The sequence below is a fragment of the Cryptomeria japonica genome, chromosome 7 (genome assembly GCF_030272615.1).
Source record: "Cryptomeria japonica chromosome 7, Sugi_1.0, whole genome shotgun sequence".
NCBI lineage: Eukaryota > Viridiplantae > Streptophyta > Pinopsida > Cupressales > Cupressaceae > Cryptomeria > Cryptomeria japonica.
The window spans coordinates 215,368,556-215,439,952 of record NC_081411.1 but is presented as its reverse complement, the minus strand read 5'-3'; the positions used below and the strand labels follow the sequence as shown (position 1 = coordinate 215,439,952).

At 35.1% G+C, this 71,397-nt stretch overlaps 1 protein-coding gene across 1 annotated transcript; it reads right to left on the bottom strand.

The window, feature by feature from the left end:
- Positions 1–34,482: 34,482 nt before the first annotated feature.
- LOC131856590 (coniferyl alcohol acyltransferase-like) lies at positions 34,483–35,795 on the bottom strand. Its single transcript, XM_059208433.1, has 3 exons — positions 35,349–35,795; positions 35,062–35,264; positions 34,483–34,705 (listed from the first exon to the last, which is right to left on the bottom strand). Exons 1-3 carry the CDS (start codon positions 35,793–35,795, stop codon positions 34,483–34,485), a joined length of 873 nt encoding a protein of 290 aa, XP_059064416.1.
- Positions 35,796–71,397: the final 35,602 nt, after the last annotated feature.

Sequence of the window (71,397 nt, the reverse complement as noted above, 5' to 3'; positions counted from 1 at the left end):
AAGAAGCTTACAAAAAAAACATGGAGATAAAAATGAAGTCTGATTTACACTTGCTTCCTAAGAACACAACTCCCCAAAGATTTTTGGAATTCATCCAACCATTTACAACTCTGAATGCAGTATTGGGTGAAACAGTGATGTCAAGTCACTCTTCTAAATATGGATTGTTGACAAAGTTGCATTTGACTTTCCATAGTTTAAAGAATATTGACCTTCCATCAGACAAAGAGTGGAGCACCCTACAAAAACTGGCACAAAAATCTTAAGAATCATAGTATGTATTGCATAGTTTTCTTCTTTTACTCTTAAATTCAAGGTTTTATGTTTTTTCTATTTGGAATTTGGCATCGCTTGAAATAACTCTATTTTATGAACAGGAAAAAACTAGCACTTGCTATTGCTAATCTAGCCTATGAATCTATGATGCACAGTGCAAACCTTCAGCCTATAAATTTGTATTCTTAAATTCTCCCAAGTTTTAACATTTCTGTATTTATGTATTTATGATTACTAGGTTTTGGGTATTTCTATTATCTATATTTAATTTTTCATGTCTTGAATTAATAGTTAATTTTGAACTCTATTTTTTGAATAGGAGACATCAGACGTGTAGTAGTTGTTAAATTGCTAATCCGACCTGTGATGGCCATGTAAATTTGTGCTGAGTTTGTACTTTTGATGTTGAGTCTTCACATGTTGCAAATCGACCTGAAGCTATTGTTGCTCCCTTTTTTCTATTAAAGGGAATTCAGGATCATTTGCAAAGGGTTCTGAAACTTTGTATTGACTTTTACATGGAGAATCACACATAGTGATGTATTGAATGAATTGTATCATATGGATATATTTTGAAATAATTAATGAAAATCCAAGTTCTCAACATGTCTAAATAAACATCTCTGTATCAATAAACACATTATGGTCTTTTATTATGCTATTTTAAATATGGAAATAGAAAGTTTAAAAATACAATTACAAATCAATATTAAATTTTAATTGCAAAAAGTTGACAGACTCATAAAATATCCTCAAGTTATCAACCATAATAATATGCTTTTGTAATATGAATGATGAGATACAGTAATAAGATTAATAAATACTAGTCTCTTATAGTTGTCATTCATCCTCATCAAATTCAGAGCTTCCTTGATTCTTGTCTGTGTTTTCTTCACTCCGAGTCTGCATACCTTCATTAAATTGCATCTCAATGCTTCTAGTAGGTCCAGTACATGAGTCAATAGTCTGACTGGCACTTTGGTTTGAAGTGTTGCCCAAACATATTCTTTCACATTTGGACCTCCGGATTTGCAGTGCCCTATTGTAAGGAAAAGTGTGGACATCATACCTAGATGTATAAAGCCTCAAGCAATTTTCCAAAATTTTATCTAGTTTATTTGTTGGCTTTGATTTGAGGAACCCAAAAGCACTGAAAACTCTCTCATCTTCCAGTGAACCCAATATCATGGTAAGACATAAATCAACAAGCTTCAAATATTCTGGCAATGAATCACGCAACGCTGCCTTCTCAACTACATATTTCCAAAGCCTTGTTACTGATCCCTCTTCGCGAGGATTCTCCATTGTGCCATATTGTTCCTTCATAGTGTATGCAAAACAAGATGATTGCTCTCTAAGACGAGTTTCTTCTAATATTTTATTTATAGTTACTCCATTCAATTCTATATGCAAAATTATTTTATCAAAGTCAGTATCTTACTTCAAAAATTAGTTGCACTGTTGAGGCTCCAATATTGAGGAAACACAATAGACATGGCTTCGAGTAGGTTGTCAGGAGAGAATCTACTTCTAGTTTGTGAGGAAAGACCATAGGCAAATTTCTTCACAGAAGTAGTTATAAACTCAACAATCTTGTCGAAATATTCCCTTGTAACTCTTGCTAGTTACTTCCTAGGACACTTTCTTGGTTCCTCGGGGTCAATTGTGGCATAGAAATGCATTGGTATCTCAACTCCTCGTACATTGGCACATACCTCCCTGTTTGCACCGATTTGTAAAAAGTTATCAGGATTGTTCAAATCTGTGAGTGTCTACCACTTAATAAATTTTTCATCAGATAGTGTTGGTTGATTTTGATTGAGATTGTCGAGGGTCATGCATGTTATCCTACACAATGTAGCATATTTTGCAATATATAGAGCTCTTTTCTAGACAACCTTCATAATATTCCTCATTTCCTCTAGCATGGGCAGAAGAGCTGCTAAAGTTAAGACTATCTCTAGATTACTTAACCTTTGAAGAAGGTTAAGAAATTTTGGTTGCTCTGATTCGTCATGAGTTGTGTGAAATAGTCCAATCATGGATGGATATTCTAAAAAAACTTGATGTGATGGACCATCCAAAGAGATCCATCTGGTATCATTATCCTTGAGAAGCTTGTTCCCATTAGTTATTCCATCAGCAAAGTGTTGAAATTCCATAAATCGCTTGGGACTTCAGCAGAAGTGTGAGTAGAGCTCTCTGATTAAAATTTCATTTTTTTTTACCGAAGCATACTTGCTCACAATTCCAAAAGCTAGATTCATTTTGTGAGCCATGCAATGAATTGCAGTAATGTATGGTGCGAATGAAGTTTCAATCTTTCTACAAAGATCGTTCCTGTGACCTTGCATTACTGAAGCTCCATCTTGTTGAGGTTATTAATTCCTCCTTTAGTCACTTGATCCTTCTAGTATAATCAATTTGCTTATATATAAATTGCTGGGTGAAGATGCGCAGCAAATGATCTTTATAAATTACATAGAATTGTAATATCCTGACTTCATACGTATATTTTCTATAGACCACGAATAGATACATATGTGTTAGAAGAGAAAAACATAACCCTCTATATCTATACACTAAATTTACATCAACCTCTCCTATGACGTATATGTTTGATCAGTATCGGTCTCTCACAACCACACGCCTAGCAATTGCCCCTGATAGAAGATAAATACTTGTTCAATTTTGGTGAGGGGTTGTGACCTCAATCGGGGTGGCACACCAAATGAGGGGGTGTGATGTGTAATCACCGATAGGCAAACAAGACATAATACGTGCTAACTAAACATAAATAATTAATGAAAGCAATGTGCATATTGGTGATTATAATGATATATATTATTAAATGTTGAAGGCCTTAAGGCAAATTTAACATTTAATTTTATCTGACTGAAGCTATAAATCATCAACACTCCCTCTTAGCTAGGGAGGATAAAAGATATTGGGAGCAATATTCATAAATCATGTGATGCTTATCTTGGGACCATAGTTTCAAGATGTGAATTGCTTTTGTCGACAATTCTATTCACAAACTCTTGAGTGGATTGCCTCTATCGGTGATTCTATCCATAAGCTCTTGTGTGGATTGCCTCTATCGGTGATTCTATCCATAAGCTCTTGTGTGGATTGCCTCTATCGGTGATTCTATCCACAAGCTCTTGTGTTGATTGCCTTAGTCAGTGATTCTATCCATGAGCTCTCATGTGGATTGCCTCAGTCGGCGATTCTATCCACAAGCTCTTACGTGGATTGCCTCAGTCGATGATTCTATCCATGAGCTCTTATGTGGATTGCCTTAGTCGACGATTCTATCCACAAGCTCTTACGTGGATTGCCTCAGTCAGTGATTCTATCAATAAGCTCTTGTGTGGATTGCCTTTGTCGGTGATTCTATCCACAAGCTCTTGTGTGTGGATTGCCTCAATTAGTGATTCTATCCACAATCTTGAGTTATTGTAAGATCGTCACCTTCCAATAACTTCAAAAAATACAAGTGGAAATCATTTGGAAGTCATCACTTCCTTATGATTTACACAAGGCCCATAAAATAATTATTAGTAATAATAATAATAATAATAATCAATATTTACAATTTTACCTCAGAAGTGCTCAATCTTTATTAGTAATCTCCCTCTCAATCACAAGGTATCTTGTGTTTCTTCTAGAGAACATATTTTTCTAAACATACGTCTGAATTTCTGACTTCAGCAAGGGAAGCTTGTAGTTTAAGTTTGAGAGGACAAGTTCTTGCAATGTGGCCATATTCGTCACATATGAAAAATTGTACTTTAGAGAAGTTTCTAGGCTTCTTAAATGATCGATTACCATATGTCTTTTTGTCCTTTTTCCTTTTCAAACTAGAGACTATAACTTGAACATCTTCATCAACGGGTTTCATGATTCCTCTTGATATTAGGTTACACTCTTCTTGAATGCAATCAACTTTTAGTCTATCAAATTTGGGAACTTTGGATTGAGCACTAACTCCTTGTCTAAAGTTTTCCCATGAGATAGGGAGCCCATTTAGAGTTATCATAGTTAGCTCCTTATTATCATAAATGTGACCAATTGATGAGGGTTGGTTCCTTAATTATGTTATCCTCATAAAATATGAAGTGATAGTCTCTTCCTTACTCATTTTAATATTAAAAGGTTGATTTTTAAGTGTGAGGATTCTTCTCGTGTTGTTAATCTCAAACATGTCTTTCAAGGCTTTGAAAATGTCATATGTAGAATCTAACCTTGTAATGATAGGTAGTACATGACTCTTTACTCCATCTACTAATAAATCCATTGCTTTAATATTGTTCTTTTCCCACTGACTCTGTTCATCTTTTCCATCAGGTTTAGAAGGATTCTCTATTATTGATTTTAACTCATTCTTCCTTAGTACCAACATCATTCATAGTTTCCATGAATCATAGTTTGAGGAACCTTCAAGTCTGTCTTCGAATATGATTCCATTTGTCATTTTAAAATACAAACTTTCAAGGAGATATCAATCTGATCTTAATCGGATCTTCCTTCAAGCGGTTAGTCTTTATAGAAGGAAACCTGGCTCTGATACCATGTTGAGGTTATTAATTCCTCCTTTAGTCACTCGATCCTTCTGGTATAATCAATTTGCTTATATATAAATTGCTAGGTGAAGATGCGCAACAAATGATCTTTATAAATTACACAACAATTGTAATATCCTGACTTCACATGGATATTTTCTGCACACCACGAACAAATATATATGTTTTATAAGATAACAACATAACCCTCTATATCGTATACACTAAATTTACATCAGCCTCTCCTATGACATATATGTTTGATCAGTATTGGTCTCTCACAACCACACGCCTAGTAATTGCCCCCGATAGAAGATAAATACTCGTTCAATTTCGATGAGGGGTTGTGACCTCAATTGGGGTGGCATACCAAATGATGGGGTGCGATGTGTAATCACTGATAGGAAAACAAGACATAATATGTTCTAACTAAACATAAATAATTAATGAAAGCAATGTACATATTGGTGATTAGAATGATATATATTATTAAATGTTGAAGGCCTTAAGGCCAATTTAACATTTAATTTTACCTGACTGAAGCTATAAATCATCAACACATTTGCTTCAAGACACACCAATTTTTTGGGAACCATCATGTCATCCATACCTCTATATTCAATTAAACTTCTCTTTACTAGTTGAAATAAATTTTTTGTTGTCACACTCTCCTTCATTTTAACAACAGATAGTAGATGAGGTTGGCAGACATGATTCTGTATAGTATAAACATGCATGCATACCCATGAAGTATTGTCTACTACCATAACTTTGTCCAAAGAAAATGCAATAAAGTTTTACTCTCTTATTTTTTCCATTACATCTTCTTTTTCAACCTCAGCAAGACAAATTGCCCATTCTCATCCACTGTTTACTAATCAGTATCTATTAGGATAGTTAGGATCTCTCAAACAGTGTAATAAATCACTAATTGATGGGAAATATGTCATAGCACGCCCTCTGCTCAAAATATAAAAAACAACATTTAACTGAACAAATTTTCCCAGTTGTTCTATTTGCATTGCTTTTCTGAAACTATCTTCAATAGATCCTTTAACTTTAGCAGGCTTCATCTATATTTTCTCATGAAAATAATACTCTTCAACCTTCCTCACATGCTTACATTCCTCCTTTGTTTTCCATCTTATCACTGATTTTTCAACTCCGTCTATCATTTGTTTTCCATAAACTTTACCCATATGCTTTTCTATGGTATCAAATTTTAGCTACAACCTAATTTCCTTGTTATGTTTCCAAGTGAAAATCTTACACCTTCATTCTATTGGAGGATCACCTTCAATTGGATTCTCCACTGGTACAATGAATGGATACTTTGATGCCCAATTAATTTGAAAATTCCTCACTGACATATCCCACTCCCGATATTGATCCTTTTTTGATCTAGCTTTTCTTTTCCCCTTCCACGCATTATCATCAATGGCATTATCACCGAAGTTGATTATATCATTCCGGCTAACTTGGGCATCTACCGGATAATCTTCTTCAAGATCATCCTGATCTGAGATATTAGGTTTGCCATCGTCTTCAACATGCGGTGCAGGTTGCAAATTTTGTACTTATACTTGTGATGATTTACCTTCCTGATTTTCACCACAATCTTTTCCAAAGCCAAAGTACGAAGACAATGCTCTAATTTTTGTTGGTATCTCATGGCCTTCCCCACATTCAGGTTTCCTACCCTTCTTCCTGTTCAACATCTCCAATGAAATAAAGGGTGCCAAAAAATATCAATTTTTTCAAGAAGCAATAATAGATTATAAAGTATAATATATGTTTCATTGGCCCTACAACCTACAATCTAGGTGTTTGAATCTCCGAGCTGACCACTTTGCACTAACAGGGCCCCACTGAATAAGAATGAACTCAACAGTGCAAACAAATATAGATAAATTCAGAATAATATTATAACACTTCAAAAATATGATCTCTCACCTTGAGGTCACTAGCAGTCATCAATGTAGTCAACTACAATGATTTTCCTTGGTCTGAAAATTCACTATTGATTAGAATTCAGAGCCTAGAACTCACTAGATTGTGTAGAGATAGATTTGATCTTTGAATGTATTTATACCAATCCTTATATGGTGAATTCCATGGGAATTTTATATGGTATACAAATATTTTGCGAATCCCACGTAACTATAACATGACTTATGTAATTTTCGAGATGATTATGGGTTGTCCAATTAATTGGCAAATATAATATAGTAGGCAAAAGTTAGGGTGAATGGAGACACGCGTTGGCAAAATGCCGGGAAAATTGGGTCCTCCTGGCTAACAAATCTTCATATGCCTTTAGGCGAATTATGGTCATCTATTAAGGCAACCTCAAAGAGTGTAGGCGAAAAAAATTAAATTTACCATGTGTCTACCATATAGTATTGGTGAAATCCTCACATAGAAACATTTAATTACATAAAACATATGGCGATTGGGCTGTGTTTTTGATGGAAATTGATAATGTTCTGGTGACATGTCCACCCCCAGTTAGTACAAAATATTCGCCATTTCCCAGGTTGCCGACGTGAAAAATTCGCCATTGGCGAATATTCGCCACAAAAGTAAACTCTGATTACCAGTCAGCAAGAATCTATCTAATATATTAGCTATGTTAGTGAAGTCTTTCCTCCTGTTTGTCCATGTGAAGATACCAAATTTCTTTCCTGCAAATATTTTGTCTATAAAACTCTAAAAATCCTATTGAATTGTTATTATTTTCCTGAGATATCCTCTTTTTTATAGATTGTTTCTTGTGACATTAAAATCTCCTGCTACCAGTATTCTTTCCCCATTTATTCCTTCCACCCTCTGTGTTAATTGTTCCCAAACCTTCTTTTTCTACATAGTCTGAGTTGGTTCATATATACATTGATTATATAGAAGGTCTCATTAGCCTGAAGAATTTTGCATTTGCCTACTATCGAGTTAGAATTTTCTTCCATTACTGTGATGTCCACTTTTCATAGATTCCATAGAATTACTAGCCCTCTTGAGGCTCCTTCTAAATTTACAAAATATCCTTTACGATTTTTCCATTTATCCATCCTTCTCATACTTTCATCCTTTTGAAGCTTGGTTTCTTGCAAAATACATATGTCTACATTAGCACTTTCAATTTTACGCTTAATTAAGCACCATTTATTAGGGGTGTTTATACCCTTAACATTCCATGTTATAATCCTAATTGTGTATGGGGAAGGTTAAGCTCCTTCCCTAAGCTTTTACTAATTTTCCTTTTCCTATTTTTCACCTAAATGACATTGATATTCAATTTGGTTTTATTGGATGCTCTCTTTCTTCCTTTTCTTTCCAATATCCTAGGGCCCTTTTTCTTAGATTTGATTTTCTCCAACATTCTTTCTTCAATTATCTGTGTTTGTATGTCCTCCCAATCTCTGTAATCATCCTCTTCATCTTCTTCACTTAAGCTTTTCTAATTTATTTCATCTGCATCATTCCCTTTCTTGTCTAAGTTTTGTATGTCAAGCTTCTTATCACCTTCCTTGTCCTCCTTGTTTGTTTCTTGCATCATAGGAGAGTTATTTTTCTCACTTTCTAGTCTATCTGCTTGACTATTCTCCCTTGGTTCTATTCTTTGGTTCTCTTGTCTTCTCCTTTTAGCAGGGCTTCCTTTTGTTTGTCTGACTGGTATATTCATTTATTCCTATCTCATTCCTTCTTGCATTCCTCTTAATTTTTCCCTACTTAAGGTTGAAGGCCCTTCTTGCATTTTCTCCCCAGAGAGGAAATGATTTGGGATAGGCTTATCCACAATTTTAATTTGTTGTTTCCATTTACCTCCTTCTTTAACTATTTCTAGTTAATTATATGTCCCCATCTCCTTGTCAGTCTCCACACATATCTTTTCTACATCCCCTATTTTCCCATTTAAGAAGTCCTCATCTACTCCTATGAATTAGCCCAAAGCATCACCGATCCTCATAATTACCTCTCCACCTCAATATTCAACTGGTAACCCCTTTAGTATAAACCATTTCAGGGTTTTATTAATCTTAAATTTCCTTGAATTAAAGTTTGGGGTCTAGTTTGTTTTAATAAAGATAATATCTTTGACGAAACTAGGGCTACCATTCAATATCTCATGCTTTAAATATATATCTATACATTCTATCAAAAAGCATCCATTTTGAAGTGGTCGTATACATACCTTATCTGGGTATCCCCTCTTTCACCATTTGATTATTTCTTCTTATTTCCCCTCTTCTTTTATTCTCCTCCCCATTTAATGATTAGGGCTATCTCCTTTAGTCTGGTAACTGCTTCCTCCGTTAGCTTTGAAAAATTACAAATAGTTTACTCCCTAGATGTTTCTTTTTCCAAACCTTCTCATGTTTCTCTCGAGGGGTCTAAAAATATGCATTCTATTTTCAATCCCATTTTAGTTGTCCTCAGTTGTCCTCTCTTTTCCCCTTTGCCACTGATTTGAGTGCATCCTGAAGTTATGGTTATTACTTTTTAGTTTTTTGCTAATCGGGATCCTATTTGCGCTCATTGCTAGCCAAGGCCAACTTTGTCTCATTAATGGATTTTCCCTATATCTCATACTTTGTAGTCGCCCTCTATTCCAGAATGGAGGGTTTGAGTGGAATAGTTTTTCCTTTTACTTTATAAGGCAAATTTTGAATCTGTCATCCTTTTATTTGATCTTGATTTTGTCATTTATTTCGTACCTTGGGTCGTGCTTCCAAGTGGGTATTTCCCCTTTGCCTTTCTAGATCCTAAGATAGTTTTCTTAGGTCCTCTTCTAATCTCCAAGTCTCCCATTGATTATAGATCCCATTTGCTTTCCCTATTTGTCCATTTCTTCTCTCCCACCCTAATAATTGCCATGACAACTGCCTAGCTTTTTGAAATCGCTCTGGGAACTGCCATTTTTCTTGGAACTGCTAAGGAGGCTACAAATTGTTAAAAAAAATTCTACCAAGCTTCCTTCCCCTTGTTGACACCATGGATGCTGCAAGTTCTTGTTGATCACCATTTCAACCTTAGAAATTTATAGGTGATTTTTTTCATCAAGAGAGACACAACTGACAGTGTTTGCTTCGACTTTCATTCTCTACTCGTGAATGAGATGCAAATGGAAGATGTAAAGCCAAATTCATTTCCAGTGGCCTCCCAATGCATGTCAAGAATGGGCTGTAACGTTTGACAAGATGCCTCAAATGGATGTCATCTAATGGAATGTGATGATTTCTAGATTATGACGAAAATGGATTGGAACTTTCAAGTTGATCTAGTTGGTAGGCATGAAACCCATCTTTGTAACTTGCATGATTGCCAGATTATGATGAAAATGGATTGGAACTTTCAAGAAGATGTTGCTAACAGGCACAAAACCTGCCTCTGTAACCTGCTCCCATATCTTAATTTATTTAGTTTTAAGATTGTAGACCTATGTTTTTAACTTATTAGAAAAGAAATGAAACAATAAATAAAACTATGTCTTAAGAATTAGAAACAATAAATGTTATGACAATTACAATTATGTTTTGGAATTAAATAAGTGATGAATTAGTTAAGATGATATTTTTTATTATTTTTCTATATTGAACAAGTGGTTACAAAAATGAAATTTACCACTTGATAGTTGAAAGAAGAAAAAGTCTAAACTGACAATAATTACAACTTAGTTGGGAAAGGATTGAGAGAAGGATAGAAAGAATTAATTGAACAACTCTACTTTGATTCTAATTGTTACACTTGCTCTTTTGATTTGTTGAATTTTATCCAAGACCTTCAAATTCCTCTTGATTAAAACTATGAGCTTCTAAAAAGAAAAATCACCTAAAGAAGGATGTCATAGTAAAGCCTTAAAGTACTAGTTTTTTAATGACAACTTTTAGAATAATCAATAGAACATGTCTTCCATATATGCTTTAAAATAACACATCTAACTGAATATAAAATCAGATTGTTATGCATGCCAAAAAAAAAGGTTCTTTCCAATTTAGCTCATGATTAAATATGACAAATAGTTCATCCTCTCCAAACCTATCAAAATTATATAATAAACACCATAATTTTTATAGATACAAAACTAAAAATTTCATGGTTTCTCTTATGAAATGCATACAAAATGCAAATATATTATAAAAATTATCATTTGAACATGTATTCACTCATCAAACATTGCATTTTATCAATTATTGATCAATTATCTATGACCATCACCTAGATACAATGAGTGCTAAGTGTACCATTCATTCTCATGAGAGATGGGCTCATGTGAACCACTACTCATGAATCATGGGTCAATCAGTTTGACTTGAAAACTACACAGTTGTATTCTGATAGCAATATCATAATTCGACTTGCTATGGAAAATATCGCCTACTTCTCACTTGATGAGCTAAAGGGGCTCTATAATGAATGGTTAATAAGGTACAAAACTTGCTGAAGGTTTTGCAAATGGGGTTGCAAGATGAGTGGGCTTAACCTTGGAGGAAACTCCATGGTTAAGTGCACTCAATTTGGAGTATTACTGAGATGGGTGACCTCCCGAGAAGGACCAATGCTTTACCTCTGTAAGCATCACCTAGACACATTGAGTGCTAAGTGTACTATTAATTCTCATGAGAGATGGGTTCTTATGAACCACTACTCATGAATCATGGGTCAATTAGTGTGACTTGAAAACTACATAGTTGAATCTTGATAGCAATAGAATAATATTTTCTTTTACAAGGTGCATATTATAAGTACCATAATCATGTCAAAATCTACAAAATTAAAAAATTCATCAATAAATACAAATGTCATGTGAAATTTAAATAATATCTTTGAGTAACCAAGTATTTGAAATTCTTTCACTACAAGAGGATTAGCATTCCATGGTAATTTTATTCCAACCACAGAGAAATGATCCATCATGGACCTTTTGTCAGGAACTGGCCCTACCTTTCATGATTATAGTAGATTAAGGGAATTATCAAGTTAATCATGCCATTTGAAAACTAAATTTGTGTCTAAATACAACAAAACTATCCCTTGGAGGTAGTAATAGGAAAGGAGTGGAACAAGAGGTAGTAATATGAATAGGATTCAACCTTGGATGGAATCCTAGAAAACAAGAAAAAGAGGAATTAACCCAAAGTTCATGGGTTTATCCCCTATTCAGGTGAGTAGGGTTCTTAAGACTTATATTTCTATGATTATTATCTCCTGGAATGTTAGGGGCCTTAACAACCCCTTAAAACAACATATGCTCAAATGTAAGATATTGGAACATAAGGTGGATACTCTTATGATTCAGGAAACTAAGATGAACAAGGATAATTTTCAGAAAGCCATTAACTCTTTCTAGCTCTCGGCTCATTTCTTGAATGGCAAATCTGAAGGTGCCTCAGGGGGAATCATTACCCTTTATAACCCCAATCTGTTTGAAGGAACTCCCTTATTGTCAAAATGAAAAACATTAAGTTAAATTTATAGTGGCTTCTAGTTAATGTTTATGCCCCAAATGTCTGCAATACCAGGGCCAACTTATGGAGATCCATAAATTTACAGATTGAAAATAGAGCTGATTAGTTATGGATGATTGCTAGAGACTTCAACTCCCCCCTCTACCCCTCAAAGAAAGATGGTGTAAATAAAGACTTCTTGGATAGTATGAATGAGCTGACTGATTTCATCACCTCCTCTGGCCTCTTGGCATCCCTCTTAGTGGGTCCAAATTTACCTAGACCAATAGAAGGTAAGGGGACCGTTTGATTCAGGTGAGACTTGATAGAGTGCTAATCTCTTCCAATTGGATTTTCCTTGATTCTTTCTATCTCTGGTCATATCCTCACTCAGGATCTGACCACAATGCTATCCTCTTAAGATTGGATGATCTTGGGATTAGAAAGCCATACCCTTTCAGGTATGAATTGATGTGGGCTCAACATAAATATTTAAGAGGGCTGGTTGAAGAATAGTGGAACACTCCTATTGTGGGCACACCGATGTTTAAAATTACTTAAAAACTTAAGATCCTCAAAGAAAGAGTCAAGGGTTGGATTAGGTATTACTTGTATATGGTGAAAATGGATAACAATAATAACGATATTGAAAGGCTAAATGAATTCAACCACAAAACCCTAGCCTAACAACAACAAAGATCCACCATAACATATGAAGATTACCTAAGACAATGCAAATAAAATGAAATCACAAATATTATACCATCACATGTCCAATAGGGTTTGGATCTCCATTCTTCCTATCTCCATTGATCTTGCTTGATATATTTGCTCTCAGATTTTATGTGCACAAGAGCTCAACAAAGAATGGAATGTGTTTGCAAGTAGGATCGTAGTGTAGTCAAGTGATCAAAAAATTCATTAGGGTTTGATAATGAAGGAAGCATCTCCTTATATAGAAGACACTATATGAAATGGAGGGATAAAATTGAGAGGTGTAAAAGGAGGTCGGCTATGATTAGAGGGTAGGTAGAGAAAATAATAAAATAATGAAAGGGGTAGGTAGTGTATGAATTAAGAGATGAATGACATGTGTCATAGATAGAAAAGGCTAATGAATTAATTAAATGAATAAATATTTATTTAATTAATAGAAGAAGTGAGATCAATTAAATAAATAAGATATTTATTTAATTTAGGAAAAGGATAATTTAAATAAATAAATAAATTTATTTAAATGAGAAATAAGGCTAGAAGAGGATAAATGATTTAATTAAATAAATAAAGATTTATTTAATTAATAGAAGAATTAGGCTTAGATAATTAAATAAATAAAATACTTATTTAATTAGACATGACAATTTTAGGTGTCTACATTACTTTAGTAATATATTTGAGAAAAAGAAGAACATAATTAATGAACTGCAAGCCATCCAAAATAAAATGGAAGAACAACAGGATGTGGAGGAGGACTCCAAGGAGGAATTGGATATGAGAAATCAGTGGCTTATTCTCAATAGAAAAGAAGAACTGTTCTAGAAAAAATAATGAGGCTCTAGTGGTAAAGGAAGGGGATAAGAATATAAATTTTTCCATCAATCCAATATGAAACATAGAAATTGAAATAAAATAAGATATCTTCTAAGAGAGGATGGAACCAAGGTGGAGGATGAAGAGGATATGGCATCCCTTTTCATTGGCTCTTTTAAACCTAATCAACTTTTGATTCATGGGGCAAATCAAGATATGAACAATATGCTAGATTTAATACCTAGAGTTATTGAGGATTTGGATCTCTTGGACCTCAACAAAAGAGTTACCATGCAGGAGGTGAAGACTGCTCTTTTCTCCTTCTCTCCTAATAATTCCCTCGGCCCTGATGGATTTTTGCTTGCCTTTTTCAAGACTTCTAGGATATAGTTGGGAGTGACTTATTCAATGATGTCAAAGACTTATTCAGAACAGGTAATCTCCTTAAATAACTAAATGCAACCTTTGTTGCTTTAATTCCGAAGAATGACAATGCTATCTCCACCAAAGATTTTAGGCCTATCAGTTTATGCAATACTGTTTACAAAATTATCTCCAAAACCATGGTCAACAAAATAAAACCTCTGCTTGATAAAATGATCTCCAAGCACCAGAAAGGTTTTATGGAAGGAAGACACATGTTTTAGATGTGGTCATGGTGTCCCATGAGCCTGTTTACTCCATGGATAGCAACAAGAAACATTTGATGGCTTTAAAACTGGATATTTCTAAAGCCTATGATAGAGTGTCCTAGGAATTTCTCCTTGAAGTCCTTAAGAGATATGGGTTTAAGGTTAGATTCTTAGATTTGATTGAGCAATGTGTTTACACTCCTAAGTTCTTGATCCTCCTTAATGGCTGCCCAAGGGGCTACTTTTTCCATGGAAAAGGGATATGACAAGGTGACCCCCTCTCCCCCTACCTTTTCATCATTGTTTCTAAAGTGTTAGGGAGAAATATTGAAAATCTTAAATGATAGGGTTCTCTAAAAGGTTTTAAAGCTGCTTCATCCCTAAACCCTACCACCCATCAACAATTTGTTGACGATACCATCATCTTTGGTGAATATTTTGTCTCTGAGGCAAAGAAATAGAAAAAGACCTTGGACATATATTCTATCATCTCAGGCCAACACATAAACTTTATTAAGAGAAAATTATTATTTTTAAATGTCAAACCCACCCTCCAAGCCAAAACATCCTCCATTCTTGGTTGCCAAATTTCCACCCTCCCAGACTCTTATCTTGGGTTGTCCCTTGTCTCCAACCGTCCTAATATGAAAAATTGGAATGGCTTTGTTAAGAGATTTCAAAATAAGTTGGCTAGTGGGAAAGGGAAACTTCTCATCTTGGAAGGCAATATACAACTTGTTAAATCTTTCCTTCAAAATATGCCCATTTATTATCTCTCTCTATTCAAGATAGCTAGGCTGGTTGTTGAAAAAAATTAAAAGGATCCAAAGGAGGTTCCTATGGTTAGGTATGGAAGAAAAAAATAGACTTTCCTTGGTCTCCTGGGATAAAGTGTGCAAACCTTGGAATTTTGGTGGATTGGGCATAAGAAAAATTAAAACTTTTAATAAACCTCTTATTTTTAAAATAGGTTGGCAATTAATTGAGGAACAAAAAGACTAGACTGAAATTTTGAAAGCCAAATACTTCTCGGGTAACAATAGGGAAAAATTTATCAGTCAAGAGGAGATACCCATGGGCTCCACCATTTGGAATAGTGTGGCTAAAACTAGACATGACATCAAAAGAAATGGCAAGATGATTATAGGAAATGGAAGAAAGACTAAGTTCTGCAAAGACATTTGGATGCTTGGACAGTCTCTGGATTCCCTCCCACACTTGAAGAATATTAAGAAGTTCCTAAGATGTCATTGGGGGGGAAAGGTACATGATTTCATAACTTGGAATAGGGGATATGCTTCCTGTATTGATTTGAGTAGAATTGTTTCCTTTGGACTAAAAGTTCCGTCCACCTCTAGAAGGCTAATCTTGGAGGAAGAAACCAACCTCACTTCCATGCTTCCTAATTGTTCTCTTTACACTCCTAGTGGGGAGGATGAATGAATATGGAAAAGGAGTGTGTTAGGGAATTTCACTATTAAGTCTGCCTACCACCTTTTGGAGGAAAATAATGACAGAGATTTAATATGGAAGGCAATATGGATCAAGGGGCTAATCCAAAAAATTAACTATTTTTGGTGGATGACTGCTCATGGTCGAATTCTTACTATTGACAACCTAAATAAAAGGGGTTTTTCTCTGGTCAATAGGTGTGAACTCTGTTATATGGACTCAGAAAGAAGTGAACACAATATTTTACATTGCATCTTTTCTCGGGACATATGGGAAGAAATGTGGAAGAAGCTTAACTTTAATTGGGTACAACTTAACTCTTTCAAAGATTTCCTTGAGGTGTGGAAGTTATCCCCTTACTCTCACCCGATTGCCAAGTGCATTTGGCATCAAACTCCCCCCTTTCTTGCTTGGAACATCTAGAAAGAATGGAACAACATGATATTCAGACAAGAGAAGAGCAGAAACAAAATCCTAGCCACCATCATTATACAAAAGATTAAGGAAAATATTAATCCGAAATATATTGGTTCCTCCAAAATCCTACCCTCTCTTCTGGATCTCTGACTAAAACAGTTTTGGGGAATTCGACACAACTTTTTTAATGTTAATTGGCAAAGAATGATCTTGAGAAATTCTTGTTTATGGCAACCTCTTGAAATGGGATGGATTAAGTGTAACTTTGATGGTTGTTCTAAAGGCAATCCTAGGATCTTGGGGGCAAGAGGCTTAATTTGTGATCATAAGGGCTTCTTGTTAGTTAGGTTTGGCTTAGGTCTGGGGAGAAATACTAACAATAAGGCAGAAGCTTGGGCCACCTACATGGGTCATCAGAGAATATATGATTTCACTAGAAGGAATGTAATTCTGGAAGGAGATTCCAAACTTATTATTGACTGTCTCAATAATGTCATTTCTCCTTTGTGGGAGATCAGAGAGATAGTTGGTAAATGTAAATAGTAGGTGGAATTGTTTGAAGACATTAGAATACAACATGTCTATAGAGAAGGCAATAGGTTGGCTAACCTCATTGCAAATCAAAGTCTTCATATGCCGGATTGGTAGGTCTTGAATTTGAGAACAACTTTAGAGAATTGAAAGAAATACTTGCGTAGGAAAGAGGAATCATAAAAATATGGCAGGAAGTGGGACTACTGAGCCATTGGAATGATATATTTTAATTTATTTTATGCCCGTGCTCTCAAATATTTTGAATTGTCCGTTTGGCCCACATAGGTGGAGGGCATACAAGGTGATGACTCAGTGCCTAGACGATTGGGGACTCTTCTATAGTTGGATGGCCTATGTAGCTAATGACCTAGATAGGAACATTCTTGATAAAAGAATGATGGTGAGAGATGATGACTATGATTGGATTTGGGAAGATAAGGTATTAATTAGAAGGGCTGTGAAAAGGAGTGATTTTTCCTTTTCTACAAACACAAAAAGGAGTGATTTTTACATTGCCTTTATGGGAAATGATTACCTCGGGTGTCGCACATGCGAGAAATATCATTTGAGTGATATCAGGAAAGGCATTTTTAAATTCATCCCTTCCAAAAGAAGCCAGAGTTATCAATTTTTCTTCCTTCTACTTGGTCTCTTTCATAGAGTCTGGTATAGTTTTGCTCTTTCCAGTGTCAAGACGGGGGCCTTCTAAAACATACTGAACTAAGAAACTGTGTGGACTTGAGAGATAATAGAGAGCTATGGGATCTCTTTCAAATCACGAGTTTCACTCCTTTTTTCTTGGCCTTGAAGGGCCACAATAAGGAGCTCTTGGCCAAGGTTTTCAATTCTTGGCAGAACGGTGTAGTTACAGTTGGAAGAATCACCTTTACTATGTTGTCGAAGTACATTATGGAGGTGACGAGCTTACAGAATGAAGGAGAGAAATTTGAGAAGAAGATCATGGGAGATTACAAAGGTTACATGAAGAGATTCTTTGAGAAAGGTGAAAAACCGGTTCCATTTCAAAATGGGTATGACTTTTTGGCCCTTCCCAAGCCTTTCCCTTTGATCAGTTATCGTGTAATAAAATAGTTTACCTTAGAGGGCTATTATCCTACTATCCATGGCTACCATTTTCCCATTTTGAACCACAAAAGAAACCATGTTAAAATCAATATGCCGTTCTATATGTTTTCATCCCTTAGTGCTTGAATTCAAAATGGGGCAAACCCACCTTTACACCAAGGTTTAATTTACATAATATACAAATATGTAGTGGACCATACCCCCACCATGAGTTGTATTTCTCTAGCCTCTAGTAGTGAGGGTAGCTGCAAGAAAACCACTAAACAAACCCCCAGTTTAACCCTTGAGAAACCTAAGGATGCACCTAACCTCTCTTTTCTAGTTAAAAACATGAGTAAAAGCCCTATTGTGACCTTGTAAATGAATTCCCTTGAGCTGGCCTTGTTGGACCTAATCCCTGACAAGAGGAAAATTTAAATGCCAAGAAACACCCTGAGAAAAGCGAAGAGGTTTGGTAGTGAGTCGGCGAGAAAGAGAATTACCTTTGACCCGGAGATACAAAATTCCAAAGATGAAGGTGTGAAGGGAATGTATTTGGAAAAAATTAAGAGAAGCTAAGGGGAAATAATGTCTTCTAGGCTTTGAGATAAACAGAGGAAAAAGCCTATCAAGAGTGAAGAAAATAGGAATAATACTACCTTTTATGAAATTTATGATCTGAAAGATGAGGGAGACTCAAAGGACAATTCTGAGGATGAAGATGTTTAGGCGGAGGAAGAGGAACCGACTAGAAGCCCCAATGAGGACCTAGAAGAAGAAGAGGAAGAAGAAGAAAAGAACGACAAGTCGAAAAGTGAGCATGAGTCTCCTTTCAAAAACCCCAATAGCCTTGAGACCTTTGAGGAAACAGAAATGATGTCGTGTTCGCTTATGAGGACGGTCCAAGAGGCTAACAAAAACTTGGAGGAGAAATTGAATGAAATGAAAAAAAAAGTGGCCATGTTGGAGAAGAACTATGAGGAATAGGAAAGGAAGGTGAAACATTTGTGTGATGCTTTCAATGCCCTATGCACTATCATAGATTGGGTAATGAAGAATGCAGTCCTAGGCACGATATCTGGTCAAGGTTGATTGAAGAAAATCAGAAAGAAGAAGGACAAGAAGGGTGCAAGGGAGATGACCAATGAGGAGGAAGAAGATCAACAAGAGACCTAGATGCAGAACTTAGGCAAACTCAAGCAGGACTAGAATCTGATCAAGAAGGAGTAATGGTCATTTTGCTTCCTCTGTTTAACCGTTTTTGTTATTTTTTGCAGCTGGTGGTATTTTGGGGCTTGCGTGCCCACTTTGAAAGACTTAATGTTAATTAATTATGCTAAGACTAGTTCATTAAAGGTTGATAAGGATAATGCTGGTAACAACATTAGTAGTATGATTTTATGGCAACAACTACTATGATACTTCTGTAATTAGTAATAGGAATGATACTAGTATCCATAGAAATAGTTTCAGTGGCATGAATTTTTTTATCATTTTTTATGAGAACTCGTATCCTACTGCTAGCTATTTTATAGTTATTGAATGGTTAATTTTGTAACACTGTATCTCTTTTCGGCTAGGGTTGTCTCCCTGCTAATCTAATAAATAATAAAACTATCATATGACTCTAGATTCCATCTAGCTAAGTATAACACATTTATATAATATATAACAATTAGACATTATGAACTCATAAAGCAAGTAGTGATTTTGTATTACTTTTGTCAAAAAATATATTAATCAAATAGATATTTCATGATGGAAATTTATATTGTATGCTCACACACCTGAATCTCAAATTGGTGTCATGAATTATAATTTCACATTCAAACTCACAAGATAGTTTAATAAATTAAGTATGTACATACATTTGAGAACTAATAATCAAGTTAATCATGCCATTTGAGAACTAATATTATGTTTAAATACAAAAAAATATCACATGACTCTAGATTCTCTCTAGCTAAGTATAACACATCTATGTAATTTATAATAATTAGACATTGTGAAATCATATTGCAAGTAGTGATTTTTTAGTACTTTTATCAAAAATTATATTATCAAATGCCTATTTCATGATGAAAATGTGTATCATATATTAAACACAGTTTTTGAACACAAGTTGCTATGCTACAACAAAAATAAAATTATTTTCATAATTTAATTTTTATTGATTCAAACCAATTACATCTTGTCTCTCGATATAGAGGTTTACTCTTCATCTTGACATGGATCAAACTTTCTTGTTGAAAATTTGAGGGAACTCATTATAGAGTTAGCATGGCCTAAAAATAGATAAAAAATTCAATTATTTTTTCTTCACGCATTTAGTGTGTAAAATTAGAGCACATTTAATAATTCATGAAAACTAATAATCTTAAATTAAAACTAAATATAGCATTGCAATGAATGGCATGGACAACGGGATAAGGATCTTCAAATGATATAGTAGAACTAGAGTGAAAGGAATGCATGCCATTGTATACCAGCACAACATATCAACATTCCGATAAATAAACACCACATATAATATAATAGTATGCATTTTATGCAATTCAACTATCCTTTACTTCAAATATGATTTGGAATATTAAATCAACAACAAAAAATGCACAACTCATTTCTCTTGTTTTGCTTTTATGTACTTGATTATATGATTGCATACAAAGATGATGTTGAAATGGTTGAATGGATTGCAATACTGAGAGGGGTGGCGGGGGGGGGGAGGGGGGGCGTGGTGAATCAGTATTCCCACACTTCTAAAAAATTTTACTGATAAATTAACCTTATCAATTAATCTCATCAACATGAATCAGCAAATGCAGAATAAGTAAATAAACAACCGCAAAAGGAACATCAGATTTTTATACGTGGAAAACCCGAATGGGAAAAATCACGAAGAGGGTTAGCTCTCAAGATAAATGTAACCAGTTACATGCTGTATACAAAATGGGGTGGCTCACTACTAGATTACAATGCGGCTCACTACCGAAAAAATAATAAGGCTCACTACCATAATGATCACCGTAAGAAAAAAGAATGAACTGAATAAAATTGCATCTCTAAATGCATGAGTTTAGCTCCAATATAAGCTCAGATATAACAAAACATTTCATAGTAGATCCGATGAAGGATCTCTACGGCCACTTTCTCTAATCTGCTAATCTCAACTTATTATCACAGATCTAGTAAAGGATTACTGTAACACTGCGCTTTGTCCACAACTTTGTCACTCACATGCTTCTTACTCTACTATTCACCACACACCACCTTATTGTTCTTTCTCATATCTGCCTATCTTCTATATCTATATATATATTGGTAATCACATACATCGAGATAATATTTCGACCAAGCATAAGTGATTTATACAATAATACATTGCTCGGATCAACACGTTACCAAAACATGCCTTAACCATAAAACAAGATAACCAAGTTGGTCTTCACTGATCTTCTACACGCTTCATTGACGGAACCATACGTCTCAATTATCGGGATAAAACAAGAGTCTATCGGACCCATAGATACGGATCCATAAGCATAACTCCAAGCATAACAAGTTCTAACTTCAAGATACAGGTGCCACAAATTTCAAAATATAAAATTCGTAGCTAATAATTCAACGGACATAACTGATATTGAAACTAGATACAAACCATGATAAGCAAAAAACAAGATTTCTAGAGAAGATGATTTTTTTATAAATGACTCTAGTAGATTGTACATGCCTTACTGTTTCATATCACATACATACCTATCTTCCACCACTGCACAACATCACATACACACCTATCTTCCACTGTTTCTCAACAAGCCTCATCTGGTCCAACCAGATTACCGGGTTTTGACATCAATGACAACAATGGCAAAATTCATACAAGTCTAACAGATGAATAATTGGTGACCCAATGTTTCTTATCCTACTCCTATTCCTAAATCTTTCTCTAATAGTGGTCCTTACCCATTATTGTCCCTTGATGCACTTGTCCTTGAACGTTACATTGATAAATGTTTTGTTTGGGCTTAATATCAAGATAAATTGAATGTTCTTATTCGTAGCACATGAACTATGTTTTAAAAATTCAAATTATGTTTTACAAAATCAATAAATGCTATTACAATTATTGAAACATGTTCAAATATTGATTCCTCTCTCCCAATTTCAAACACTCATGTACACACATGGAGTCCTCACATGTCACAAACCTTGATCTCTTGATAATTTATAATAAATGAAAGAATATGAGGAGATAGTTTGACCATTAAAACATGACAGATAAATTCAAGTTTGAAATATTCTATAGATTTGAATGTCATCAAATCGAGCATTCCTAGTTATGATAAAGATTCTTGTTTATTCAGAGAATTGATAATTTAGTATGCACATACACTAGGTTATTATTGTTTTACTACTATTAGTGTCAATATTTCAATTAGTATGTTATCTCCTTGGTTCTTTTTTGTCTATAATTTCTTATTCTTTTGAAAGTTAGTGATAGCATTTTGATGTTTGTACTCCATTTGTAGAGTTTGAGATAGAATTTAATGCCTAACATCACTTTACAATTTCAAATCTCAGACTATGAAATTCCAAGTCCCCCGCCAGTGCAACCCTTCAAACACGTCATAACAAAAATGACAAGTCAATCATGATTCTTGTGTATTATAATTTATAAATAATTTCAAGACAATGAGGTAGAAGACAACAAATGAAGTCAAGCTTGAAATCTACCAGATACTTGAAAATCGCGGTGATGAAATTTACAGAATGAATTAAAAATAATAATATATGATGTTGGGTGAGTCACAATCAACATCATTTTATCCGTTTACAACAAGAGCTGCTCTGCAGAGCAGAGAAGTTCCTGCCAGAGGCTGGAAAAACAGTTCTGGTATTGGTGTTGTCTGATGTGTTTGTGTATATATGATATTCAACTGTAGGCGAAGCATCCAAAGACTCTTTATCCAAACTGTTTTCCATAGTTGTGAAATCATTGTCCGGGTAATCAAATCCATTGCGCTCGGTTTCAGAACTTTGATAGCTTTGGCTTGTCCATATTGAATGTCAAAATGCTTCTCCTGCTCCCTGTTTGTTTCTAGTGTAGATCTGAAAACTTCTATGTGCACACTTTCCATTTGGGCCAATCAATATATGCATAGCTTCTGTGGATCCGTTTGCATTAGCTCCATTTCTCTAACTACAAAACTATCATTGAACACATTGACTAAGAACTGATTTTAGCTCCATTTCTCTAACTACAAAACTATCATTGAACACATTGACTCTGTGCTTCTGAATAGGCATGAGCATTTATGAAAAAGAGAAACTATCTACTGTATTGTTGTAGTTTGCAACTTACAAAACAAAACACTAAAATGTACATGAATCACCTAATGGAACATGTTTTTCGATAGGGATAGAAAAGTAACAACCCCATTGAATAATCATATTTTATGAGAGCAATTTCAAATTGACTAGAGACCAAATAAACTGTATAAAGAAATATAGAAAGAATTTGTACTTCACGGCCGCTTGATGTTTCGGTATTTCCTCTCTCAATCTATAATGCCATTTGCCATGATTTTCACTTGGTTAGGGGCTAGAGGGAGATAGCAAGCATTGGAGCATATAAAAAAGCTTAAATCAAGATACTTTACACAATTTGCATCTAAGATCAAATTCTTAATAATTACCGCTTGACAGACTATGAATAAAAAATTTGCATCTAAGATCAAATTCTTAATAATTACCGCTTGACAGACCATGAATAAAAAATTCAGAGCATTTTGGCTTTATTGCAAGAATCATGGACTCTTATTTAAAGACCAAAACAATTTACAGATTAGCTTTCATTATCTGCAAACAAATATGATAAATATGCATCCAAAAAGCAGCATTGCGCAATGACTCTTAATTCCAGGATATTACTTTTCATAGGCTAACCTTGATCAATTGAAATATGTCCATATATGACCAGCAAAACTGCCAAGAGTTTTGTCAATACAGTACATACATATATGATAAGAAATCATATCCTAAAAATTAGTACGTAAACTATTACATATTAAGAATTAATCCTAGATCGACAGTTCAAATTCTATCCACTCTATCATATCAATTTCCACCCCATCATATCAATAGATACAGAAATTTATCTCTGATGTTGGATAACGATGTTCTTTGAGGGAGCAACCTGACACTTTAACATCTAATTCCCCTAAAGGTTATAGCTTTCCTTTTAGTAGGACTTGACATTCTAATCATTTTATTTGTTCAAACACCAATGCCTCCTATTGTTTCTGCTCTTTCACAGTTTATATAAACTTCAAATTTTTTACTTTGCAGCCAAGATTTGGAATTCCTTGAAACCATATTTGTTAGAAATATTTGGAAAGTGGCCAATTGATTTGAGAATTTATTACAGAGCAGGTTCTATGTCAGAGGTTGGTTACCAATTCAACTCCATTCCACAACACTAAATCTAAAAGAGTGGTAAAATTGGGAACAATGGTCTGGGCATGATTTTGAAAGTAAAAAATGAAACATCTTATGCTATAATGTGTGTCCCCAACTATGGTTACATTAACAATATGACTACTTGGTTAATGGTTCCCAATCAAATCACTTTTTCTGTTAGAAGTAAACCACAATATCATGGAATTACAGAGAGCTCTAAGAGAAGTTGGATATAAAACAGGGGAAAATCCTAAAGACAAACTCAAACACCCAATCAAAATATGCACACATTTGCAATGTGACTAACAAGTTTAGAACACCCGATTTCTTCCATTTCAAGTAAACAAATACTCAATTATAAAGCACACTAAAAAAACATATAGAAAACAAGGGAAAGAAATTACAAAATGAAAAATAAACCATATACTTGCCGCATGGGGGGAATTTGTAAGCTGATGGTCTGCTTATCAATTGATCCAAATGTTCAATGTGCAAGAAAAGATGGACCCAGATTTTGAACAGCACAGAAATTATCACTTCTATAAGAGGGGAAGGGAGCATTCCGTTGTACCATTTATGTTCAAAGGAAGGAAATAGTTCTAAACATCATCCACCACATTTCATTCTCTAGGACTGGTTGTTAACTAAAATCTTCTTAACCGATCAATCTTTTTTCATATTAAAACAACAAAGGGAATCACCCATGACAAGCTCGATTTTGAGATAAGTCATGAAACCACACAGACACAGATAACCATCGAAAACAAACAATACACATTTCTTCATAATCTACTATTAAATAAGGGGAGCTGGTAATGAATACTGATACATAATAAATAGTAATACCTGTAGTAAAGAGCTTGTGAGAGCTCCTCCCACCAGTCTGACTCAGTATTGTTCATGGAGGCTTCTGTTGCAAAACCACCATCTCTTCTCCTTTTCTTGCTAAATTTTCTTGGAGGTGCCATGGGAAATAAAATATACAGATCTGAGACAAGCCAAAGATTGAACAACAATTATATGCGCGGATGAAAAGTAATGCCAACTGAGGTTGCAAAAAGATTGGGTAAGAAAAATAATAAATGGATGCTAACCATGCCACCTATTATGGTCTTGAATTTGACTCGTCCTCCAATTGAAAAATCAATGGAATGAACTAGACAGTGTGCTGCTAGGTATTGATCCGTATCTGACCTTAGCAATGAATGCCCTTGCTTACGCATCTTCTCCGACTAGGTATGGTTATGCTTCTGCTACAACTGTAGAATTGATCACTTGTTGAATCCCTGGATTGTTACCTGCAAACGACGCAAACCATATTCTTAGTTTATTACTCTGTCTCAGAGGTGCCGCTGCCCCACTGAAAATGGTGCGTCTCAAAGGAATTTTGAGGGATGTAACAACTATAATGGAAAATGTTGAAACATAGATAAGGCATGTGTTCTATTTTGCATGTAGGTCACGCATCTTCCTCCTGGCAATTTTCCCTGCAATTTTCAGAAATGAAAGCTCCAAGGTCTGCCTATCTTCGTTAATTGTGCGTTCTGTCTTATGGGAACCTGTGATTAGCTCTGAATTCCTCTACCAAGGTTGTGCAATACGAATCAGAGATTGCCAGAATACACTGCACAAAAATTTCCACTAAAAAATGAACAATTTCTTGATAGCACATAATGGAAAATAAAACTATGCAAAGTTTTGTGGCATGTTGGTTGGGTGAAAGAAGAAATATTAATCACTGTTTACCATTAGACACCTTCGCTATAGTTTCTTGCAGGCAGGAACTAATAAAGGCCGGCCTTAAATAAACAGCCAATGCAACGTCTATGAACGTATTCAAAGGCTGTGATTTAATCTTTCAAAGAAGATTTGACAAGGTTTTTTTATACAAAGGTGATGGTGGAAAGGCAACGTCTATGCAAGGAACAAAATGGACCCTAAAAATAATTTTTCAATTTAATTAACAAGTATAAAAAAATCTAATCAGGGTGCATTCTGTTTCTTATATAGACAATGGACCTTCTGACATTGATGTTGACTGGGCTATATTTCTAAAGATAAATTTATTGTACATCCAGAAAGAAATATCAGGGAAAAAAACTAATTAGAGCCTTTTCTTAAATATATGTCTATTTATCAAAATCTTAAGAATAAAGAATCCTAAACAATAATAGCTGTTATTAAATTTCAAATATTAAAAGCTCAAGGTGGTTTAATTTAACAAGCCTCCCACCACTAAGATTCAAAGGAATTCAGCAAATCGGGCATTCGCAGCTTAATTTTGGTTTTAGAAATATATTGATGATAATTTTCTAAATGTTAAATTGAACTGTTTGTAAATTTTAGCCCAAGACTGGATTGTAGAACAATAAATTTATTAAAATTACAAATTAAACTCAAAGTGAAATGAGCACAGTACTATTCTAATTTTATAAAAATCTGTAGGTAACCTTTTCTGTGTCTGTCTTCAATATTGACAACTCTCCCCATTCAGCATATCTGTGTGAAAAATCTCACCTCTTACGTAACTTGTCAGGCAGCATTGCTGCGTGGCATAGGGTACAGGTGTCCGGGTGGGAAGTGAAATTTTTTCTTCTGATAAAAGCATCATCAACACTCCTGACACTGATGGGCGTGTCTTGGATTCTTTATGAGTGCACCAGAGAGCTGTTATCATTGTTCTTGATATGCTGCTTGAGTTAATTAAACCAGAGTAATCGAGGGTCTATTAGCTCAGGAAGGCGATCCTCTTCACATAACCTCCACGCCTGCATTCACAGTCATATTCGTTTGTTGAACTCCGTACAAACTAGGGTTGTAGTGAGTATATAAATTCTTACGTGCTGGGTGAGCATCCGGTCATCTATGTATTCCGTTGCTCTTTTGCCAGATACGATATTTAACGGCGTCACCCCAAAGCTGTAAATGTCTGATGCCGCACTTGCACGATGGGTTCTAAAATACTCAGGATCTAGGTAACCACTGTAGGGCCAAACGAGGAAAGAAAAATGAATTAATTGGTTGCCCAACATGAGAATTTTACTGCAACTGCATAGATTAATCATTTTCACTCTAATGAAGGGTTAAAGGATTAGACGATTTTACGGTGTTCCAGCCAAAGTCTTATATGTAGTGATATCAGCTTCAGTTGCGCCCTTGAGGAACATCTCGTAATTTGTAGAGAACTCCTGGTTGACATATTGGCCACAATCTGGTTGCAGTATTCTAGCAACGCCAAAATAACAAATCTTGGCATTGAAATTTTCATCTAGAAGAATGTTATTGGGTTTAATGTCATTGTGCACTATGCGCACTTGTGCACCCTCATGAAGATATGTGAGTCCCCTTATTATGTCCAATCTAATCCTCAGTCTTGTTGGTCAGTCAATAATCATCTCGTTTTCTTCTGCATATGATGGTTAAAACTATTTAAATATTTGACTAAAACACTCCAATTGCAAAACAAATTAGACAACGCCAAAGAACTGCACTGGCTGCTCACCAAAAAGGACGTTTGACAGGTTTCGTGGGGCATAATCGTAGACCAACATCATACCGTCTTCAAAGCAATATCCCACAAGCTCCATGATGTTTCGATGGCGTAACTTGCTTAGAGTCCTCAGCTCGTTAATCCACTGTTTTTCGCCTTGACGACTTTCTTTGCTCAACATCTTTATTGCCACTCGTTTTCCATCAGACAGAATTCCCTTTGAAAGAGGAAAATAAATTATATTTATAAATTAATAACTTATCATAGTCTTTCTAGACTACAATTGACAGTTTGATTTCAGAAGGAACTTACGTAATACACATTCCCAAAACCACCTTTGCCTATCTGTTTTGTAAACCCTCTTGTTGCCCTCTTCAATTCGTCACACTTGAACTCAATTGGAGATAGATGGATCTCTTTCACCAACATTTTTATCTGTATATAAGGGGAAGGGGAAGGGGAAGTGGGAGGGACAGGGGAAGGGGAAGGGGGAAGGGCAGGCGAAGGAGGAGTAGGAAGGGCAGGGGAAGTCTTTTGGAGTCCAAATATGGTTCGAATTTTTTTCTTAAGAAATCCACCCAGCCCGAGAGAGCTACGCAATGGCGTTTCTGCCTTTTCATGCTCGTTTACCCAAGAATGAGTTGTGTCTGAATCTGATCCTTCGAGCTCTATTTCACAGCTCTCCTCAGTCACACCTAATTAGATAAATTCAAAACTTCTGAGTAACGAAATTGAATCAAATTGACAAAAGTTTGTAATCGAATTAAAAAAAAATTCAAAACTTCTCGATGAAATTGAATCGAATTAAGAAAGGTTTGTAATCGAATTAGTCTCTTACTCTCTGCATCTTTGGATTGCTTGGAGGGGTCTTGTACAGTTACTTCAAGGCAATTATTCTCCTCGATCCCACCTAGTTATGCGAAATCAACAATTAGGTTATATTGGTAATCAATATTCAATTAATTATATAAGTTTCTAAATGTGGGAAGATGGGAATTTCTTAAAAGATCACAACCTGCAACATTATATTGCCGATAATAGAAGGTAAGTGTAGTTATGGTTAGAACTTGCATCTGAAGCATCAGATCAGCTTTCATAGAATCTACTTTTCCCCGAACATATACAAGTTCATCGCGGATCTTCTTAGTTAATAAGAACCTTTGGAGTACCAGACAAATGTCAGTAAAATTGTAAAAATTTCTATGTTTTTATTTGGTGTGAGTAATCTCCCATTAACTAAATCAATGCAACAGAGATATGTTCTCTACCTTCATCAAAGAATATATTGAAACAAACTACTTACTTGGATAATTTATTCGACGTGATGAAGGAACAACACAAAATCGCACCAGAAACTATCAATTTAGCAGCTTCGCTCATCTCTTCTAAAATCTCTTTGTGCAAATCAGCATAGATATCTTTCATCTGTTTCAAGTATTTACCCAGCTTAAGCATAGCTTTAAGAAGGTCAATGCATTCTCTATCTTGCGGAAATGCTGTCAAATCGCTCTAAAACTTTAGCTATCGCTAAAAGCCCCACTGCAACCCAATGTGTACTCCCCAATCCTTTCAATACATCTACCGCCACTGAATGTGCCTCGGTAGAAAGCTGAGACTTTACGAATTTCTATATCAAACCACCAAAAAACTGCTGTTTGAAACATTGAAAGGAAATAATCATTGTACACTATTCCTGACTCTAGGAAAACAAATATGTTAAGATGCGAATTACCTGATCAGAGAACATTTTTGCACCCTCTGAAATGCCATCAAATAATTTAGAAAAATCTGAGGCAACAGGTTGCAGTAAATCTTTCAGCTCTGTTCCACTATCAATTATTTTGGGGCCCAAACCCTGTAGGCATCCGTATAAAATTTAAATCCATTACAAACAGAAACGGCATAAAGTAAAAGTAGAAGAGTGAAGCAAATGTGTTGTACCTGGTTGATGAAAGCAGACAAAACGTTATCGATGTAGCGTATAAGTATATCGAGGGACAAGCTAGAAAGACCAGTCGTAGGAGAAGGTTTGCGAGTAACAGCACATGAAATTTGGTTATTGGGAGTAGTTCTCGTTAAAGAACTACTCATCTTGTTGCTACTAATAGGCTCTCTTAATTAGGCTGAAAACTTTTTTAAAAAAAGAAAAATAATAAATCGAAGATATAGCACACATTATTAAAGAATTATGATCAAGGAAATTAACATCTTACAAAAGATACCTGGATGCAAAATTTTCGACTACCGTTGACAGTGATCCTGCGAAAAAAACAAGGTATCATAATCTCTTCAAAAAAACTAATCTCCCATTGGTAGTCGACTGTTCTTCATAAAACCAGCTCCTTAGAAATACGCGTAAATTGTGACTTGTGCATAGCCACATAGAAATACGCGTAAATTGTATAGAAATACACGCGTAAATTGTGACTTTTGCATCTTCGTGGAGCTTTTTGTAATAAAGGACACAACAATTTCACACGGAACACGGCGATAATGCCTATTGGTCTTTTCATCTTAGTTGACTTTCTTGACTTACTTTGTTGTTTGTCTCGAGTTACTCTTGAATGTTTTAGGATATCATTTTTTATAAGATTTTTTAGGCATAATTTTTCAACTATTATGTGATTAATTTATTAAAATAATAAGTCAAAAGACCAAAAAAATCAAATAATCTGGTTAGGGTCATGTTGTGGGGTCTATATTTGGTGAAGGAAGGATGGAGGAAGTCGTAGACTGAGGGAAATTGAAGTTGATTATAGAAGTTATAAGAGAAAAGGAAGTTTCAAATTGTGAGTTGTGCATAGCCACATAGAAATACGCGTAAATTGTGAGTTGTGCATAGCCACATAGAAATACACGCGTAAATTGTGAGTTGTGCATAGCCACATAGAAATACATGCGTAAATTGTGACTTTTGCATCTTCGTGGAGCTTTCTGTAATAAAGGACACAACAATTTCACACGGAACACGGCGATAATGCCTATTGGTCTTTTCGTCTTGGTTGACTTTCTTGACTTGACTTTGTTGTTTGTCTTGAGTTACTCTTGAATGTTTTAGGATATCATTTTTTATAAGATTTTGTAAGCATAATTTTTCAACTATTATGAGATTAATTATTAAAATAATAAGTCAAAAGACAAAAAAAAAATCAAATAATCTGGTTAGGGTCATGATGTGGGGTCTATATTTGGTGAAGAAGGAAGGATGGAGGAATTTGTAGATTGAGGAAGATTGAAGTTGATTATAGAAGCTATGAGAGAAAAGGAAGATTCAAATTGGAGGTTGGGAGTGATTGTTGAAGTATCAAAGACTTGACTAGAGATTTTAATGAGATCAAATTTTTTCATATCGGTATAAATGGGAGAAAAAAAGGCTAATTGTGTTGCTAATTAAGAGGTAAATCTACAAGACAAGATGGGTGTAAGCTCCTTGTGGTGGCATAAGGATTTCTTATATGAGGTGATTAAGTTGCTATATGATGATATCAAAGTGCACCCTTGTGATTTGGGGATAGGTTCAAAGGATCGAACTAGTGCCTTGGACACTCGATCTAGTTTGTGTTTGTTTAGCTATTGCCTCTGTTTGCTTGTGCCTCCTATTATGGTGTGTGTGCTACTTCATATTGTCAATTGGTTCAATTTTTCTTGTGTGAATTTCCTTCTTTATGCTTGTTCCTCTATTTTTTTTTTATCACCATGCCTTCGTTGCCCTTTCGGTCTTATCTTCTCACATTGTACTACCAGTTGTAGTGTGATTTTATTGGCCTAGTTTTGATATCTTATTGCCTAATGGTGTCTCTCGTTAAGAATTTTTTTTCTTCTATTTTTTTTAATGGTTCCTAGACCTTAAAACTAGGTTACATAGACAAAAATGGATAGTATATATCCTATTATAAATATTTTAACTTATTACTTATTCCTTAACCATGATCATAATCCCCTTTTCATTATACTTGTTTCCCATACCCTCTTCCCAAGATCATATTTAAGCATAGGTAGGCCAAAGCGTGCCTATAATTAATAAATCCATATAGTTTCTAAGATCATTCCATCAAACTTATTTTGGCATACCTTGCTACAAGGTCATTTCTTGAGACATTTTGTCAAACAATTCACATACCTTGTCTATACTTCTCAATTTTATAAAACAGGTAAATATTTATTATTTATTTAATCTCAACTCCTTTCCTAAAATAAATAAATATTTCTATTTATTTAATCTAGCCCTCTTTCCTCTATTAATTAAAAAATACTTTATTTAATTAATTAATTCATTACCTTTTTCCTCTTTAATCCTAGTCCTCTAACTTGTTCACATGGATCACAATCTAAAATCATAGGCATGTGACAAGTGACAATTGTATCTTCATTCACTTTGTGTTTTCTCCAAAGTCAAGCCACCTTTTAATCTCATCCCTCCACTTCAAATTTAACCTCTTAATCCTATTCGCCCTTATCCTTTACCTTTCACCTCTTAATCTTCTCCCTTCATCTTTACCTACCCTCAAATCCTATTATTTCTCTTTCATCTATGAAATATTAACCATTCATATTCTAAACCATTGATTCTCATTTAGAACTACATATAAGAGGCTTTCTCCTCTCATTCTTCATCACATGTAGCTTGAGAAAACCTACACTTTGTCAAAATCTAGCTAGAGCATGCATCATCACAAGCATAGTCTTACATCATCACAACCACATCCATTCTTTCTTAACGTCTTGTGCAAGTGCAACACAAATCTAAGAGAAATGCTCTCAAATACAAGATCATGGAAGATAGGAGAACAACAGAGACAAACTTATCATGGATGTAAGAGTATAATCTTGTTTGTTTTATGGTTTATTTATATTGCATGATAGTTCTTTATTGAGTTTTGTTGAGTTAATTTGTAGATCTAGAGTTAATGGTTTTCTTGGTTAGGATTTATAAATAGGTTTGAATTTGACATAAGCAGTAGGTATGTGATAGTTGTTGCATGTTTTCAAATCCGATATACATGTAGTGAAGTATCTTGAAATATTCCAAGATTAAGTTTGAATTTGATAGCTATATCAAAGATCTGAATTGCGTTGCTTACACACTTAACATTTAATGGAAACTGAACTAAATGACAAATATTTGTCCTTTACTCCTTGTATCTCTTGAAACCGCAATTCAAAACACGTGGTTATCTAGTTATTTTTCTCTTTCAATGATTCCATGTGCAATAGAGTAAACATCTTTGTATCTTGTTTAGTGTTTTGAATCTTAATTACATGGTCCTCGTGTAGGGAATACATCTATGTCAAAGCAATCTGACATCTATAATGCACATATTCTTTGCCATGCAAATCACATGCCTAGAGTGTTAGGAAGCTACAAACGTCATTATAGAAATTGTTTTCATTTTAGTAAAATTACATTTGCTTGAAGGTTGCTAAAAGCGTTATAGCGTAGAGTTAGTATGCCTAACCTTCATATTTTGAACCGTCTTGATTGAGTATTATGAACGTGTTTGTGTGTACCATTTGATAGCTCTACTAAAATTAGTCCTTAACCATAGTTTTTGTAACTTGCAATCATTTGGAATATTCTTGATAGAGTATATCCTTTAATTAATCATAACTTTTATCATAATAATGTATTTCTAAATGTATTTGCAATTTCTATCTAGAAAACAAATGAAGATTAACATTAGAGATGTAAGTGTTTCTATTCTTTGCACTCAAGTCTCTCTTATAAGATCCAACCGAATTGTGATATAGATTCCTCTTATGAGAAATTCATTAAATGAAAGTGTTATGAGATTCAAGAGTCTCGAACTAGGCTCTACTACTCTCTTTACTCATAAATGCCTCTATGGCAGTGCCTAAGCCATATCTTCATATATGAAACATAGATCTTAAAGTACAATCCAACAACAATTAATATATGATATCTCTCCAAAATAATGTTAAAACAAAAGAATACCGAAGTGTGAGTCATGGGTTGTGCTCCAATCAAATTCAGTGTTTTATTCTACTCAAGTCATGCAAGTGGATTAAGCATAAGCGAAGATCTATGCATTCTCTCACATTTGCAGAAATTTTGTCGAATCTTTCTAAAGCATTAGCTATCGTGAAAAACCCTAATGCAACCCAATATGCATTCCCAATCATTTCAATACGTCATGAGCCGCAACTAAAAGTGCCTTTCTAGAAACCTGGGACTTCAAGAATTGATATGTCAAACAGCCCAAAAAAAACTACCAGTTTTAAATGAAAGTCACTGTCCTCTGTTTCGGATTTTAGAGAAACAAGATATTGCTGGCACTTGTAATTTCTAAAAGACTCTAACAGCCAACACTATTAATAAATTCGATTATTCTATTTCATTACAACATAATAAAGTGATCGTTGAGTATACAATTATCTCCAATTGTACAATTTTGTGGGTACAATGCTTCAAACATATACTCACTTAGGTTTCTAAAATATTTCTAAGCCAAATGTAAGCAATCTTGTGTGATTGGAATTAGAATGCGGTTGGGGTCAGAGTCAATCGCATTTAACTGTTCCAGAGGAAGATGCATGTATACAATCCAACTACCGTCTCCTGCAGGGCTTTGAGTTGGCATGACATAGCCCGATTCACCACCCTAAGGGAAATGGTAGTTTCCAAACGTAGGCTTTCCCCATCCAAAATCAACTTCATACAAAGAAAACCGCAGTCCAGAAGACAACAAAACGTAGGACTGAATGTCATCTTCTCTACAGTAAATCTTGGCTAAGACAGGTGTTGGCTTTGCAATCTCGACGAAGTCAATTAAGCTTTGAAAATGCTCCTCATTTGCTGCACTCTGTATGGCATCATGAATTAACCTGCACTCCAACAAAGTGGTTTTCCTTTTATACAACAAGCATTGGACTCAGCAAAGGGCAAACTAAGAACATTGCCAAAGTAATTAGCAGAAATTCCAATCTCCCTTAAGCGTTGGCGGCCATCTACAACTATTCCTATTTTACAATTCATATTGTCCTTGACCATCTGGGTGCATACCAGTAGCTTCTATAAGTAGGCACTGAACACCTCTAATTTTGTGCAACTATTACCATCTTTGTTTGCATTAAATTGGAGATCCATAATGTTCTTGACATCTAGATAGTAAATTCTACTTGCTAAAGAAGGTGGGTGAGGATTTTCTTGGCCAGATTCTTGTGATGTATGCCTCACATACATATTGTTAATTTCAGCACAGTAAGCAGGGGAATCTCGAGGGCATAATATGGAGCGTGTGATGCTTGGATTCAGAGGTACAGTTGAGTCATTCCTACAAAGCTTTGCCCAACTTGTCAAAAACATGTTTGCAGAGTATGCATCTGCGACTCTGTGGTCTAATGTGCAGCCAACAACAATACCTCCACAGCCAAACTCTGTTACCTGCAAATACCAAAAAACTGTTATGATTGTTATGCAGAAAGCAAAACAAATGGAAAGAAGTATGCACTCTATAAAATCCTTTACCTGAGCAGCAAAGAAAGGAATACCATCTTCTTGAAAGGGCTTTGAAAGTGAAGGAACAAGCTTCCCCTGCACAGACTCATCAGGGTTGTATAAATTCAGCTGAGAAAGAGCAGCTGCAGCATAAGCTTGGGTCAAGCGAACTCCCTTGTTATTGCAATGGACCTTTGGTAGGCCAATACTATCTGTCACCATTCTTCCTGCAGATACATAATAGGACACTAACACCTTCGAGATGGAAGTCTTGAGATGAGATAGTGTTGATGCAAAAGTCCTAGTTAAGTGATTTTTATAATAGAAGAACACATGCACAGAAACTGGAGGAATAGTGAGACCCAGATTTGACAGAGAAAGGATGCGCTGCTGCATTGGAAGAGCAGGTACTATGACTTCTGTGTTAATAATCTTCAGCTCATAATCTTTGGAAATGGTAGACACAACGGGAGACATCTTTACAAGCTTTTTCACCGATGCAATCTTCAATTATTCTTGTTCGTTCCCCACTGTGTAAATATTGTCTTATCCAAAACAACGTGAAACATGCAAACTAAGGATATATTACGCTGGTCCTACAGTGATGGTTAATTCTGTGCTCGTCTTTTCCCACAGCTTCTAAAACATGTCGAAAGCTTCAATGGTTGGGTCCATCGGATTTAGACTGTATTTGCATTCCGTATTTTTCAGAAAATTTCGTGGACAAAATTTAAAAAAATTACAATACTTGAATAAATGAGTATAAGAATAATTTGTGAGTAGGAAATAACATAAATGAAATAAAAATAAATTTATAATCATAGTCTATGGATTGTTTTTGTTTAGTAGACAATTATAATGTATGACTTATAAAAATAGTATTTGTGTTATTGATATTTAACATAAGACCAAAGATTAAATTTGGCAATGTAAGTTGCTTATCTAGTTTTTATTAAAATTAATCATATAAAACTGTCCTTGAAATATTAAAAAATATTTTATTTCAAAATATCTAAATACAAATTAATTTTATGAATTAAAATAATTTTGTAATAAATTTGTTTTTTATCCAAATTCTTTCTTTTAAAATAATATAATCTTCTTAAAATTTCAATTGTATTTTATTGCAAAAATATCTAAGTAGTACTATAGGACTATTAATTTAGATCCTTGTATAGTCCATTTTCTTAAAAATAAACATACCATATGCTTAGCTTCTCTTTAAAGTAATGTTTAAACAACAACTAAGACTATTTATATGATGATCTTTTTCTATTATCATTTTTAGTTTATTGATGAAAAATTGATCCCCACAAAAAATCTAATTTTATATAAATAAGATTTATAGAAAATCACTTTCTATAAATCATTAATCTTAAAATAAATAATAAACATTATATGATGTTTATTAAATTAATTCTCTACATAAATTATAAGTCTTATAAACAAAATGCGAATAAATAATTGGTCTCTAATAAATCCACCAGTCTTTATATAAATAACCAACCTTACATAAAATTCAATGAAAAGCCAATCTTCACATAAATATTCACTGCAGACACCTAAAAATGTCTCATCGCTAATCCACTAATTATTCATTTTAATTGATTAAATCATTCTTTAATTATATAATTAAGCTAATTAATTTCTTCTGAATTAATTCTAATCATCACTCTCCACCTTACTAATCATTCTTTAATTTCTATTCTCTCTTCACCAATTTAATCATTTAACCTCTTTCTAAATATTAATTAAATATTAATTAATTAATTAATTATGATTTAATTCCTTTAGTTGAATAATCTATATTATTAAATTAAATTAAATTTTTAAATAATTAAATAGTTTCTTTAAATTATTTAATTAGCTAATTAATTCTTCAATTCCAATTTCCCCAAATTCTAATTTTGTCTAATTTCAATATTCTTCTAATTCAAATTCGAATTTGAATTTTCTTTCAAATTCGAATTTGAATTTTCTTTCAAATTCCAATTTCATCTAATTTCAAATACATATGCATTTCAATTTCATGATTTCAAAAATCAAATTCAAAGACATGCAGAAATCAAATTGAAAATCTAAATCAAGTTTGCATGAATTCAAAGATCAAAATAAATTTAAAATAAATTCAATATCACGCCAAAATCAAATTGAAAATCTAAATTGAGTTCAAGAACATGCAAATCAAAATGGAACTTTAGATAAAACTTCCTACAACACATGCTAAATTAATAATTAATTTATCAATTCAATTAATTGATTAATTAAATCATTTTCTCAATTCTCTCCAATCATTCTTTTTCTATCTTTTAATCAACTTTTTCTCGATTAGTTAACTATTCAATCTCCTTTTCTATCTTTCAATCATCTTTTTTCTCAATCAGTTGACTAAATTAACAATTCAATCAATTGAGTTCCACCTCCCAATCAACAGTTCAACTATCAATCAGCATGTGAGCTCACTTGAGTTCCACCTCTCAAGCAATCTCCTCCAAAAATCTATAAATTCAACATCAATTCTCCATTTTCGATATTCATGCACTTCGAATCTTTGTGCCATCTTTATGCAAGTTAGCAGCGTGATATCTTAGAGCCAACATCATTTCTCAAAGAAGAGAAGGACAATGGAAGCGACATGCGATCATGGAATAGGGAGTTTTAATTAATTATTTTATAGCCCTATTGTCTTTAATTACATACTTTCATTGATTTATTGGAATTCTTTAGCTAGAACAGGGATTCGTTATTTCCTTATTATTTCTAGTTAGTTATGATGAATTTTGTATGCGGGAAAAGTAGGTCAATAGAACTTAAAATGTGAAAAATGAAGCCCAAAGATACTTGTCCACACACCCACAGGACTTCTTGGTGCAAGCTATGGAGTCATGAAGGATGACTCAGCTTCCCAAGGTTGGTTCCATGGTTCTCTATCTCACAAGGTCCCTCAAACCAATTTCTCTGTTCTCAGATCATTGAGCAAAGTGGTTTAGGGATGACAAATGCAAGAACGAGGGATGTTTTGATTGATTTTAATATGAAAATGCAACCTATCTATGCATGATCCTACAAATGAGATGAACTAGATTATAAGATGACAAGATTAGTAGCAATACTATCCTAACATGATATACTAGTTATATGATTAAGCTATTGATGAAAGAAGCAATCTCAAATGATTATTAGATTAATTCTTATTTGCAAAGAGAGACTAAATGTGCTAAAAATTGAGCATAAGTATGATACTAAGAGCTTGCATATATGGAAATGGAGGAATGAGAGCTCTATTTATAGCAAAAATAGGGCAATGGATGGCCAGGATTGAAAGAGTTAATCAAGGGTTGAGTTTGAAAGTTGCTCAATCCATGTTCATAATTTTCACCAATGAAATGGTGACAGTTGGCAAAATGAGGTTGGTTGAGAGGAGGGGTAGGAAGCATTAAATGCTTGAGAAGACCTCATGGTTATCTTAGGGGGTAAGGGTTAAGGTTAGATTAGGGTTATCCAATGGATAAAGCTTTTACCCAAAGGATGAACTCTTGTGCAAAGGATTAAGGATTAACCATGGTCAAAGCAATAAATGCTTGATGAGACCCTTGGGTTACATGGAGGTTAAGTTTAGAGAAATTCTTTAATCATGCTGGAGGGTTGAGTTAACCATTAATGGTTTGGAAGACTTTCAAAGTTAAGTTGTTGAAGCCTTTAATGGTTTTCAAAGACTTTGAGGGTTTGAGAAGTGACTTCCCCTTACTTAGGGATGTGACAATATTTAGGAAATGGGTTAGGCTAATTTAGAAGTGATTAGAAGATTCTAGAAGGGGGTTAGGAATAGAATTTAGGAGACAAGTGGGAGATGTAGGATTTTGCAAGTGGATGGAAAGAAAATAGGATTTAATTGAAATAAAGTTAATTTAATTCAATTTGGTTGTAATTTGAGAAATTAAATAAATTAGATTTATTCAATTTAGGGTAAACTATTTAATTAAATTAGAATTTAATTAAAAGTGGATAGAAGGAATTTAATTGAATAAAATGATATATCCCATTAAATGGTAAAAGGGGTCTAGTGAATTTAATTTAAATAAATTGAGTAATTTACTTAATTAAATAGAGGAATGTGAGTGATTCAATTAAATTGGCTTTAATCAAATAGAGGAATGAACATAAAATATTCATTTAGGAATATGTTTATTTTTATATGTCTACATTTTGCCCCTCTTTGAAGTGACGTGTGTGCACATGTTAATTCAAAGAAAATGATGTGTCATCGTGATTTATGATCAATTTTTTTTTTGTCGTTTTGAGATATGCTATGCCCCAGTTTTGATAATTGACGCCCTAGATTCCATAAAATGATGTTGATAATGCCCCCCTTGGGAGATGAATCAAAATTTTGAAAATTGGATTGATTTGGATAATAGCATTTTGAATTTTGGTTTGTGTTGAATGCATTTATTTGATTCATCTCCCAATAATGATGTTGGCTAGCTTGGTATGAGACATCGCGAGCAAGTTTCAAGGTCCTTTACGAAACCCTAAATTTTGATTTTCCCTATAAAAGGGGAAAAGTAATTCCTTTTTGTCTCATTTGTGCTTGTTGACTTTGGAGATAGTGACACTTGGAGAGAAGTCAACATGTCGATTCCGTATTCCACTCATCAATTCGAGCCCGTGTGGAGGTATCGGAGGCCTACCACATATGGACCACTAGTAAGTCAACATTTTTGACCCTTTTTGAATTTTTGATTTTGTCATTTTTGGTAATTTTTTGAATTTTTCATGCAGATTTTATGTTTTAGCGCGTCGCGTTGAAAGGGTAGCGCATACGAAAAATTTCATAGCACGTAGGGTCCAGCTAATAGGGTAGCATCTTAATGTTTTTAGGCTAGCGCATAGTCAGGCTAGGGTAGCGCGTCGAGTTAGGTTAGCGCACTGGGTGTATAGGATAGCGCATTAGGTAAGCCAAGTAGTGTGTAGGAAAAACCTAGTGCATAGGGCTTGCAAGAGGTCGCATGGGTAAGTTTAGATAGCACGTAGGTATAACCTAGCGCATAGAGGTAAATTAGCAGTGCATAGACAAAACAGGCTAGCGCATAGACTACATTTAGCGCATAGGGTGTTTTGGAGGGCACATGTGAAGGAAAGGATAACGCATAGGGTTGGTTAGGTAGCGCGTAGACAAAACAGGGTAGCACGTGGGATGTAGTTTGGCGCTTGGATAGGATAGGTTAGCACATATAGAAAAATTTTGATAGGAAAGTGGGATTTTGTAAGTAAGAAAATTTTTTAGGTAATGTCAGGTTTGTCGGGATAAGGGAATTTTTGTCAGTTTCTGTGTCTGTTGTCTCATATGTGTCCAATATGAGTTCTGATACTACTTGATTTGTTTTGCGATGTTGCATGTTGATAGTGATTTTGATATGATTTTGGATATTTTGTGGAACTTGATAAAATGTGTTCAAAGTTTTTCAAGTTTTGGATATGAATATGATTGATATGAATTTGTGGAGCTTGAGTTGTGTTGCAAGCTGATATGGAACTTGAGTTGTGTTACAAGTTGATATGGAACTTGAGTTGTTTTATAAGTTGATATGTTTTGAAACTTGAGTTGTGTTACAAGTTGATATGATTTGTGAAACTTGAGTTGTGTTACAAGTTGATGTGATTTGATGAATTGATATGATTTTGATTTTGATATCCATGTGTTGATGAGGGAACTGATATTGGACTTACATTGTGTTTGACAGGAGCGTCTTGGTGTAGTGCAGTCACGTGAGCGATTTTCGAGACCTTGGTCACTGATACCACGATTGACACAGGGAGACAAGGATATTATTGACAGGTGTGGTTTGACCTCTTTGCTAGAGATGCCTCGGTTTATCGTAAACTGAGGTTTGTTGACAGCATTGGCAGAGAGGTGGCATAGCGACATGAACACCTTTCATTTAGCTATAGGCGAGATGATAGTGACACTTGAGGATTGCTACTAGATTCTGTGGATTCCTGTAGTAAATGCACTGCTACCTTATGAACAGATGGAGGAGGGTGGGACCAAGGCACTACGCCAGATATTTTAGGATGATATCATTTGTGGGTATGAGATCCCATGGTAGGAGTTTTTGGATTTGGATTACACTCCCCTGCCATCAATTCTAGTGGGGTTTATTGTTGGTTTTCTATGTCTCGACCATAGGTCGAAGGGACTGTCTATTGGATGGGGGTTAGTGCTGGAGGACATGGTGATGCAGGGTCGTCGTTTTGCATGAAGATCAGCTATGCCTGCCTGTCTATAGAGGGATCTGCATGAGGTAGTGTACCTTGGATACGACAGTTTATCAGCTAGTGTGACACTTCTCCAGGTATGGGCATGGGAGCATATTCCCGTGGCTAGGCCATTGGCAGATAGGGATAGGCTAGTTGGATGCGCTTATGCATATGGGTACAGAGGTATAGTTGTCCAGCGTAAGTTGGGCAAACTAGAGCATTGGAGGAGAGTGATGGATGACATTGATAGGGTCGTCTGGTGACCTTATACAAGTTGTGAAGTTTGGGCTGAGGATGGGATGGAGATGCCACATGTCTTTATGTCTCGATATCTGATAGGGCGGACACCCTTTGTTATAGAGAGATTCTTGCATAGTCGGGTGCTACAACAGTATTGGCGACAGTAGGGGATACCATAGGGAGCATGCCTATATGCTCGATGGAGACAGGATATCCCAGATTGGGGTCCTACAATTGATAGCATGACAACTGTAGATGATTTCTTTCAGTTAGCTAGCCAGATTTGGGATTATGCCCTTGAGATCGTGGATGTAGGGATGACTCATGAGTTTGTAGGACTCTTTGCAGCACGGGCAATAGCTAGGATATCTAATCTAGCGGAGATGATTTCAGCATTTGATGATGATGAGGAGGTAGATGAGGGAGGGGGTGATGGAGGAGGAGGAGATGGAGAAGAGGATAGAGGAGGTGGGAGAGGTCGACGTGCAGTTCGAGGGAGATTGGAGTTACGGAGGAGAGGAGATAGGGGTGGAGATGGTGGTGGGAGGTGGATACGGGCAGAGAGAGCCATTCGGCGGGTGGCCTTGGATAGAGGGAGAGGGAGTTTGGCGATCAGAGCTGGAGAGGAGGAGCGGTGGGAGGGTATGAGGATGTGCGAAGACTGACTCAAAGGAGGAGGTCAAATGTGTTACCTCCACCAGCACTGAGGACAAGTAGAGGGATAGGGGGCACCCCTTCATAGGTACCCCTACAGATGCGGATCCTAACACATGTAGAGGATGCACAGATTAGATCGCTATAGTTGTCAGTGCAGTAGTTGTAGGCACAGATGCTGGCACAGCAAGGTCAGATTACTTAGCTGACCATAGAGCGTGATACTGAGATAGAGCGGTGGGGTCGAGTAGAGGAGCTCACAGCGAGTTTACAGAGAGCGGCAACAAGTGGCTCGATGAGAGACACCTTGAGAGAGCTGGCTTTGAGAGCCCAGGAGGTGGAGTATTACTAGCACCATTATGAGGATGCGGTGCCTAGGGAGCACCGAGTGTAGAGTTTTACACAGTCAAGATCTAGTCGATCTTGAGAGACTGGGTCGTGATCAGAGAGCAGAGGCATGCCAGGGCCTTCGAGACATGATCCACCTGGAGATCCAGGGGCTGGGACATTTGCTGCGAGACCGTCTCCCTCAGGAGATAGTCATACTTGAGAGAAGTTGTCTCCATTGTATTTTTTATCATTTTTTTGTTGTACAGACATGATAGATATTGTATATTGATCATTTGTTGAGATATATATATGACACCATTTTCTTTGATCATGTGATGTGTTATGGATGTATGATTTCTATATGTTTTTGTGTATTTTATGATGATGCAATGCTTAGATACATGTATGTGATGTGAAATGTAATGAATATGATGTAAAATGCATGATGTTATGAGATGTATCTTGAAAATGAGATGTATGATATGATATGCTATGAGATGTATCTTAAAAATGAGATGTATGATATGATATGCAACTAATTGTAAAATGATATGCAACTACTTGTAAAATGATATGCAACTACTTATTTTTGAGCATCCTCATTCTGCATTTGTCATCCTGATATAGCCACATGTTATTTGCTTTCGATATATGTATCATCATTGAGCATTGATTTGTTTTGGGATATGTTAAAAATTTATACAAGCATAATGGTATAATTGAACCATGATGACCTAAGAAAAATTTACATTATGTTTGATTTTGCAAGATAGCACAAGCATCAAGGTATAATTGAACCAAGACGACCTGAGTGCGGATTGCGTATAAACAGACAAGATTAAACCATTTGTATGCGTAAAGTGGAAGCACATCTTTAGTGATATGCTGTGAATCACATCTCGAGACAAATATCTACACAGTACAAATGATCGCCTCACAGATAGAAGACTAAGAAAATATTGGAGTTTCCCGATGTTGTCTAGCTTTGAAGCATTGTGGAGAAAATTTAGAGAATCCAATAATTTAAAAAGTTCAAATGCAAAAATAGTCAAAAATTTATGCAAAATGCAACATGTGATACTTCAGAAAATTATCCATCGTATTTCTTTTGTAAATCTGGTTTAAGCGATCGACGTTTTGCTTTATGATTATGTGAGCTTTTGGTTTTTACGATATGATGCTCTGAGTTTGCAAATAGTCTTGACGGTTTGAACATGCTGCAAGTCTTTGACGATTATTGCCCCTAGCTAAGTGTACCTCTTGATGCGGGCATGTGCAGTGATTACCAAGCAATGGTGAGATGTTGCGAAAGCATAGATGGATAAATCAAGATAGTGACTACGCTAAGTATGTCCTGAATGGATATTTGTGATAAAATGTCAGGTGATGGCCGATAGTGCTTTACTACGGAGATAAGGATATGGATATAGATAGAGGAGCCATCCACCCACGGTGGGCGCCAGAAATATATGCAGGAAAAGCGGGTCAATAGAACTTAAAATGTAAAAAATGAAGCCCAAAGATACTTGTCCACACACCCACAGGACTTCTTGGTGCAGGCTATGGATTCATGAATGATGACTCAGCTTCCCAAGGTTGGTTCCATGGTTCTCTATCTCACAAGGTCCCTCAAACCAATTTCTCTGCTCTCAGATCATTGAACAAAGTGGTTTAGGGATGACAAATGCAAGAACGAGGGATGTTTTGATTGATTTTAATATGAAAATGCAACCTATCTATGCATGATCCTACAAATGAGATGAACTAGATTATAAGATGACAAGATTAGTAGCAATACTATCCTAACATGATATACTAGTTATATGATTAAGCTATTGATGAAAGAAGCAATCTCAAATGATTATTAGATTAATTCTTATTTGCAAAGAGAGACTAAATGTGCTAAAAATTGAGCATAAGTATGATACTAAGAGCTTGCATATATGAAAATGGAGAAGTGAGATCTCTATTTATAGCAAAAATAGGGCAATGGATGACCAAGATTGAAAGAGTTAATCAAGGGTTGAGTTTGAAAGTTGCTCAATCCATGTTCACAATTTTCACCAATGAAATGGTGACAAGTGGCAACATAAGGTTGGTTGAGAGGAGGGGTAGGAAGCATTAAATGCTTGAGAAGACCTCATGGTTATCTTAGGGGGTAAGGGTTAAGGTTAGATTAGGGTTATCCAATGGATAAAGCTTTTACCCAAAGGATAAACTCTTGTCCAAAGGATTAAGGATTAACCATGGTCAAAGCAATAAATGCTTGATGAGACCCTTGGGTTACATGGAGGTTAAGTTTAGAGAAATTCTTTAATCATGCTGGAGGGTTGAGTTAACCATTAATGGTTTGGAAGACTTTCAAAGTTAAGTTGTTGAAGCCTTTAATGGTTTTCAAAGACTTTGAGGGTTTGAGAAGTGACTTCCCCTTGCTTAGGGATGTGATAATATTTAGGAGATGGGTTAGGCTAATTTAGAAGTGATTAGAAGAGTCTAGAAGGGGGTTAGGAATAGAATTTAGGAGGCAAGTGGGAGATGTAGGATTTTGCAAGTGGATGGAGAGAAAATAGGATTTAATTGAAATAAAGTTAATTTAATTCAATTTGGTTGTAATTTGGGAAATTAAATAAATTAGATTTATTCAATTTAGGGTAAACTATTTAATTAAATTAGAATTTAATTAAAAGTGGATAGAAGGAATTTAATTGAATAAAATGATTTATCCCATTAAATGGTAAAATGGGTCTAGTGAATTTCATTTAAATAAATTGAGTAATTTACTTAATTAAATAGAGGAATGTGAGTGATTCAATTAAATTGGATTTAATTAAATAGAGGAATGAACATAAAATATTCATTTAGGAATATGGTCATTTTTATATTTCTACAAATTTTAATAATTAAAATTTGGTGAATTCGACGTGAATCTACAACTAATTATCTTCTCTTTTTGGTTTTTTGTGTTTTTGTAGGTTTGTATGGATTGTAGACGTGGTTAATTATTTTTCATTCATCTAGACCCTACATCGCATTCGACCTGATAGAAATTCGTTGACAAAAATTTGCATACGTCTTAACAGAAATCCACAATTGTCCAAAATTCATGTCGCAATCATCCTTAAGACAATTCGCATTTGGCTAGATCAATTTTCCATTCATTTAGATTAATCATTTAGGATCATAATTCTGTCTTTTGTCTAACCCCATCATTAATTCGTCAAATTCTGAAATCATTACTTTCGGATACTACTTAAAATACATGAAATATTATGGCAAGCAAAGTAAAGTTTAAAATTCCAAGGTTCCAAAGAACAACAGAGAAGAGAAGACAAGCAAAATTTTATCAGAGAATCTTCAGAGAACAAAAGAAGATTCAACATTTGGAAGACCTAATTGCCCTTGCTAAATTGATAACCTTGTTTAATCTTATATCATGAAATACGACATGATCAACATAGGAACAGTAATGATTAAACTAATGAGGTATTAACTTTTTGTTTGCAGGTTAATTCATTTTTTTAGGTTTTCTATTTTGCATTTCACAATCATTTAGATAGTAATTCACAATCATTTAATTCGCATTCATAGTTTCAAAAATTTTCCTTGGTTTAGATAGTATATGGTATTCGTTAGCATTCTATGTCACATTCATTAGTTTAAATAGAAGGTTTACTGTCTCCATCTTTTATGTTCTATTCAAGCTTTTTGGTGTTACTGATTATTTTGTCCGCAGCCTGTGACGAGGAAAGTGAAGAAGGCTTAATCAAAATCTAAAATTTTTTAAAAACTAATAACATGCATGATTGTAGGATCCTCTAGAGTTAATTCATTTTTTGGATTTTTGACTTAAAATTGACATGTATGATTTCACACTTCATTTTGGTGCTTAAAAATGACATGAGATGCAAGTAAAATTGATATGCATGGATTCATTCTTGGATTTGGTGCTTAAAATTGACATGAACATGCATATCTCACACCTCAATTTTGGGTTTTAAAATAGATGTGAATATAGCTTATGCTTAGTTTAGCGCAAATTGCAATATCTTAAGGAAGAAAGAACTTTTTGTGGTTGGAGTGGTCCTACTGTTAACACACACTATCCTCTGACCTATCTTTCATGGACTTGGGTGCAAGAGAAAAGTATTAACAACACTCAAATTTTTATTTTTAAAATTAGGGTTTGCCTTTTGGAACCTCACTGGTTATGGAAGGGAACAAACCAAGCTGTACTCTCTTTTAGTCGACTATTAAAATATTTTTGGTTTTGGTGAAAACTGTAGTATGCATGTAAAATTCATCTTAATAACAATTTATCAATTATAATCAAAGGGAAATCACGAATCCCTATCTAATCAAAGAATCTAACAAACAAGACAATGAAATAATGCAATATCAAGAAATGGGAATTATAAATCAAATAAATCAAAAACTCCCTATTCCAAGATTGCATATCGCTTCCGTTGTTATTCTCTTCTCTGTGGTATGATGGCTCTTAGATATTGCGCTGGTAACCTGCAAGTGACACAAAGATTCAAATTTCGTGATTATTGAGAATGGAGATTGAATGCTCAATTTATAGATTTTTGGAGAAGATTTATTGAAAGGTGGAACAGATTGATTAAGAGGTGGAACTCAGGTGAGCTCAAATGAAAATTGATAGTTGAACTGCTAATTGTAGGAGGTGAAATAGATTAATTGAGTCAACTGATTGAGAAAAAGCTGGCTAAAGGAAGAAAAAGAATAATTAGAGGAAATAAAGAGGATGACAAAGAAAGCTTAATTTAGAAAAAGCTAACTAAAAGATGGAAATAGAAGTTGGAGAGATAAATGATTTAATTAATTGATTGATTTAATTAATTAATTTAGCATGTGCTTGCATTTAGACTTAGATTTTCAATTTAATCTTTGCATGAGATTTATTCAAATAATTGAATTTATTTTAATTTAATTTAGTATTTGAATATATTTAGAACTTGACTTTGATTTTCAATTTGGTTTTTGAAATCATGCACATGTAATTGAATTTGGAAGAAATTAGAAGAATAAGAAATTAAATCAAATTAGAATTTGGGGATTTGGACATGGAAGAATTAATTAGTTAATTAAATAATTTAAAGAAACTATTTAATTATTTAGAAATGGGAGAATTAATGAAATTAAAAGAAATAATTAGTTAATTAAATAATTTAAGGAAACTATTTAATTATTTAGAAATTGAATTCAATTAAATAATAAAGATTATTTAAGTAAAGGAATTAAATCACAATTAATTAAATAATAAATATTTAATTAATATTTACAAGAGAGTTGAATAATTAGATGATTAGAGATAGAAATTGAAAATATAATTTATTTAAATAATAAAGATTATTTAAATTGGGGAATGAATTAGAATTAATTAAATAATTAATATTTAATTAATATTTAGAAAATGGTTAAAATGATTAAATGATGATAGAAATAGAAAATAGAATAATTAGTAAGATGATGAGGAAATATGAAATTAGAAGAACAAGATTAATTAGCTTAAGTAAATAATTAAAGAATTATTTAATCAATTAGAGGAATAATTAGTACATGATCAATGAGACATTTTTAGGTGTCTACATTTGCCCCTCTTTGAGATGATGTCGGAACAATGTTGTTTCAAAGAAAACGAAAATTTTTTGCCCCTGTATGCCTCGGTAATACTTAGGGTGTAATGCCCCCTCGAGAGATTGTTTGTGCATTAAAGATATGAATGATCTCTCAAAAAAAAAAGAACGTGAGATGAAAGATAGAAGAATGGTTAGAGATAGAAATAGGTGACATGAAGATGATATTGAGATAAAATGTGAGAGAAGAGATTGATGAAAGAAATAGAATAATGAATTAGAAGCAATTGAAGATGATTGATATGAGATGATAGATTGAAAATGATTTAGAAAGAGATGATGAGAAAAGAATCAACAAACTAGCAAAAGAAAATGAGATGAAATGAGATGAAATTAAATGAATCACGAACCTGTGTCATTTATTTTACTACGCAATATGTATATTCATCACTGAGCCTTATTATTGAACAATGAAGCTTAGCACATCAGGGTATAAGGAACCAAGATGTAAAGATATCTCATTGAAGAAACAAACACGTAGCAGACAAGCAACAAACAAAGAAAAAGATAATGCCCATCATGGCTCCTCTAGTCACTTATGGACATCCTTGAGTAGCATAGGAACAATATCTGTCACCAAATGATAAAAGATAAAGATTGACCCAAACAAAATTCAGCAGCTATACTGACCTTGTGCCTTCGTTCTCAGTTGCTTGATGTGATGGTTGATAATGTCTGATCTCATAAAGTTGCAGACCCCGTTTAAGACTGACCTGTCTGATTTCAAGTGTATCCTCTTCTATTTAAGACAAGATAATGATCACTTTGATATGGATATGATACGATTGATAAGACAGTTTGATCAGTTGATTGCAGATGTTTGACTGGATAGTCGTATCCCTTGTTAACTTCACGCGAAGTGTTTGTTGGATATCTGCTAGGGTATTTGTTTCTCACAAGACATTTTATTGCAAGTTTTTGATTGATTGATTTTGATTTTTAGTTCTTTTCCAAGAGCTTTTTCGATGTTTTTGGATTATGTAGATCGATATTTGAATGTTTTTGCTTGATTTTTTTAGGACATTTTGCAGATGTTTTTGATTTTTGAAGGATTGTTTATCAGATGTTTTTGGTTGTTATGTTTTATGGTTTTCACTGTTTTTGGATTTTGAGTTTTTCATTGTTTTTGGATTTTGTGTTTTTTTCATTTTTTTTGGATTTTCTTGAAGGACATTATATGATTTTTTGGATTTTTTCAGGACTTTATCCGATTTTTTGGATTTTTTAAGGACTTTATATGATTTTTTGGATTTTTTCAGGACTTTATATAATTTTTAGGATTTTTTCAGGACTTTATATGATTTTTAGAATTTTTTCATTTATGCCCCCAGTGTGCAGACTTGTATGACATGATGATTTGTAGAATGCATGTGGAGACAATAAATTTTTGACATGACCTATGTTAATGCAATATGCATGATGAAGATGCATTTCCTATTCGAACAAGGTTGATTGTGTTTGTTTTAGCATTTGTAATACACCATTTGAATTGGAGGTGCAAAATATTTCATAGATAAGCAATCAATCGATCCCTAAGGCCCTTTGAAACATTAAACTCAACACACTTAGTGAATAGGATTTACAAATGGAGATGCGGAAAACTTTTCCATTGGTTCTTGAAACTTTGATCTTCTTTTGCCCATATGTGTGCAGATGAATTAATTCCCGCTCTTGTGTTCACTAAAGATCCTTAGCATCCTATATGACTAGCTACATGGATTATCCTAACTTCAAAAACATCCCGAATAGAGCCTTGCTTCTAGCAAGCCTTAAGAGCTCTGACGAGGTTATAGACTATAATTTCTTGAATATTGCTCCATTGCCAGTAGGCATCCATAGCCCTGATGGAGTTACTTGCATGTTCCCATAGTCAAGATTTTTGTCGCACTTGCATGCATGATATTTCAGTTATATACCATTTCTATTTTGCCTTGAGATGAATTTGGCATAGCTCTTTTTTATTTTCTTTTTTCTTGCCTTGTAAGTAATGAAACCTTCTTGGGTGTGACAATTACAGCGGTGCTGAAGCAAAATTTTAGATTTTTCACTAGTCATATGATCAACTAGGTGTCTAGAATGAATTAGAGATTTATTGTGTTTGAGATATAGCAATTGATAGATTTTGGGTTAACAAGTCTCAAATAGTGAAATCATTACCCAACCATGAGTAAAGCGTCATCATAGGGTAATGTTGTGAATGAATGATCTTAGGACCTCATAGACTTCATGTCCAAATATCTAAGAAAGGAGATGACCCTTGTTTCTCTTGAATGCAAATGAATGATAAAATTGAATAGTTGCCTTGTGTTCTTGATGCTCTAATATGAAAATGTAGAAACTATATGCCATGAAATCTGTGAATATGATGTGCTTGGAAAATAAACTATATATAATGCAGTGTTTTATTGATGTTGTTCATAGGACTAGGAAGTTTTGTGTAGGTAGTTCATTGGTCTTTGTTTGAAGAGTCGGATAAAGATGTGTTTTTCAATAGGATATAAGGACTTAGCTAAGTGTATATGTTCAAAATCTCTAATGTTTATTTTATTAGTTTTTCAATTTTGTGGATCATCATAAGGTAATCTAGCTTTGGAACCCATGAATTCAGCTATAGCGTTATCATTTTCAAAGACATCCAATTGTGGTAGATTCTCTTGCCCCCAATCTATCAAGTGTGAGTGTATGAGACAATTTTTTTTGGTTTCAAAGTTGTGACATGAGTGGGTGTTATGCCTGCTTTTATTGATGCACTTGAAGAGGATGATGAAGTCAATCAGGTGTTGATCTCATTAGTTGGTGTTATGCTTGTTTTTGTCACCACTTTGGCATGTGATGATGGCTCACATACAATTGTTGACAAGATTCTCTATGTAGTATAATCTAGATTGGTGATTTCATTGATAAGGGGTTCATGAACAATTTGTGTAGAGGAATCATGAGAGAGACTAGGAGAAATGACAAGTTTTCTTTGAGAGGGAATCTTGTGAAGAACATGGAGGATTATGACATTGAGATGAAGGGATGGAGAGACCTTGATCAAGATTTGGAGAAATAATGGGATCTTGTTTAAGACATTAAGGTAAAGGTATGCTTTGATCTTGGTTTGTAAAGGGATTATTAGGGAAGATGGAAGGGATGTCTTGATCTTGTTTAGGAGGTGGATGTTGGATAGGACTTGAAAGGACACTTTGTTCTTGAGATGAAAGCATGTCATTATGAATGGAATAGAAAAGAGAAAGGGGATCATCATAAGACTCTTGGTCGGTGAGATCTTGATCAAAAATTGGGTAGGATGGAAGTGGTTGTTCTTGATCTTTATTTGTTTCAGGACTCATTTCTTCTGATTTTGGATCATCCTCTTGACACGGGGAAGGAGTTTGAAAATGCATGGGAGATTCTTGGAATGTTTCAACATTTTGGCCTGATGAAGAAGGATTTCGAATGAGATTCTCTAAATCATGACTTGGATTAGATTGGATTTGTACAATGGATAGCCCTTGGGAGGTTGTGTTACTAGATAGAGATGGCATGGATTGATTTTGTGTGACTTCAGGGGATAATGAAATGGTGGATAGATATGGTTGATTTGGGCTTTGGTTGAAAGGGATTTGATTTTGGGTGAAAGATGTTTGATTTTGGGTGAAAGTTGTTTGATTTTGGTTAAATGAATTTTGATTTGGACTTTGGTTGAAAGGGGTTTGATTTTTCTTGAAAGAGGTTTGAATGTTGGGTTGGTGTGAATTTTGATTTGGAATTTGGTTGAATGGCATTTGATTTTGGTTGAAAGGGGTTTGATTGTTGGGTTGATATGATTGGTATGACTGATATAGTGTGTTGAAAGAAAAAGAAGGTTTACATGACTCTAATGTTGGTTGAACTGAGGTAGGAAAGATTTTATTGAAGAATGAAGGTTGGCATTTTTGAATGGTCTCACAAGAAGAAGAAGGTTGGTCTGATACTGATCCCCTTGTGGTCATCACTTCTCTCATCATGTTTTCTAAGCAACCCCTATGGTTGTCAGGACTAGCCACGTCTGTCACTTGTTGTTGCAAAGTTTTGATTTGTTGAGCTAATATTTTTATTGATCACGATGGAATAGGAATGGAAGGGATGAATCCTCCACCTTCCCTATGAAATGTATAATTCCAATCCATGATGTTTTCTTGTTTGGTTTGGACCTAGGATCACAACATGTAAGATATTTTCTCCATTTCTCTAAATGTGACAATGTTTGATTGAACTTGACCAACTTGTTTGAGTTGAGGTTGAGTTTGATTAATCCTCTGATTGTGTTTTGGATGTTTGGGGTATGGCTTTCTAGGATGATTATGCAAATGATGATGAAATAAGACAGACGTATATGAGGTCTAGATGATGATGTAGGACTATGTAACTAATATGGATGATAATGCAAAAGACTTAGGACGATAATGAGCACGTAAGTGGGACTATACAAAAGACGTAGGATGATAATGAGGACGTAAGTGGGACTATGCATAGGATGATAATGAGGATGTAAGTGGGACTATGCAAAAGACGTAGGATGATAATGAGAACGTAAGTGGGACTATGTAAAAGACTGCCTAGGGTCAAAAGTATGTAAGGACTTTAAGTTTTTGGTTTCAAAATGGACTTTGTTTTTGGTAACTTCATGTATATGACAAGTTTTGTAATTTTCCAAATCTAAGAACAATTGCTTGGAGGTATGTATAGTTGACTGACTCAATTTTCATACAATCTCAAAAAATTCAGAGATGCGTGGGATAGGGCCTAAGATAGCCCAAGGGACTAACTCAATACTGGTCTATCACAATGATACATAAAAAAGTACGGAATACAATCTTAGGCTGGATAGTGGACACCATTCAAATAAGGCCCTTACAATAAAATATAAAAACAAAATGAACAGATAGAGAGTCTGGAAACACTAGCTCCACTCCACGGCACACACTTCTTGGGCATGCCAGTCTCTCTAACCCCGAAGATCCGAAGATCTTATAGCCGAGGGATTTCTATATCATAGTGTAAGGTACATGAAGGGTATCTATGGGGTATGATCCGCACTCCCGAAATCACTGAATGTAGGATTTTTGGCAACTAAATTGGTTCATAGTATTAGGTTTCGAGGGGTCCCAATCCAACGATGAGTTCTCAGAGCAAGCCACTTAAGACTTTAGTTGATCTTATCAGTGCAGGAAAGGCCCTCACATACGTTGAATTCACTCAACACTCTAGCTGCCTAACCAGTATATTTATAAAGCGGCTCAAAAAACCCATTCGAGAGTACACTGGGAGAGATGATATCCCCAATGCATCCCAATTCGAAGTACCTCTGTGGGATGATGAAATCCCCAGTCAAAGATACCCCTCATTACGTAGAATAAAAATAAAAATTTGGATGTCATTGTCAGCTTCCTCCTTTCTCCCAAGACCCCGAAGGTGGGTGGAAAGTCAGTTAGTGCAACAGTAGGTCCACCCCAGACACAATAAAAGTTCTTTACCTTAAGAAAAAGAAAAATGATTAAATCTAATGTAGCCTGATTCACATTCATTTTATAGCCCAAATTTAGGTGTTAGATATGCATGTACATGTCCATTTTAAACACCAAATAGAAATATGAAGGCATACATGTCAATTTTAACCATTTGTTGATTTTAAGCACCAAAAGACCAAGTGTGAGATACATGCATGTCAATTTTAGTCCATGTTCATTTTAAGCACCAACAACGAAGTGTGAGATTATCCATGCATGTCCATTTTAACTGTTGTTGATTTTAAACACCAAAAAATGAAGTGTGAGGTGATGCATGCAAAAAATACTAATCTAATCCTTTCTATAAATCCACCACAGGCTGTAAACAAGAGATTAGTAGTAAAATCAAATTAACAAAAAATAGAAACTCAAAACTTGATAGAAGTGAATGCGTAACAATACTTGTTTGATTGCATTATACTTATGGACTGAATGCGTGACCCTGACAGAGTGTATGTGTAATTCTGATAGACCGAATGTGTGATGATGCCTGATCGATTGCATAGCACTAACAGGTTTATTGCGTGATAGACAGGCAGACAAAAAATTAAAAAATAAAAGAAAACCAAACCTGATTAGAAACTTGCAAAACCAATTATAAAGCCCTAGCCAAAGCTCTAATCACCCATTCAATATTGATTAGATCATATTTAACTTGATAAGAAAGAACTAATATTATATCTATCAAAGGCCAGTTGCTCTTTTGAATCTTGTATCAATTTTTCTGTTTGGAGAACCTTTTGATAGCATTTGGCTTTTCTTCTTTATTGTTTCATCCTTCTTGCACCTGAAATCCTGAATTGTACTTTTCTTGCCATACACTGTTATAATCAAATCATGAAATAGAAGCAATTTGATCCTAGATTAACCCAATTTGAGACAGAATCAGACAGACGAAATAACAGATGGAAGAAAAAATTATAAAGTGATTCTCCCTGCGAATGCGTGATCTGGATAGGGCGATTGTGTGATCTGAATAGGGTGATTGTGTAACCTTGTCAGAGAGAATGCGTGATGATACCTGATCGATTGCATGACAGAGACTCTATTCTTGAAATTCGTGCAATCTAAAAAAAATAAAAAATCCATACGATCTGAAAAAATCACACAGAAAACAAAGAAGGTTAATTAGCTGTTGTTCACGTCGGGTTCACCAAAATGTCGTATGCATGTAAAATTCATCTTAATAACAATGTATCAATTAGAATCAAAGGGAAATCATGAATCCCTATCTAATCAAAGAATCTAACAAACAAGACAATGAAATAATGCAATATCAAGAAATAGGAATTATAAATCAAATCAATCAAAAACTCCCTACTCCAAGATTGCATATCACTTCCATTTCTCTTCTCTTCTTTGTGGTATGATGGCTCTCAGATATTGCGCTGGTAACCTGCAAGTGACACAAAGATTCAAAGTTCATGATTATTGAGAATGGAGATTGAATGCTCAATTTATAGATTTTTGGAGAAGATTGATTGAAAGGTGGAATAGATTAATCAAGAGGTGGAACTCAGGTGAGCTCAAATGAAAATTGATAGTTGAACTGCTGATTGTAGGAGTGCAACTCAATAGATTGAATAGATTAATTGAGTCAACTGATTGAGAAAAAGCTGTCTGAAGGAAGAAAAAGAATGATTGGAGGAAATAAAGAGGATGACAAAGAAAGCTTAATTTAGAAAAAGCTAATTAAAAGATTGAAATAGAAGTTGGAGAGATAAATGATTTAATTAATTAATTGATTTAACTAATTAATTTAGCATGTGCTTGCATTTAGACTTAGATTTTCAATTTAATCTTTGCATGAGATTTATTCAAAAATTCAATTTAGTATTTGAATATATTTAAAACTTGACTTTGATTTTCAATTTGGTTTTTGAAATCATGAACACGTAATTGAATTTGGAAGAAATTAGAAGAATAAGAAATTAAATGAAATTAGAATTTGGGGATTTGGACATGAAAGAATTAATTAGTTAATTACATAATTTAAAGAAACTATTTAATTATTTAGAAATGGAAGAATTAATGAAATTAAAAGAAATAATTAGTTAATTAAATAATTTAAGGAAACTATTTAATTATTTAGAAATTGAATTGAATTAAATAATAAAGATTATTTAATTAAAGGAATTAAATCACAATTAATTAAATAATAAATATTTAATTAATATTTAGAAGAGAGTTGAATGATTAAATGATTAGAGATAGAAATTGAAAATAGAATTAATTTAAATAATAAAGATTATTTAAATTGGGGAATTAATCAGAATTAATTAAATAATTAATATTTAATTAATATTTAGAAAATGGTTAAAATGATTAAATGATGATAGAAATAGAAAATAGAATAATTAGTAAGATGATGAGGAAATATGAAATTAGAAGAATAAGATTAATTAGCTTAAGTAAATAATTAAAGAATTATTTAATCAATTAGAGGAATAATTAGTACATGACCAATGAGAAATTTTTAGGTGTCTACAAAAACCATAAATCAACTAGTACCACTATGTTATACCAATGGTTTCCCTTAGTATCAAAATACAAATACCTCTATGGTATTGACAAAAGTCAAAATTCGTTGGTGCTTGTTTGCTAGATAGATAAAAATCCATCTTCTATAGGATGGGATATCTCTTAAATGAGCTAGCCACCACATGCATAACCACCTGATTTACCTCAAAAGTTACCCCACTACGAACCAAATCTAGTAGCCCAAATCCTTACATTCATAATTTTGAGAGCGCAGATCCTACCCCTTAGATACCCTTCATGTACCTTGCGTAGTGAGATAAAAATCCCCCATGATAAGATCTCTAGATCTTAGAGGTAAGAGAAACTAACATGCTCGAGAAGTGTGTACCGACGAGTGGAGCTAGTGCTGCCAGATTCTCTATTTGTTTGTTCTTTTTTAGTATTTCGTAAGGGCCTCATTGAATGGTTTAAAATATATAACCTAGGATTTGATTACTATATTTTTCTATGTATCGCTCATGTGTTGAACCAGTATTGAGTTAGTTTTGATATTGGGCTATTTCAGGCCCTTCCTTGTGTAAATCTGATTCTCAGAGTGTGTCAAAATAGAATTTATATGGCCGCGCATATCTTAAAACCTTGCTCTCAAAATCAAAAAAACTTGTCACTCAAACAAAGTTACGTCAACCAATCCATCTGAAACATAAACATTATAAACAAGGTTCAAAACATTCACAGTAGAAACATCTTACTACTTGCGATCATAGGTCTACCAAGAGTCCATGTGTCTTGCATCATTTCTTACATAGTTCTTACATCAATCCTTATATATTTCTTGCTTTGTCTTTATATATTCATAGTTATAGTCCCCATATAGTGCTCATAATAGTCCTTATATAGAGTTCTTATCTACGTCGGCATAATATTTGCATAATTCCTTGCATAATTCTTAGTATTTCCCTTCTAGAGTCTTAATTTTCATCCCAATTGTGTCCTCATAATCTATACATAGGCCCTTGCATAGTTGTTATAATCTTTGCATTAGTCCTTGTCTGGTCTCCATTTTCTTCTATCATAGTCCCCCACAGTATGCATAATCATATTGAGATTCATAACATGAGTCAAAATGTGTTTACCAAGTGATGGTTTGTTACCATTTGAACAACCTAATCTAGTGTCGAATGACGATCAACAAGAAATTTTTGACGACTTAGACAACTTGTCTTGAGAGTTAAAAACAAGTGCCCCTCAATATATAGGAGTTGAGTTTGAAATAGACCAAGAATATAGAAGGGCCCATAGAATTGATAGAGAAATTGTACAAAGACTTCTTCAAGAAAGACTTGAGAGACTGACACTACAACAACAATGTTCTCAACAAGAACCTCAACAACTCCCATGTCCTAATCCCCAATAGAGTGTTGATATAGTTTGCACACATTATATCCCCTTAGTCCCAAGTCTTGCACTCATAATCTAGGTCTGTCATAGTCATTTCATATATCCTAGGGTCATTATTTATCATTCTTAATGCCTGTCATAAGGTCACAAAAATAAAAAAGTAAGATGGATCCAAATAATGACTTGTTGTTTAATCCTATAAGGAATATGGACATATCAAACAATCAACCCCACAGATAATTGAACTTTAACAACATAACGATACAAGAAACTCAATAGAACTTGATACTTAAAGAACTTGAGGCTGCTCAACAAGACCCACATGTCCTTATGATCCTCAACACACTTATCAATCATGATAGGAGTAGGTATCTCTCAGTATTATTGTAAAATGATGCTAAGTTACCCCAAGATTTTGACATTACAACAATTTTACCACCAAGGGTTACTTTGATTCAAAATGCTAGTCAAACATTGAATTTACCATAAAAACAACCCATGGCTTCAAGTTCTATACAAAACACTACCCAAAGTGCACAAGTATCACCTACTCAAGTAGTTCTAGTTCCAACTAAAAGCTCACAAAATGATATGGATTTATCGAGTGTTAATATTACCACTCAAACATGGGCCAATGTTACTTCTCAAATTGCATCAATTGTATTTAGTGCTCCAACATAAAGTCAAACACAGACATCCCAGGTCTCAAATCCAACAAGTGAAGCCCAACTTCCAATTTCCCATTTGATGGGATCAATGTACAATCATCAAAATATGAATCTTGGTTCCACTAACACATTTGGCACGACTCAACCAAATGTTGACACACAATTTTCCTATTTAATGCCACCTAGTGGAACCCAAAACACACATAATTATGGCTATGGCACATTTCAACAACCTCCTATCTACGTTACCACTAATCCAATTATTGGGAATATGTACACACAAAATACACCATTAACTCAAATAGAGATCCTTGCTCAACAAGTCCAAAATATCCTACAACAGATGACAAATATGCAAACTAGTAATGACAAGAAAAACTATATGATATAGGAGTTACATTTGTATCCTTTTGATCACACACTATAGATGCCAAATTTCCTCCTCACTTTGAAACACCTAAATTTGATAGATACCGAGCCAAAGGCGATCCTAGAGATCAATATCAGAGAATTTTTCATGGCCTGTATAGAGGTTACATATCAAGATACATACTTGATGAGATTATTTCTCAAGAGTCTTGGAGGTTCTTATTTAGAATGGTTTTCACATCTCCCCCACCAAAGATCACATCATGGGGTGAGCTAGCCAAGATTTTCATAGCAAATTTCTCACATAATATTGACACCCTAGTCACTTTGATAGATTTGTGCACTACCAAGCAGAAAGAAAATGAAACCTTTGCAACATTTCTACAATGATGAAGATCTCTTTACCATAGATGTCAAATTCATATTTCAAAAAAAATAAAATAAAAAAATTGATACCTCAAATCAAGTACCCTATACAAATGCAATGCCTTATGTCATTCAAACTTACAATAGAGAAATCCCTAAAGTGTGAGAAAGGACTCTTAGTACAAGGAATCTTGAAATATGGTGGTTTATTTAACAACACCAAGAATGATAAACCAAGTTTTTGGTCCAAAAAAAATAATGTAACCAATGACGGGGTTGTCAATGCTCATGTGATAAACATAGATAAACCCGTAGTATCCTTACAAGGACATGATGATATGATGAAAGAATAAGGATCCGGTCAACTACTGAGAGTGGGGGGGGTGGGTGAATTAGTAGATAGAAAAACTAATAAGCTTTCACCTAACTCTTGAAACAACCTCTCAAAGTAATCCTTAAACCTGACAAGTTAAACCACTGAATTATAAATGCAATATCATTGTCAAAATAATCTGTTAAGCCGGTTGACTGTTACAACTGATAATAGTAAACAACTTGAAACTCACAAACATTCAAATACATTTAATTGACATAAGTAAAACCTTATTTTAGATTTCTACCAGTTATCATGACATATCAAAGTGGATTAAGTAGTTAAGAAAACCAACCATAGAAAATATAAAAACAAAAACATTCACCACTTGACATAATATTTTTGACATGGAAACCCAAATGGGAAAAACCATGGTGAGATGAGACTCACAAGATAACTATCTGAACTCTTCTAAAGTTCACCCTGTTAGGAGAAAAACCTGCTAAAGCTTTTACAAAAAGTCCTGTTTAGAACGGATCCTGTTAGGGATCACCCGGTTAAGGGATTGGCTATAATGCCTTGTTAGAAGAAATACCCTATTACGAGTAACCTTAGTAGAGGATTTGAAATCCAAGCTAATAGACCACCTGGTTAGAGGATTTGAATAACACCAAGCTTGTTAGAGCTTACCCGGTTAGGGGATTTTACTACTGTAATTGTTAGAAAACAATAGGGGCTTGCTGATCTATTTGAATAGCGCAACACTTGCTTGTTCAGATCATTTTCATGCTTCTATGTGCCTTTACTCAAACTGTAGATACATCATCCAGTTCGGCAACCACACTCAACTACAACTTTTGCCAACACAATAAAAAAAAACAATTCATCGACCTTATAAACAAATCAATTAGGTCGGTAACACAACAATAAACTAAATCTCTCATAGAGATTACAAACACATCGGTTCAGGTATGACCATTGGACTACATAACAATCTCTGCACATCATTCAAGAAAGCCTCAACACCTCCTTGATCACCGCTTCATCAAAATTAGTAACTCATCACATGCTTTTAATTACATGCAATATACTTTCTCATTCCCAAGATAAAAACCATTATCTCAATGTGTCAAAAACACTTTAAAACTCTCTTCATATAATATGCATACATGTCATAATCATTACCGCTCATCATCAGATCATAAACCAATATAACCAATTCACCAAACTTAATCAGTTAGGGTTTATCAAATCAATAGGTAGGGTTTACCAGTTCAAATCTTCAATACTTAGCAATACCAGTTTACTCCACAAACTTACCTACTAGTTACAGTTCCCTTCACTAGCTTTTCCTACCGGTTACAAGACAACATTATAACAATATCATTATCGGTTAATTGACATCAATGACAACATAACAGTTCATTAATGCAATCTTCATGCAAATGCTAACAAGACCAACTCAATTGTCCTTTCAAAATAAAAGCCAGTTTCAAGAAAACGACATAGTTTCAACAAGTGCAAATGCCATACAATCTACTAATGCAATATTTCCAAGAATCAACACCCCAAGAAGGAACTACATGCCATTGGGAGAACCTATTGAATTAGAATTAAATAAATTGATACAGAATGATGTGATTAGTTTCCCCCAAGTTAGGGTATATGAACCAAGTCCCTTCAAGATGACCTAGTGGAATGACAACTTCTTTTGTGACTATCACCGCACAAAGGGCCATAAGACATAAAATATTACAAATTGAAGAACTTGATCCAAGATCTTATAGACCAAGGAGAAATAATAGTGGACACCAAAAAAGGATCAATAAATGCAAATCATACTATCTTTAAAGATCCTTTTGTTAAGCATGACAAGGGCAAATCTTCCAGCTCAGGAACACAGGACAATATTGTAAATTATACCAAGGTTGTGTATGATTATACCATCAATGCTATCAGTGCAGGAGATGATACAGTTGCTACCATCACTATAAACCTAAGGGATAGAGATTGTGCAGTAATAAAACACTGGTGAAAAGTTACCTTAGAAAGAGTACCTTCTAACCCTCCTCCAATAACAGGAAGTTACAATATGGTTGATTAGTTGAAAATGACCCCTACATAGATATCACTTTTTGAGTTGCTCCAAATATCACCCAATCATAGAGCTATTCTAAATAAGGCTCTTCAAGATTCAATTATGGCATGGGACATAGATGAAAACATTTTTCAATCCATGGTGGGAAATTTGGCCGCTTCTACCCATATTAATTTCACAGAGCAAGATGCTCCTACATACATGCCTTTACACAATGATCCTTTACACCTAGAGGTGTATATACATAAAAAAAGGTTAGAAGAGTATTGATAGATGGAGGAGCTAATCTCAACATGTGCACACTCAAATTGATCAAGGCATTGGACTTTTCTAAGTTGCACATTAATCCCATAAAGAGAATAAACATCAAGGCATATGATGATGAAGAACACCCGTCAAAAGGCGTGGTTATTCCACCAGTACAAGTAGGACCTATTATGACTGATGCAAAATTTCAAGTCTTGGATAGAGAGCTCAGTTATAACATGTTGCTAGGTCATCCATGGATTTATGCCATGTAGGCCATGCCATCGACATCTCATCAATGTGTCAAACTTTCGTACAATGGCATTGAGATCACAATACATGGTGGCGTAGACCCATTTAAGCATTGTAACTATCTAAAGGCAAGTGTTGATAACCAAGTACCTATTAATCAGGTAGATCCACTCATATCATAATTGGAGTCATTAGCAATCATTGATATACAGACTTCTGCACCTTGTATAGCTATGACACCTTCTTTGCAAATCAAAGAAGTGGGATGTGGGGAGTATTCCATTACAGAGGCACCACCAGTTAGGCAATTTTATCTCTGCAAGATCTTTTGGGAAACCTCAATCTACTCTAAGTAGACAAGACAAAGGAAAAGAGAGTTAGATATTTAGGCTCATGCTCATTCATTATATGGGGAGATTTATAAGAAGAATATCTAGATGAAGATGTGAACCAATGGATGCACAAAGAAGAAGATGACATGACTATAGTCAAACTTCATTTGGATCACTAAGTAAATAGTTTCAAAATGTTGCAGTCTAAACATGGCTATTATGGTACAATGGGATTGGGACCGCAAAGACAAGGAAGAAAAGAACTTGTCTTACCTCAGGAGAATCCAAAGATTCAAGTTTTAGGATACAAACACATAACAAAAGTATCAAAGGCTAGACAACATACACTAGATATATCAAATAGACCTACACAGGATTCTAAACAAGCACCTCAAAGAAATTATTCAATAGTGGTGTTTGTCCTATCATCTCAAATAAGTGAATTGACTAAAGATGACCCTACTGATGAGTCAGTTGTCAAGAGCTTCCAACTCTTTACCCAAGATACTAATGTAGCATCATCCAATAATGTGGAACTTACAACATCCTCATAGGCCAACATGGTGACAAAAATGGGTTTAGTGCTAGCAAGTGATTCAATTATAGAAAGACTAGAATTACTTAGACAAGAAATGAGGGCTTTCTCTAGAACAAAGAAAGGATCTACAAGTCATAGAAGTGTCCTACTATTTGTCAACACTGCTGAAACTTCTCTTCCTCCTATTGTGGAAGGTGATGAACTAAATGAAGAAGGATCAAACATTGAGACATACATTGAAAGCATATCTGACTCTCATGATTATGAATTATTATCTAATCATAGCTATAGCACATATTCGACATATAAACCTTATAACAATCAACCACCTATGGATGATGGCATTATATATGAAATAAAGAACTGGATCCAGTATCACTAAAGTATGTTTATGATAGCTGAGTATGCACAATATCAACAACACCTCACATAGAAGAAAGAAAGGATTTATGGCTTATCCATCAACACTTAATTGGTTGGGGGAAAGAGGAACCACCATATCTAGATTGGTTTGAAAATCATGAAGCTATAGAAGAGTTCCTAGGTGTTAGAGATTGGGTTTTCCCTATGATGATCATAAAGATGGATTCGCTATAGACTTGGAATAGATAATATACTTTGGAGAAGAAAGCTCTTATATATCACAAGATCTTGATGAAATAGACACGGGAAAAATCAAGCTAGATGATCTTCCCATTAACCAAGAAAGTTCTACATTACTTTTTGAAAAGACAAAAGAAGTCAATATAAGAGATGCTGACATCATACATAAAATACACTTGGCCGAATAAACTTTCCTTGGTCATATTCCGATATGACAGGGTTGGACCCAAAATTGGTACTGCACCACTTGCCATTGTTACTAGGAATCAAGCCATACAAATAAAAACTCAAAAATATGCATTCACAAATCTCCTTGCTCATGTAGTAGAGGAAATTTGCTACCTCATGGATGATGAACCTATGAGAACAAATCCACCCTTTGATACGTCACTCGAACTGGCACTAAGGTGAGATAGGGGATGAAAATAGTCAAATCAAACTATTAAATTGCAGAGAGGACATTTGGACGATTCTATTGAGCCTTATTCTCTGAGACGAGCTTATAAAACTGAGACACCAGCATGGTGCGATGTCATCTTGTACGAATGGAGCATAGGAACCATACCACAATGACAAATTCAATTAAAATAATAAATACTTGCAAGAAAATGGTAAAATGGAATAATAGTGTGAAACACAAAATGAAAGGATAACTCAAGAGAAGGGAATAGAGTAAGCTCACGAAAGGTCCACAATTGAAGCCTCATGTTAAATAATCTTCTTTCATGATCGATAACCTACACACAATCAAGAGGGAAAATGTTGGGGTTGTGTTTTGGAGCTTGCCTAAGTCAGACCTCCATTTTGGTGTTTCCACCTCCATGGACAACCCAGATAGAGCCATAGGAATGATAAAGATAATTGGAAAGTGATGATAAATAGAGAGATATGCAAAGTAAAAAATGGGAAAGAGAATAAATAAAACCGCCTTTCTAAAGTGCTTATGGAGATGATGTTATAAACTATTTGGAGAGGTACAACAATGGTGGTGTTGGTATAGAGAGCTATGAATGCTATCCAATAAATTGTCGAGAGCTCCAACTTGTGAAGAGTGGTCTCAAAAATGCCAAAAAATCTTAAAAATTACTTCAAACTGGAGAGATATAGGATCTGGAGGAAAAACCAATGTCAGTGGGCATATGTAGGGGTGTTGTGATTCCTTCTAGGCATAAGCATAATGCTCAAACGACCACCCGCAAACTGTCAAATTTGCAGATGCTAGCGTGCCATATGGATATCTCCATGTTGTACCCTAGTCCCTGAAGGTGAAAGGTTAGTGGAGTTGGTTCAAAATACCTACTTGGAGCTGACTGGGTGATCTGAGTGGACAAAAGGACAAAGGTGGAAATGCCCGATCTTCGATGACATGGAGGGAGGTGCCATTTGTCACATTGAATCACAAAGGGAGAGATTTTTTATTTTACATTTTTTCCCCACTTTAGTGAGCATGTCTTTACTGAGAGATGCAAAGCTAAAGTAGAGGAAGATGGAGAGTCATGATAGGGAGGTAGATTTTCATTGATTAGATAAGATTTCCCCCAGTGAGGTGCAGATGAGATTTGGAATAGATATTGCTAATTGATACATCACAAGCATGATAGGTATAGCCTAACATGTCAGATGATAAGGTAAAAAATAGAGGTAAAGATAAATGATAGGTAAGATAGCATAACAGAAATGAGCCTTGATTTGGAGGAAAGCCCCTAGCTATGAAAAAGATACAAGATAAGTGACCGTCATGATATGAGATATGCCAATATGGATAGAAAAGTAAATTATGCTAGATATCCCTATGATAGGCAGTGAGATGTGCCGGTATGGATAACCATATGATAAGGTAGGATATATGCCAGTATGGATGACCATAGGATAAGGCGATCTAAGATAGATAGGTTCTTTCCAACATGGGTAGTGATATGATAGATAGACAAGTGATTGGGTGATGAAAGATATATTTGATAAGTAGTAGATTGGCCCCTACCAAGGCAAACAAAAGAGATAGATCAAATAGTTTGGGCCCCATCTAGGAAAAAAAGATAAAGAAAAAGATCAAGTGGTTTGGCCCCCACCTAGACAAGCATGGAAATGTGATCAACAAGAAATATTAACACAAAAAATAAATGACAAAAGTAGATTATGTAGAAATGTAGATATGATGCACCCCCTTAGAATGATATGCATGAAAGGCATGTCATTCTAAGGAGAAGAGAAGATGTGGCACGTCAACATAGTGAGATGTTCTAATGGAATGTCACCATTAGCCAGTGACACAAAGATATCCACAATATCAAAAATGAATGGTGAGAGAAAAAGGGGATTCTATATTTGAGCATTAGAACCCATAGTAGTGAGGAGATATGCAATACAAGTGCAAGATGGGTATATCATCATAGCACCCAAGTTATCAGATTTGAAGAAGATGAAGACAAAGATAAAATAAAAAATTTGTGTCAACATGGAAGAGGACTAAAGATGCCCCCAATTCTTTGCATTGTCCCTAAATATTAAAAAAGAAAGATACGAAATATATAAGAAATAGAGAGACAAATAGAGGAAGATATATGACAAAAAATCTCCCATATCCGAGCCCCTATGGAGTAACTCAGGTCGTTTGGGAGAGCATAATAGATAAAGAGAATAAACCTCTCATATCCAAGTACTTACAAAGTAACGTGGGTCCTCTGAGAGGTAACGAACATATAAAGCAAGTATGGGGGAAAACAGTTAAGCACACACATGCACAAAAAGATGGAGGGAAGAGATAAACACCCTAAAGGTCATCTTTTAGGAGATTGTATTCCTCCCAATCTAGATCATAAGGAAAAGGAGGATGAGATTGAAGAGGGACAACAACAAGAGATTCAACAGGCACCTCACCAGTAGCAAGGGCAAGGGACAAAGTAGCAACAACTTCTGCATCCATAGGCTCAGAGGAGGTAAGGGTCAATGATCACGCGAAGATCATAGACAAGGTCGAGATATCCTCCAAGGAGTCAAACATGCAAGCCTTTGTAGAGGAAGCAGGTAACTCACTCGAAGAAGATGAAATCACAAGAGAACTGCCAACCTTGGGAAGAGGGGCAGTGACAAACTCAGGAGAAGACGGGGCCTTCTTAATCACACACTCAAAAACAAGCAAACCAACAGGTACCAAAACAAGCATAGAAGAGGGTGAGGAATACATCTACGAGGATTTTCACCGTCAAAACTCTAGAATAGGGCCTTGTTAAAGCTTGCATTTGGGTCAGATAGGAGAAGCAAGTTTCCTATCAACCATAACAGGTTGAAGGACTCCAAGAAATCTCTAATACTGGAATGGTTGCAAGACAGGGGGAGCAAACAAAGTTGTGCTAGACACCACCTGCATGCGAAACATATGAATGGGTTAGGACAATAGAGGCATGTCTAACAAAGAAGTGACAAGGGGAAACTATAGAGAAAGAGAAATGAAAACCTACACCTGTTTAGAGGAAGGTTCATCAATGGGCCCTGAACTGATAAGAAGAAAAATCGAAGAGGTTGCAGAGACATAAACATCCAAAGAAACATGCTCTGAGGAAACATGACTGGGTGCTAAAGAGGCACCAACAAACTGTAGAGCAACATCAAGCTATAGAGCCATGTCCCATCGAAAGCATTTACACTCATGTGCACATTGATTATGATGGAGGCATAAGGACCACCAACTGAGGCTCTATAGGATTCATAAGCATCATGCTTCATATAAAGAGAGGCTTCTAGAACTATGTTAGAGACAGGAGAATGTCCGATCGATGAAACAGGAGGAGTATCTAGGTTGATAGACACCACATTCACAGCAATGGGAACCCTACCTCACTTCTCTTGAGGAGCGATCAAAGGAATGGAGGGTGTCGATGCAGACTATGAAGAAGAAGCAAGCGGTAACAAATGATTTGAGAAGAAATATTCCCTTTTTTATAATGAGGGCCAAGGAATATTGACCATGATCAAGAGCTCGAAGGGAGGGTAGGCCGCAGACTTTGATGACATAGGTGCCTTTCCCTTGTCTACACTATGTGAAGCTGCAAGAACAAAAGACACCACTAGAAGCTGTGTTATCCTAGGTAGACACAGAGGTCTACTTGGAGAAGTAGGCTTAGCCTCACTCCTTGGTGATGAGGAGACATGAGGCACCACATGCTCCAAGACTAGAAAAGATGGAGTAGAGGTCGATGCAGGAAGAGGCAATGAAAAATAGGGTACATTAATCTAGGAGCTGACTCCCCCATCTTATACTAATAGTATGTGTGACAAATCATGTCACAATGGGAAAGTATGGACCCCACTAGAGTAGGCCAACAATGGTCTAGTGAAAATTCCCCACCAGCTCCCAAGGGCCGATATCCAATATCTTGGATGACATGTACCAAACCCTCATGAGGAAACTTGAGGCATTTATGAAGTACTGAAGGGACCACCTCCATGGCAATAAACTAGGTAATGCCTATCTTAACTAATAGTAGGTTTGACTCAGGAATGATCACAAATGTGTATGATATAGCCTTAGGCCCCACAAGGATCATCAAAGTGATACTACCCAAAGGAGGGATAGAAAACCCATCATGTGTCCTCAGGGTCTCTTGACACTCATCGTATGCTATAGGCCTATGCCAACCATTTACGAATAGAGTCTCCTCTATAATGATATCAACTTTGCATGATAGATCAATCATCACACCTGTGATAGTTTGACCATTCAACTTGGCATGAATGTATAGAGGAGCAAGCCCTCAACAATATGAGACATCCAAAGGGTTAATGATAAAGATACATCAGACACCTTGCCCTTCTAGCTAGGAGGTGAGAAAATGAGAGTGATGGTGACCATGCTCATGAATGGACCATCATCCAAAGAAGGATCTGATGTAGAGATGAAATTTTCTGAATGCGGGAGAAAGGGATCGGTATAGATTTGCAAGTCACTATTGGTCTTGTCAACAAACGTGTTCGATTTGTGTTTTCATGCATCAACTTTGATTGCACCACTATCAATGTGGTCTTGGACAATGTGTCAAAGATGATAACATTGCTCAGTGTCATGGCCAGGAACATGATGGTAATGAAAAATTTTGGATCCATCATACCAATACGGATAGGGCCTGCTATCAGAAAATGGTCTATTTGTAGGAAGGGTGATTAGATTATCTTTCAACAATCGCTGCATTATGCTAAAAAAAACTCAATTTCGTGAAGCCTCTATTTTTCTGCGAGCCTTGTCCAATATTGTCAGAGGGACAACCACGACATTAGCTATTGCCTTATTCTTCCTAGACCCTTTTATAGACATGGCTACAAAGGACCCATCACAATAGTTTGAAGTAGAATCTCCGAACTGCAACATGGTGTGCTGATAGTCTGTAAGTGTGAAACACATGTTAGCAAAGTTTTGATATCAGTTGAGAGATAGCTTCTCCCTCAATGCTGGCTATAGATTGCTGATAAACATCCTCTACAGATCGCTATCTAGCAAGGCAAAGGGGATTTGGGTAGAAATTGATTGATATCTTGAGATAAAATATGTAATCTTTTCATTAGGCTTTTGTTTACATTGAACAAGGTCAGCAATATTGACCCTGATGCCAATGTTAGCCTACAACAATCTAATGAAAAGGTTCATAAGTTAATCAAAGGTGCAGATAGATTGATTTGGCAAAGAGCTATACCATTCTAATGCGGAATCCTTAAGGAACCGTGAGAATAGTTTAAGCAACACAAAGTTCGAGATATTATAGTTGTTGCACATGGCATGAAAGAATTAATGTCCACATTAGGGTCCCCATTACCATTAAACCTATGAAATTTCAATGAATCAACTGTGATAGGAAGGATGGTGTTCAATTTGGTGATGTCGAGGGGACTTTTCCTGTAATATGCAGGCATGGATAATTTCCTAGAGGAAGAAGCCAAGTTCGTTAGTTGCAATTGCAACTGCCCCATGTTTTGTAGGATGGTGTTCAATATTGGATTGCTAGGCAGAGGAGGTGGAGATGAACTAGATCCACCTCCACCTCCACCGAAACCTCCGGAAGGACCAGAGCCACTGGAAGATGTAGTGCTAGTGCTAATCATAGATATCTGAGCTATAATGGAGGTAAAGGTTGAGCCATTGGATATACCTATATAGCCCAAGGGGGTAGATGAAGTAGTGATACTAGGATTAATAGTAGGCTAGGGATCAACCATGTGTACTACAAAACCAAGCATACCAACACTAACCTGAGGTCCATAGGTAATGGACTGGCCATCCCGATGAGTAGCATTAGCAAAAGCCACATGATTCCTAATAATCATAGATAATACCCTCAACATCTCTAGGCCTCTCCTGTCTAAGATCAACATGTCTCTTAGAGTTTTGATGACATTTCTAGCTTGGGGGAAGACATTCCCCCAATTTAGGAAACCCTCAAAGTCTCTCAGATTCTTCTCATGCATGTCAATTTTTTCAAAATCAACAGTGAGAGAAGAGTCATGATCAATAGCAAGAGGGGAAGATGGAGTGAAATTTCTTAGATAATTACTCTGAGAGGGATTACAAACTAGGTGGAGAGGGACCCCCTATCAAAATGGACTTAAGGGGACGAGAAGCCAAGAAATTATTTGGGTCAAGAAACTGATCGTTAAACATTGTACTGGGCAAAGGAGGACTACAACAGTTAGGAGGAAAGCTCTACATGGATGACCTCCTGACTACGGCTCTCGTGGTAGTCTACGTCGTAAAGCTCATAGACTAGTCTTCTGATGCTAAGACTGCACTACAGGGACATGAAGGATCTTGTCTAAAGTTTGATACTCAGAAAGATGAAAATGTAATACGAATGCTTGAACAATTATGCAATATATTTTTTTTTAAACTAGATTTTTAGATTTATACAATACACTAAAATGCTAAATGCACAATGTAAAAAGAAAAAATCTTTCACATCGGGTTCACCAAAATATAGCAGAGGAAATTTTCTACCACAAGGATGATGAATCCTTGAGAAAAAATCCACCCTCCGATACCTCACTCGAACTAGCGCTAAGGTGAGCCAAGGGATGAAAATAGTCAAACTAAACTATTAAATTGCAAAGAGGACATCTAAATGGCTCTATTGAGCCTCTATCCCTAGGACGAGCACGCAAAAATAGGACACCAATGCGACACATTGTCATCCTGTACAAATGGAGAACAGGAATCGTACCAGAATGACAAATACAATTAAAATAGTAAATGCAAGTAGGAAAATGGTAAAACGTAATAATAGTACAAAACATGAAATGAAATAATAACTCAAGTGAAGGGAATAGATTAATCTCACAAAAGGTCCATGATTGAAGCATCGTGTTAAGTAATCTTCTTTCATGATCAATAACCTACACACAAGCAAGAAGGAAAATGTTGGGGGTTGTGTTTTGGAGCTTACCTAAGCTAAACACACGTTTTGGTGTTTCTATCTCCATGGACAAGCCAGATAGAGCCATGAGAAAAATAAATGATAAAGATAGTTATAGTGACAATAAATAGAGAGATATGCAAAGTAAAAAATGGGAAAGAGAATAAATGAACTCCCCTTTCTAAAGTGCTCGCGAAGATGATGTTGTAAACCATTTGGAGAGCTACAACAATGGTGGTCTTGGTATATGAATCTATGAATGTTGTCCAATAAATCGCCAAGAGCTCCAACCTATGAAGAGTGGTCTCAAAAATGCCAAAAGATCCTCAAAATGACTTCAAA

Coding starts and splice junctions, on each gene's coding strand:
- LOC131856590 (XM_059208433.1), bottom strand. CDS start 35,795: ATGTCTCCCGTTGTGTCTACCATTTCCAAAGATTATGAGCTGAAGATT. Junction 35,265..35,348: donor TTCCTTTCTTTGCTGCTCAG/GTAAAGGATTTT, acceptor TGGTATTTGCAG/GTAACAGAGTTTGGCTGTGG. Junction 34,706..35,061: donor TGTGCTGAAATTAACAATAT/GTATGTGAGGCA, acceptor GTTGGAGTGCAG/GTTAATTCATGATGCCATAC.